This window comes from Clytia hemisphaerica, unplaced genomic scaffold, assembly GCF_902728285.1.
Source record: "Clytia hemisphaerica strain Z4C2 unplaced genomic scaffold, Clytia hemisphaerica genome assembly, whole genome shotgun sequence".
Taxonomy (NCBI): domain Eukaryota; kingdom Metazoa; phylum Cnidaria; class Hydrozoa; order Leptothecata; family Clytiidae; genus Clytia; species Clytia hemisphaerica.
In genome coordinates, this window is record NW_027103253.1 from 961,939 (window position 1) to 1,019,402 (window position 57,464).

The 57,464-nt window shown below is 34.6% G+C and overlaps 9 protein-coding genes across 9 annotated transcripts in view; 5 read left to right on the plus strand and 4 right to left on the minus strand.

Annotated features, from left to right (window-relative positions):
- Positions 1-524, plus strand: part of LOC136824938 (uncharacterized) — a 1,155-nt gene extending 631 nt beyond the window's left edge. Inside the window, exons 2-4 of the mRNA XM_067080927.1 lie at positions 1-33; positions 170-250; positions 364-524. The exon at positions 1-33 is cut by the window's left edge and continues 180 nt beyond it. Of these exons, the coding sequence (XP_066937028.1) occupies positions 1-33; positions 170-250; positions 364-428 (179 nt within the window). The 3' untranslated portion in view covers positions 429-524. The remainder of the gene's footprint in view (positions 34-169; positions 251-363) is intronic.
- Positions 525-603: 79 nt separating this feature from the next.
- Positions 604-6,012, plus strand: LOC136797488 (uncharacterized). Its single transcript, XM_067054065.1, has 13 exons — positions 604-702; positions 840-938; positions 1,023-1,261; positions 1,403-1,581; positions 1,777-1,873; positions 2,662-2,991; positions 3,179-3,248; positions 3,309-3,400; positions 3,535-3,649; positions 3,819-4,148; positions 4,329-4,511; positions 4,636-4,793; positions 5,107-6,012. The coding sequence occupies exons 1-13, from the start codon at positions 654-656 to the stop codon at positions 5,929-5,931; spliced, it is 2,766 nt and encodes a 921-aa protein (XP_066910166.1). The 5' UTR covers positions 604-653; the 3' UTR covers positions 5,932-6,012.
- A 4,166-nt stretch (positions 6,013-10,178) lies between these two features.
- Positions 10,179-12,688, plus strand: LOC136797497 (uncharacterized). The gene is made up of 7 exons (XM_067054077.1): positions 10,179-10,294; positions 10,859-11,084; positions 11,237-11,357; positions 11,554-11,753; positions 11,868-11,984; positions 12,159-12,314; positions 12,473-12,688. The coding sequence occupies exons 1-7, from the start codon at positions 10,179-10,181 to the stop codon at positions 12,686-12,688; spliced, it is 1,152 nt and encodes a 383-aa protein (XP_066910178.1).
- An 11,550-nt stretch (positions 12,689-24,238) lies between these two features.
- LOC136797507 (uncharacterized) lies at positions 24,239-27,152 on the plus strand. Its single transcript, XM_067054089.1, has 7 exons — positions 24,239-24,484; positions 24,871-25,145; positions 25,703-25,928; positions 26,080-26,200; positions 26,396-26,595; positions 26,710-26,802; positions 27,024-27,152. The coding sequence occupies exons 2-7, from the start codon at positions 24,970-24,972 to the stop codon at positions 27,150-27,152; spliced, it is 945 nt and encodes a 314-aa protein (XP_066910190.1). The 5' UTR covers positions 24,239-24,484; positions 24,871-24,969.
- A 4,012-nt stretch (positions 27,153-31,164) lies between these two features.
- LOC136797524 (uncharacterized) lies at positions 31,165-31,887 on the plus strand. Its single transcript, XM_067054107.1, has 3 exons — positions 31,165-31,182; positions 31,358-31,513; positions 31,672-31,887. Exons 2-3 carry the CDS (start codon positions 31,427-31,429, stop codon positions 31,885-31,887), a joined length of 303 nt encoding a protein of 100 aa, XP_066910208.1. The 5' UTR covers positions 31,165-31,182; positions 31,358-31,426.
- Positions 31,888-33,935: 2,048 nt separating this feature from the next.
- On the minus strand, positions 33,936-36,785 carry LOC136798077 (bifunctional 3'-5' exonuclease/ATP-dependent helicase WRN-like). Its single transcript, XM_067054670.1, has 2 exons — positions 36,021-36,785; positions 33,936-35,668 (listed from the first exon to the last, which is right to left on the minus strand). Exons 1-2 carry the CDS (start codon positions 36,488-36,490, stop codon positions 34,909-34,911), a joined length of 1,230 nt encoding a protein of 409 aa, XP_066910771.1. The 5' UTR covers positions 36,491-36,785; the 3' UTR covers positions 33,936-34,908.
- A 4,140-nt stretch (positions 36,786-40,925) lies between these two features.
- On the minus strand, positions 40,926-44,706 carry LOC136797535 (nuclear pore complex protein Nup98-Nup96-like). Its single transcript, XM_067054118.1, has 7 exons — positions 44,593-44,706; positions 44,156-44,297; positions 43,391-43,471; positions 42,987-43,099; positions 42,655-42,834; positions 42,260-42,396; positions 40,926-41,142 (listed from the first exon to the last, which is right to left on the minus strand). The coding sequence occupies exons 1-7, from the start codon at positions 44,608-44,610 to the stop codon at positions 40,926-40,928; spliced, it is 888 nt and encodes a 295-aa protein (XP_066910219.1). The 5' UTR covers positions 44,611-44,706.
- Positions 44,707-45,097: 391 nt separating this feature from the next.
- On the minus strand, positions 45,098-46,409 carry LOC136798088 (uncharacterized). The gene is made up of 3 exons (XM_067054679.1): positions 46,282-46,409; positions 45,805-45,991; positions 45,098-45,581 (listed from the first exon to the last, which is right to left on the minus strand). Exons 1-3 carry the CDS (start codon positions 46,339-46,341, stop codon positions 45,124-45,126), a joined length of 705 nt encoding a protein of 234 aa, XP_066910780.1. The 5' UTR covers positions 46,342-46,409; the 3' UTR covers positions 45,098-45,123.
- Positions 46,410-46,554: 145 nt separating this feature from the next.
- LOC136797544 (nuclear pore complex protein Nup98-Nup96-like) lies at positions 46,555-56,426 on the minus strand. The gene is made up of 18 exons (XM_067054130.1): positions 56,250-56,426; positions 55,975-56,121; positions 55,244-55,378; positions 54,941-55,051; positions 54,662-54,705; positions 54,423-54,530; positions 50,858-51,029; positions 50,447-50,634; positions 49,981-50,109; positions 49,344-49,698; positions 48,957-49,114; positions 48,605-48,682; positions 48,338-48,400; positions 47,981-48,085; positions 47,335-47,827; positions 47,019-47,161; positions 46,697-46,810; positions 46,555-46,596 (listed from the first exon to the last, which is right to left on the minus strand). The coding sequence occupies exons 1-18, from the start codon at positions 56,350-56,352 to the stop codon at positions 46,555-46,557; spliced, it is 2,688 nt and encodes an 895-aa protein (XP_066910231.1). The 5' UTR covers positions 56,353-56,426.
- Positions 56,427-57,464: the final 1,038 nt, after the last annotated feature.

The following is a 57,464-nucleotide window of genomic DNA, read 5'->3' on the forward strand; positions in this document are numbered from 1 at the left end:
AAAGAAAGAAGTGTAGAAAAAATTTACAAGAAGGTTTGTTATATGTTGTGTTTATTTATTATAACATCTGAACCTTATTAACCTTATTTCATTATGTTATGTTTAAAGCAACTTTCGGGAAATATACCTTATCTGTATAATACAATTTTATAATTTTTCATTCTTCCAGATCCAGATCAACAACCAGATTCTTCTGATACAGAATGTGATATTGTGCATATGCATGACGATCCCTCGTCTCCATCAGGAGGTACGTTATAGAGAATCTTTGTTAGGTGATGTATCTTATAATTTAGAATCTTTGACTTTTACTTTTTCAGTAACTTTATTTTCATCCAATTTTCTTTATGATTTCATTTGTAGAAATTGGAGAGTTGAGTAACCTTACAAACCTTATTAACCATGACCTGCTTAAAAAAACACCCTAAAAAGAAGACGTGGAGTGACCGAAAGAAAGATGAAGAGGGATACTGGAAAGAAGAGAGAGATTCCATTTTTTCGGCTGTTGTAGAATCCTATTCCAATGCGGGACTATGCCATTGTTGCAATGAAAATCCGATTTCTATAATCTTTGTACAGTTTGTGATGAAAAGCAACACTCATTTAATACTCTGCACAATCGTATTGGCTATGTAGACGGATACAGAAGATCAATGATGCCATCAGAAGTTCTTGATGATAACTTAACCATAAATGACAAGTGTAATGGTTTAAAATATTACAATTTTCACGTATGATAGATCTACATTAAAAGCTACAGTAACATACTTTGATTTTGTTTAAAATTAGTAAATTTAGATATTGTTAACAAATTGATTTTCTCTTCTTTTTAATTATAGGCAGTATGGTACCCTTATTGCCAAAGGCTTGCCCAGTTTGCAGTGGAAAAGATATCACGAGAATTGCAGGAGATTACATCAATGTTGTCTCATTAACAGGTGATTGAGTGATTTTATTTGAAAAATTCTTGAATCCTATCCTGCAAAAATCTTTTCTAACTATTATAAATTTTTCAATTTCAGGGAAATGCTTATTGCGTACCTTCTCAACAAGATGCCTTGGGTGTGGGGAATTGAACAATCCTTTTACCATGGCAAACATAATTCAATCTGGGTTTTGGCCAAACTCACCAATAAGATTGAGTTACCTTTTCGATCAAGAAGTGTTCAGATTTTGGGATGGTCTCCGTAAAAATGCACCAGGGACTTCGGAAAACTCGTTTCTTGAAGTTTTGAACACCTTGGCAAAATTCCATGGCAGGGTAAGCATTTAATTTGGGTAAAGTTTTTTCGTATTAATCAATTTTCATAGCAAAATCGGGATTTATCTATTTAATTTGATTTGATTTGAATGATGTACCTTGAAATAGTTTTCTCATGGTGTACGTTCATTTTAATTTTAGCATGGCAAAATTTCCCCATCCATCTTTTCAACAGCCTTTAAAGAGTGGTGTTTCTGTCAGTACAAGATCGATTGTGCACAGCATAAGAACTGGCTTGAATGTCCTGCCTGCGCATACGAACAGCATTCCTCTCATGTAGACGGAAACTGTAAACTGTACTGTTACAAGAGTTCAGGAAAGTAAGTACTCTCAGTTGTTTATCTCCATTGTCACCCCTGGAACGTTTTATGATTCATTATTTTCCTCGTGTCGAGGTACTTTATCACAAATTAATATTTTAGAAAATATCCTTTGTCTTTAATAATAAGAGTCATTATCAGGATTTGGTTTTTCTCATACGATTGCAATAGTAGTTGTTTAATGTAATTTTGCAGACGAACAAGATCAGAATTCTATGATGGTTTATTTATCGTCAACGACATGGAAGTCAAACCATTCATTCAAGAGCTGTATCAAGGAAAGTTCGGAAAGGTTTTTAGCGAAAGATTTTATCATTTGATCATTTTTATACCACCTTAATTATCGGATGCATTTAATCAGGAAAATCAAAAGGTTCATCATGTTACAATAATAGTCTTTAGTCCGGGAGGTAATATACGAGATCTACCTTCAATTAAAACTTTCGAGACCCAAGCAATCTCATGTTTTTGATGTTCCTGACATTCAAGGAGTGATCTTTCTTAATCGACTTCGGGTCGGTTTCAGTCATCTCAACGAGCATAAATTTAGACATGGCTTCTGCGACACTTTAGACCCTTTCTGTGGTTTCCGAACTAACTCTGTTGAAAACACTCAGCACTTTCTTCTGCACTGCTCTATATATTCCCATGCAAGACAATTTTTGTTCGACAAACTTCAGACCCTAGGCATTATTTTTCATCCGCCGCTTAACCCTCCTTTTTTCTGTCGGCTTTTATTATATGGGGATGAAAGTTTGACTTCAAATCTAAATAAATCTATTCTTTGTTCTGTTGTTGAATTTCTTAACGAAACTGGAAGGTTTAGTGGTGCTTTATTTTAGGCTTTTACCTAACAATTGTAGCTTCCTTCTCCAAGATTTTTTCATTATTTACTTATTTATTTTTTACATAGTCTAGTACCTCTGGCGATATAACGTTAGTTCCTAGCGGGGGGAGGGACTATATTTTATGTTTAAGTAATGTTTTGTAATATATGTTCGTAGTGTACACGTGTTTTTGTTTCAATAAAGAAAAAAAAATAAAGAAAAAAAATAGTCTTTAAACTCTCATTCTTTAAAGGTTGAAAAAGATGACAGGTGTGGTGGTGTTTGGGGTGCTGCTCGTAACACAGCTCGTAACAAAAAGTCTCTCGACATTACTGGTCTTGAAGTCATGTCTTGCCGTCACCAATTAGGTCAAAAAGCACTGAACATGCACCAGGGTGAACTGTATGGTTATGCCTTGTTTTTGATAAAACATCACATGGTCCCTCGAAACGTCCAGTTTGTGTTTGCAGATGTGATGTGTAAACTGCGTAAATATGTTGAACGGGTCGACCCAGCGACCGCGAAAAAGTTTACCGGAGCATTGTCGGTGATGCACGCCAAGGGGCACGGACTTGATTGTCAAGTATGAATACTCATATAATCTATAGCTAATAATGTTTTTCTTACAGCATCTGCTCAGTAATAAAATAAACAAAATGACAAATCTATTTTCAGAATTCATTCTTTATGAATTCTTTATCGAAGATCTTCACCAACTTGTTCACAATCTTGTTTAATTTTAATAAGACAGTATTTGTTTTATTTAACAGGTAATATGGGATGGAGAATGGATTGATGGTACGGGACGGTCTACTGGGGAAGAAACCGAACAAGTGTTTAGTTTTCTGAATTACTTAATTATGTACAATGTACAATAATTTTTTATAAACCTTCTTCTAGACAGAGAAGAGACGCTAACTGAAATGATTCTTCACTGGAACAAACGAAAAATTGAAGCTCAGGCAGAGTATTTAGTCAAAAAGTATAAAAAGGTAAATATAGTTTTGGTTCTTTCTTATTTTAACTTGGTTATCATTAAATCTGGCGAATCTAGTAAGTTGCTGAACAGTTGTTCTTTTTATATAAATGCTCTGAATTAATTTTTTTAATTTGTTTTCTTTTTTAGGTTCAAGGAGACCTATTACAACACGAAAAAGATGTCAAAACTGCTCTCGATAAATTTGATGTTCAGCCGGATTTTGCTGACTTGAAAAGCGAAATCCGAGCTATTGCATCCAAAGGTATATCTCCGTCAAATTTGAACTTTTCAACGCACCTCAAGCTGCGTTCTTTTAGATGTAAAAGCAAATTTTTTTGATAAATTCTAAATCGTTTCGATTCGTACCTTTTTTCTAGCGATTTGTATTCCCTTTGTCATCAACTAGAAACGTTAAACTGTTATCATTTTAGTCTCAGTACCATCAGCAACGTCACTCACTGATTCCGCTAAAATCTTGCTCCTGTTTCACGACCTCAAAAGACAAGTCAATGATCACGAAGAGTTTTCTTTCCTTGCTTCTATCTGTCCAAATCTGCCTGATCTTTCGGTCCTCAACATCCAACTCTTACGCAAGAAAAAAGAGGACAAGATCAAAATCTTACGTAGTCTGATCAAGTCAAATGGTCAAAACATTGATCCAAATGATGTATTGTCGGTTGTGACTGTTGGCTTCGAACGAATGATGGAGAGCGTATATTTTGAAAAGGTTCACTGGCTCACAAGGATAAAAAAAGTTGCTGGTTTGTGTTATATGCGTTATTTTGTTACATCTTTTCCTAGTTCTGTACTTATTAAAGCAGCTTAATGGGTAATTTCGCTACAATTTCTTTTTCTGATAGAGCTACTTCTCACTACTTTGAACAAATTTTGATCTTTTATATATATATTTTGTATTTTCAATTTAAATCTCAATTTATTAGATACATCGAAACAACGATTTATACTCAGGAAAAAAGTATCCAAGACAACTACGTCAATGCAAAATCTTATCACCCTCTACAACGAATTTTCAAGAGATAAAGTTGTTTTTGATGACGTTATCAAAGGATCGTTCAAGTGGATTTTAGATTTGCAACAACGGCTGTACCCTCGTGGCTTCACAGGTAATTTTATTAAAATGATATATTGTTGTATCTTGATCTACAATTGAAATAAACTTCATTATGATATCTAGTTTTCTTATCATTAAAAGATACAGATACCTTAACGAAAGTACCTTATTTTTAGATATCGAAAAACGTTGTGTTTTGATCTCGCAAATGAAGAACGAAAGATGTGAGGAAGAACTCGTGATTCTTCAGCTGGAAATGAAAAAGTACCTCCGCTTTTATGGAAACAAGTGCCTTACAATGGAACAAGAGATTAATTATCTGGAAAGTTCAGAGGTACAGTATTTTATTCAACGGTTTTGCCTTATTTTTATACTACTTTTTATGAGAATAGTGTTTTTTTGGCTGAGAGTGAGCATTATTCTTAGTTTTTATTGTTCTAAACAATATGCCTATTTTTTAACTCCAAAATCTCACCCTAATATTCTTATAGGATATATTCTTATAAATAAAGCGTTTATAAGTCTCAGAATGTTACATGAATTATAACGACTTTTTGGCCTTTTTGGCCTAAATATCAGAGCCTTAAGCTCAACCATCGACCATTCTCTTTATTTATTTGGAAATTTTTGTATTCTTTATTTTGTAGGTTTTCGGCAAACTGTTCCTTGTCCGAGAAGGATACCTATACGCTCAGCATATGTTGCGCCAGGCGCTGTCTATGTTTCAAGGAATTCTTCCGGATTCAAATGTCAAACATGATGAAGAAGACGATTCTGAAAAGGAAAACGAGGATGAAAATGTTATGGAAATCTTCCAACAGATTTTCGATAATGATATCGATGACGATGGTTTTGACGTTGAAAATGACGAAGATGAAATTAGAGATGAAATCCATATTGACCTTGATTTGGTTTTATCCACTGGAAATGACCTCATGAATGGTGGTACTGGAAACATCGTAGAAAATGTAGTGTACCTCCCTCCTGAGCTTAGCCAAGCAAGAATGAACGGACGAAATGGAAGTTCTGCTTGTACAACTATTGCTCTTCTTGTTGGTCATTTTATGCCACCATTATTCCTTGACTGGTGCTCGATTGAGGTTTTGGAATGCTTTGTTGGGTGTATTGAAATCGGAAATGTTTTTCACGACAATCGAACCTCAACAAATGTCGATGAAAGCCTCTCAATACTTCCTTCCGTACTTGATATAGATATTTCCTCTTTTACAAATACGATTTTTGGTAATCTTTATGGATGTATTGAACATTTCGTGGGTTATGTTGTCTTGACAGGAAAGGGACGATCTTTTTGTGCTATCCCTTGTCCAGACTTTGTTGTCATTTTCGACTCCCATTTACATGGTGATCATGGAGCTACGATTACAAAACTTTTTGATCAGGAGGACCTTCAAAGAATGATGAACCTTTCAAATGATGACGTGATCGATATTTATTTTATTGCTGACAAATAGTATTTATTTATTAAATCTTGTAATTTCCATTTTGAATCAAGTTGTTGTAATTTCAATTAGAAATACAGTTTACGCTCTCTAGTTCGGTAAGCTCCTGTTTTTGATCAAATTAAAAAAAAATAAAACCCTCATAAAAGTTCTCCCATTTCCGATTCGATTTTGAACCGCTAATGTAACACCCGAAGCTCACCTTGTTGTATCCTAATTCACTTCACTTAAACTGTTATAACTCATAAACTAGGGGGGGGGGATGGTCTAACATTTGTTAATTATGGATTGTTGTGTATTTCGATATGCACTAGACACAAGTAAATATTAATAACACTTAGGCTAAAAAAGAATACACGTTTTGGTAAACTGATTAAATTAGATTGATTACAAGTATCAACCTCTAAATTGAGTTTGACAGCTCAAGGGTATCATTAGCTGAATGAAGCCTTTTGTTTAGATTTTCTTCCTCCGGATGAAAAACCTTGCCTCTCCAAGCAGGCGAAAATAGGAGTACTCTTTGAGATATTTTGACAAAGAAAATCGTAAGTTGCTCCGCCAGGAAATAGATCAAGAAATGCTATGAGATAACGAATGTGACGAGAAAAACAAACAATACAATGAAAAATTTTAAAAGTTGAACAAGAACACGAATCGCAAATCTCAGCCTTGTATCATCATGGAAAAGAAAAGTAAAATCTGTCCTTATTAATGAAATCTTTAGTGTTCGATGAACAAGGCGCGATGTAGAAATGACCGTATCGCCTATCCGCATGTTTAGACAGGTCTCTTACTATTCGATACGCCATTCACTTTTTTTCAAACCAATGTATATTTATTGTCGAAATACAAAAACAAAAATTCGATTCGGGTGGGACACTCCTTTCAACCCCGGCACATGAAAAACCTCTATGAGACACATTAGAGGGATAGAAACTTGTTACTCGATGTTTTCTTGAAATATGAGAGAAAAGTCGCATCAGGTGGGAATCCCACTCCTTTAAACCCCAGCACATGAAAAACCTCTATGAGACACATTAGAGGGATAGAAACTTGTTACTCGATGTTTTCTTGAAATATGAGAGAAAAGTCGCATCAGGTGGGACCCACTCCTTTTTAAACCCCAGCACATGAAAAACCTCTATGAGACACTTAGAGGGATAGAAACTTGTTACTCGATGTTTTCTTGAAATACGAGAGAAAAGTCGCATCAGGTGGGAATCCCACTCCTTTAAACCCCAGCACATGAAAAACCTCTATGAGACACATTAGAGGGATAGAAACTTGTTACTCGATGTTTTCTTGAAATATGAGAGAAAAGTCGCATCAGGTGGGAATCCCACTCCTTTCAACTCGAGCACATGAAAAACTACTATGAGACACATTAGAGGGATAGAAGCTTGTTACTCGATGTTTTCTTGAAATATGAGAGAAAAGTCGCATCAAGTGGGAATCCCACTCCTTTCAACTCCAGCACATGAAAAACCTCTATGAGACACATTAGAGGGATAGAAACTTGTTACTCGATGTTTTCTTGAAATATGAGAGAAAAGTCGCATCAAGTGGGAATCCCACTCCTTTCAACTCCAGCACATGAAAAACCTCTATGAGACACATTAGAGGGATAGAAACTTGTTACTCGATGTTTTCTTGAAATATGAGAGAAAAGTCGCATATCAGGTGGGAATCCCACTCCTTTCAACCCAAGGACATGAACAACTACTATGAATGAGGACTAGAAGCTATGTTATTCGATGTTTTGTCCGCAAAGTCATTTGAGACGTATATCATCTTGGTGTTACCCGCGTTTCAAACAAATCAGCGGAATGAATCTTTCTGGCGTTTTTTTAATCTCAGGCACCAGGTAGTACAAGATACCCGAGAGTGTGGATCGTGCTTTTAGAAAAGAAATACGAAAGCCTCTGTGTTTTATTGGTGAAAAAGATCGACTTTTCTAGAGACAGGAATTTTCAAATATCGAACTAACAAATCAACATGTCTAGCTCGACTATAAATATTTCATACTAACAGCTCGTTGGATGCTTTCGTATCACAAACGAGGCAATAGCAAACTTGTTCTCTTCTGTGCTTTATTGTAGGGGTCACTTTGGAATTTTTTATAAATAATGAAATTTTTGTCCGCTAAATGGAGGTGTCCGCTAATTGAGTGTCCGCCTTTTGGAGACTTTTTTAAAATAAAAGGATTTGACTAGGAAACGGCCGGGGAAAATTATTATGTCCGCTAATCAGAGGTGTCCGCTAATTGGAGGTTCTACTGTAATAACAAATACGAGCTGTAATTGTAAAGATGAAAATTTTGTTTTGAAGACTGGATTTGATGAAATAAGACATTATAAGATTTTACTCTATATACTGTGTATAATAACAAATTCGAGGAAAGAAAGCCTTAAAGATGAAAATTTTGTATTGTGAACTGAATTTGATGAATTTGGCTTGTAATCTATACACTAAACGACTAAACGTTTTTTTTAAGAAAAGCAGCCTCGTTGTTTCTTAAGAAATCGGCCTTTTGAGCCTTAACTAAACTTTTTGACATAATCAGCCTTATGGAAGGCTGGATTGGAAGGTTCTTAAAAAAAAACGAATTAAAAAATGTTATTTTCTCATTCTCAGCCTCAGCATGTTTCTTAGTTTTTAGGCATTCTGAGCCTTATGTTTCTTAAAAGTGTGTTTCTTAAAATAAAAAAACGAAAGAAAGAAAGATAAAACCGCTTCTAGTTCTTATAAAATTTGTGAACTGGAAATGTCTAGGCTCAATCGCACAGCAGGCTCAACTGACACTGCTCACTTTTGAAAAACAGATTTAATTGAAACAAAATTCTCAAGAATGAAAACTCTCAAACATTATCTTCATAAAAATTATTTTTCTGGTTTTCGAAATTATAGAAACGAGTTATGGTTTTTGAGTTTGCAACACACATCATAAATGATTACATCGAAGGTACTAACTCAACACATATCATAAATGATTACGTCGAAGGTACTACCTCAACACATATCATAAATGATTACGTCGAAGGTACTACCTCAACACATATCATAAATGATTACGTCGAAGGTACTACCTCAACACATATCATAAATGATTACGTCGAAGGTACTGCCTCAACACATATCATAAACGATTACGTCGAAGGTACTACCTCAACACATATCATAAATGATTACATCGAAGATACTACCTCAACACATATCATAAATAAGTTAATCGATTAAATGTAGGGAGGGGAGTCTGGAGAGGGTAAACACATCGATGGGGGTGGAGAAATGAACTAGAGATTCGTAACTCTTTTCTTATTCAATATAATCAATCAAGCAATCAATGGGAAATAAAGGGATAAAAACACTAGATAAAAAAAAAGTATTTTGTAATTCAGTTTAAATATCAATCAGAGAAGTGTGAATTGATTTTTTCAAGAAGTTTTTTATCTATCCTTTTACACTTCACTTCATCGACGTATTCCCAAAAAAGTTTTGTTTGAGACGCATGAAACTCAAATCGATTAGCAAAAACCAATCCCCTTAAACTATACCGTCGTTTTTTGTTTTTTTATTGTTTTTTTAAAAACGAAAGCATCTGTAAAAAATGTCACAGAAATATAAAATCCATCAAGGAAAAGGACGAAATTAGGGAATCATGGGTAAAAAATACTGGATGTAAAAGAAAAAGAGTGTCTTTTGAGGAGATACAGACGGTAAGAGTCATAATATAATTCAATTTTCTGCTTCAATCTTAATTGTATCATATAACTACTAGTCAGTACTTTGAAATGACGCTTTAGGTTTTTTCAAGCGTCTATAGGGTTTTAAACACTCTTTTTTGATAAGCATAATAACATCCTAACATTTTTAGCCGTTTTTTTGATTCTGATTCGAATCAGTTTTTCAACAAAAAATTGAAAATTTTCATCAAATCAAGGATAAGATCGTACGCTTTAAATATTTTATCTGAGGCTAAAAACGAAATTTCGCTTTAAACGGATTTTCCAGCATGCTTATAAAAAGAAGTGCATTGTTTGCTAGGATTATGGAATTTTTACGATACCATTGTTTTTACCTATGGGCTTTCCCTCTTTCTAGAGACCGTCGGTGGGAACCTATGAAATAGATGAAAATGATTTGAAAAGAATCGCTGAAATCTCCGAGATAGAAATTTCTAAAGCTTTTAGCAGTACGAAAATGTCAGACACCTCCCTAGAATCGATTTGTAACGTCAACGAAAGAAGCTTTGTGCAGAAATGGACAGCTTTTGCCCGTTGATATCGACAGTACTAAATGCCGTTATGAAAGTTACAAAGGAAGACCCAAAAATCGGACCCAAATCTACTTGCTATGGAGTGATGTGTAAAGCTAGGTTAGTTATGATTGTTTTGGAAATTCGAAAAATGCTAAGCAAAAATTATTAACAGCAATTTAGGCATACTCTCGAGTGCCAGATAAACAACGGGGGGGGGGGGTGAAAAATTAACTGGGAGGGGGGGTCCTAATATTAAAAATCGCGGGGGGGGGGGGGGTTGGAAAATACGAAAAATTTAACAAGCGGGTAGGCCGTTTATTCGGCACCCGAGATAGGATATGAGAGGTGGAGTCATTCTGTTGGGCTAGAAGGACTAGGAGAAGGCACATATATCATATCCGACCTACACAAGAAAGGATAAGTTCTGACAAAGCAAGTTGCTCTAGTATTAGGCTTCTGCTCATCCTCTAGCAAAAGAGTTTCTTATGGAAGTATAGGTCTGCGAATCAGAGTACTCTAGTATGGGTCAGAAATTTGAGAAAATCGTAGAAATATTTTGTTCAAACTCAGCGAAACCGTAGTTGTAAAATTGAGAGCCTCCCGGACTATTTTTTTTTGCTTGAAATATTTTGAAGAAAATCAAAATTTTATTTTCATTTTCACTTTTTACTTCCATACAAGGTATTCTACAAGTAAAGGGGTGTTGTTGGCTCACCGCAATGATCAATTGCTTTTTGCCTCAGGCGCAAAAAAAAGTAGTTTCAAGTGGTACAATAAATTGGGCTTAACAAACTCCTACACTACTGGTTTAAAGAAAAACAAAAAGCTGAGTAAAAATCACGATTATGATGTCAAAAAGTGGAAAGAGCAGATCGAAAATAACGAAGATTCTAAACCCGAGTACCAGGTTAATCGATTTTTCTCTTGATTTCACTATTGTTGAGATTTAGAAAATATTGATACTGATCATCAAATTCAAAAATCCTTAGCTTATTACTCCTTTACAAACAGCTAAAAATTATTTAATCTGCTTATAAATAATTGATTTGTATTCATCAGATTACCGGAGACAACCTGGACATTGAACAACAAGTTAGACATCAAGGCATAAAGAATCCGAACAAGTCATTGCATTGGTTTAATGTGATAGCTTCAAAAGACAGGGTCATGAAAGCACAAGGTTCACAGCTAGACTTCTAGCGTTGTATCATTTCTTTAGTTGAGGGGATGGGAATTTTGTGTAGGGTTAATAGTGTCAAATTAGGGTTAAATTAAAGCATATGGTAAAAGAGATTAACCACTGTTTAGGGGGGGTGCTATAAAGTGTATAAATTATAAAATATTTTTTATTAGAATCCTCTTTTTTTTTCCAACAGACAACAAGACCACAGAAGATTATCAAAATTTTTCGATTCTGCCAAGTGTATCTGATTCAACAGAGGTTTTGGACGATTTCAAATTCCTTGTCAGCCGATCAATCGCAAAATTTATGCCGTCCTTTAAGATGTTTCAGAAAGTAATTCCAAAACATATGAAACATGACTTTTCAGAGGAAATGTCCAAACCGTCAGAGGTGGTAGGTCTAAGACAAATCAATTTATTACTTCGTTTTCAGTTTGTTGTTAAATTTTCTTTCGTATACTATTTTTTAATAAGCCAGATTAACCTACATTTTCATTTCTTTTACCAGGTACCACTCGGTCTTTTATTCGAGAACGAAAACGAGTCTTCGGGAATGTTCAAGATATTGGACCATCTTCAAAAGGAATACGTCCCTACGTATGTTAATGAAGAAAACGAAACGGAAGTATGTTCTACTTAAAGTTTTTTAACAACAATTTTCACCTTTTAATATTAACAAGATAAATCAGATCAGAATCAGATAAACTATGAAATAATGAATCATGAATGTAAGATTTTCATATAATAATTGGCTAATTTAAAAAAGAATTCTCTAAGGTTATCTAAAATATGTTTTCAGGTATTACAACAAATCCATTTTGGTGGCGATCAGAAGACTGAAATTCGATCGGGGTCGTTGTTACGTGCAATGTCGGATGGTGACACGGCTTTCGAAAGATTGGATGGGCTTCTCCCCAAATTTGAAGACTGGCATTTAAAAAGAACTTTCAGTGACGTAAGTTAGGGCAAGGATTGGTGGTAACTAATTCTGATAAGCACTCTAAATAAATGGTCTTGTAAATCAAATGTGTGATTATGCCTTATATATATCATTAAAAAAAGTTTAAAGATATATATTAAATTTGAAAATAATAATTCTCATTTTATCTTCAGGTCAAAGAGAGCATATTTGGTCACCCAAACTCTGGAAGTCAATTCGGAACTTCTCAATGGGCTATGAATGTACTTCGTTGCACCAATGCCAAAAAGGGGCCTCATAAAGCATTCAACGCTTACTCAGAATACACTGATAAAGAGCTCGATGCACAAATTGTATCAATTGCGATGACTTACTTTGGTATGAAAAATATAGAAGGTGAGTATTTTTAGTATTATAAATAGTGATATTTTAAGGGTCCACTTTCACTTTAACCTGTATACAAGAGAATCTTTTTTAGTGAAAGAAAGAAATTCAAACATAATCAAAAAATAATATAAACATAACTTTTTGTCTAGATGATCCTGTGCCAGTCGAGATTAAAAAATCCTCAAATGAAGATAAAGCTGAGTGGCTCTACTCTGCAGTGGAATCAATGCTTGAACAGTGAGTGAAAATATAAATATAATTACTCAAAAAATATAAAAAATATAGTCAAAGAAATATAAAACTTTCAACTACTCATAACTCTAAAAACACAGAAAGACAAGACAGAACAAACAAAAAGATTTTCAAGCAGGACATAAATAATAGAATGATAAGTATCCTAATACATTAATGCGATAGGAATAAGGATCCCATTCAATTAAAAGATATGCCTTAAATTTTCTTTAGATACATTGTAACGTACGATGACTCGATTGAAAGAGTTCGCACACAGCTACAAACAAAAAGCCAACCAGCAAAACCCAAAGAATTGTTTGATTGTATCAAAGCTGAATCTGGAGAGTGTAAACACAAACCATTTCAGAGAAAACTGGCTAGAGACAATCACGAGATTAAAAAGCACGGCTATGACAGGTAAATTTAACGATTTGAATATTTCAACTAAGTTCGAATACCTTGTACTCTCTTTTTTAAGCTAAATAGAAACATATAACTCAAATTTTAAAGTGTAAATATAAAATTCTAACAACTTTTGAATATGTTAAAAAATGAACATGATATTTTTCCAAGCCTATTAATGACATGAAATATAGAATAATGTTATAGATAATTTTTAGTATTATTCATAATTTAGAAAAGCTGTAGAAGCTGAAAAAGCTGCTCAAGAGCAAGAAAATGCACAGAAGGAGCAAGCAAATGAACAAGAAACTGAGAATGAGGACAAAGAAGACTACACCCTTGAGTACCAAAAGGCTTTATTCACTTTTAATCTGTTCATCCGTAACATTAACGACGCGATAAGAGAGGGCGATGGCGAAAGATTAATGAGATGTTACAAATTTGTTTTGCTGTATTTTAAAGCCACCAACCATCACCAGTACACTTATTCTATGATAAAATTATTTCATCAGATTAAACTTCAACCTGAAAACGCATTTAAACTGATTTGGTGTAGATTTATTAACACTGTTGGTTCTCCTGGTCGAAACATTAGTATCGATTTACATCTTGAACATCAAAATAATTTTTTGAAGGAACAGTTAAAAGGACTCAGATCTAACTTGAATGAAAAGAATGCGGAACGTGTCTCTCATTCTGTAAGAAAACTTAGCCAAATCATCCACAATGTTGAATCCATTTGCCTCGTTTTCAATCCAACTTAATATACGATTTACGAACAAAACTACTTTAAATGTAATGCATCTAAATTAATCAGCGCAGTTAGATATATTACATTTAAACCATTACGCATCGTCTTTTGATGCATTACATCTAAATATTCTTTCATGGTCGTGTTGGTTCGACACCTAAAGTCCGTGCAGCCGTCTGCAGTGGAAAGAACGAAAAAGAAAATGACTGAGAAAACTAACATACAATACATAATATAAAAAAATGTTTCAATTTTTCAAAAATGCAGTTAAGCTAAAAAATCATTTAAAGATTCTCCGAATTTCATAAAATTCTCTGGAAATCTATCAAAACACTTTACAATTTGTTTTCGCAAGAAAGATCTTTCAGTTCCCTGATTGAACATGCGCTTGAAAAGTTCTGAAATTCTGGGCTGAACATCTTCAAAAAGAAGAGTGCATCTAGCAATGCATAGGACCTCAGAATATATAGAACTGTAAAAGATGATTCATGGTAAATACCATCTTTATGTGGCATTCTCACGATGAAAAAGGGAAGGCGTCTTTCTTGTCAAACAATTTGAAGATGTTATTACGCACGGAGCGAGCGTTAGCGAGCGGAGTGCGACTCTTTTGGCATACGCATCCGCGTAAGCAAAATTTACAAAATTTCAATGATATGCGGGTACTAAAAATGGAAATTCAGTGTTTTTTTCACGATTTTTTTCGTCTAGCCGCTATTCCAACATGTTTAGCCTCTGGAATGTTTCAACTTTGAAAATTTCGTGAAAATTAGCGTTTTTTGAAATGAAGTCGTTGCAGTGTCAATCTTAGCCTAGAAATCTAAGCTACCATTCAGTCACTTGGTAAAAATATGATGGTTAAAGTTGTGACTGAATAAGTAGCTTAGTTCACCCTCCAGTTTACAGTTGATAACGAAAATTTGAAACTCGCGCGAATGATGACGTATCAAACATAATTAGGATAAATTATGCGAAAAAAATCCCTTTAAAAATGGCGCATTAAAATCAAAACAACATTGTGTGGTGTGAAGAAAAGCTAGAAAGAAAGTTGAGTATTCTCTAAACAATTAGAAAAGACATAATCAGTCACATTTGATTGAATTCCTTTTAGTAGAGGGCATTTTGTAAAATCGCTCGACTGTTTTGTTAGAAGCACTTGTTATACATTTTTGGAAAGCTAAGGGGTAGGGGAATCGAAATTACTATGTTTCCAATTTTTTTCGGACACTTTGGTGTGATTTTCGGACAAATATGACGGTCTCAGGCAAAAATCATAGGGTTAGAAATTAATGAAAATTTTAGCTCGAGAAAACGGAGACCTGTTGTATATTTTTGGAAAGCTCTCAAAAAATTAGGATTAGAGATATATTGCAAGTATAGGTGATTTCAGTACCTAACTCGAGATATTGAGCTTCAAAAAGCCCAAAAACTGGACAAAATAGCTGTCTCTGGCTGAAAAACACGGTTTTCAAGGGTTAATATCTCGAGTTAGGTACAGAAATCACCTATACTTGCAATATATCTCTAATCTTAATTTTTTGAGAGCTTTCCAAAAATATACAACAGGTCTCTTTTTTCTCGAGCTAAAATTCTCATTAATTTTTAACCCTATGATTTTTGCCTGAGACCGTCATATTTGTCCGAAAATCACACCAAAGTGTCCGAAAAAAAATTGGAAACATAGTAATTTCGATTCCCCTACCCCTTAGCTTTCCAAAAGTGTATAACAAGTGCTTCTAACAAAACAGTCAAGCGATTCCAAAAAATCGAACAAAATTCCCCCTACTATTTGTAAAAACTTAAGTTACAACCAAACGAATACTTATATCAGCAAGAATCATAAAAAAACCGAAGTTTTAATGCCAAGATACAAACCAAATACAACCAAAACATAATCTTTTTTCAATCAAATGATGTATAAAACGTCCAAGGAAGTTCCTATCGTCTTCTGTAAACGCCATCTTGAACGTTTGTTTTCATATTTCAAGCATAGACGAAAATGTTCAAATGTTTTTGTTTCCTTGGCTTAATATACACATGAAAAACAGAAGATTCCTTTTGCAAAAAATACTTTCAGTGTTCAACCATGGAAATATTTAGATTGTTCTGATTGGTTGTTATTTTTCTAAAAAAAAGTTTTATTGTTCTGATTGGTTGTTATTTTTCTAAAAAAAAATTTTTTTATAACAAATTCTTTCTTAGAATAACAGTTCTCCATTGTAGTTCATTTTGTATAATGAGTAGAGTGCATGCCTCTATCACTCGATAAAAAACCTCCAAGAAGGAGAAAAAAGGCGGGAAACGTCAAAAACACATGGCGATAATTTTTAGCTTTTTTTCTCTCTTTTTTCTCAATATCTGTTATTGCAGTTGTTAATTCGTTTTTTGGATATTATAATATTGACAACATTTATAAAAATAATGTAAACAATAACTAAATAATAGAAACTGAGTAGTTTATAAAATATTTCCGATATTTTTCAATTCCAGACAGCATATGTAAAGAAGCAAAAAAAAACGCGGGAAATGTTTGACGCCATAACTAACCATGTCTGTCTCACACTCCCTCCCTATGGCTTTATGTCCTTGCTAAGTGTGCATTTTCAACGACTCGTCCAAAAATGGCCTACGTGAGAGAGAAGAGTGAAAAAAAATGAAACGATTGTGTGAGTGGAAGACATTTTTAATTGAATCTTGAGAAGATAACGAGATAGGCATGGATGTCAGGGAGGAGCCTTCACCCTCATGTTCATCGTCGGGCTGTAAACTATGTTGCAAAGAATTTGAAAGAGGAGAGGCTAGACGAAATATTCTCAAAAGTAAAGAAATTGTTGACGATTTAAAAAGTATCGGCATTGAATTTACTCACATTTATGAAAACGAAAGCATCTGTAAAAAATGTCACAGAAATATAAAATCCATCAAGGAAAAGGACGAAATTAGGGAATCATGGGTAAAAAATACTGGATGTAAAAGAAAAAGAGTGTCTTTTGAGGAGATACAGACGGTAAGGAGTCATAATATAATTCAATTTTCTGCTTCAATCTTAATTGTATCATATAACTACTAGTCAGTACTTTGAAATGACGCTTTAGGTTTTTTCAAGCGTCTATAGGGTTTTAAACACTCTTTTTTGATAAGCATAATAACATCCTAACATTTTTAGCCGTTTCTTTTGATTCTGATTCGAATCAGTTTTTCAACAAAAAATTGAAAGTTTTCATCAAATCAAGGATAAGATCGTACGCTTTAAATATTTTATCTGAGGCTAAAAACGAAATTTCGCTTTAAACGGATTTTCCAGCATGCTTATAAAAAGAAGTGCATTGTTTGCTAGGATTATGGAATTTTTACGATACCATTGTTTTTACCTATGGGCTTTCCCTCTTTCTAGAGACCGTCGGTGGGAACCTATGAAATAGATGAAAATGATTTGAAAAGAATCGCTGAAATCTCCGAGATAGAAATTTCTAAAGCTTTTAGCAGTACGAAAATGTCAGACACCTCCCTAGAATCGATTTGTAACGTCAACGAAAAGAAGCTTTGTGCAGAAATGGACAGCTTTTGCCCGTTGATATCGACAGTACTAAATGCCGTTATGAAAGTTACAAAGGAAGACCCAAAAATCGGACCCAAATCTACTTGCTATGGAGTGATGTGTAAAGCTAGGTTAGTTATGATTGTTTTGGAAATTCGAAAAATGCTAAGCAAAAATTATTAACAGCAATTTAGGCATACTCTCGAGTGCCAGATAAACAACGGGGGGGGGGGGTGGAAAAATTAACTGGGAGGGGGGTCCTAATATTAATAAGGTCGCGGGGGGGGGGGTTGGAAAAATACGAAAAATTTAACAAGCGGGTAGGCCATTTATTCGGCACCCGAGAGTAGGATATGAGAGGTGGAGTCATTCTGTTGGGCTAGAAGGACTAGGAGAAGGCACATATATCATATCCGACCTACACAAGAAAGGATAAGTTCTGACAAAGCAAGTTGCTCTAGTATTAGGCTTCTGCTCATCCTCTAGCAAAAGAGTTTCTTATGGGAAGTATAGGTCTGCGAATCAGAGTACTCTAGTATGGGTCAGAAATTTGAGAAAATCGTAGAAATATTTTGTTCAAACTCAGCGAAACCGTAGTTGTAAAATTGAGAGCCCTCCCGGACTATTTTTTTTTGCTTGAAATATTTTGAAGAAAATCAAAATTTTATTTTCATTTTCACTTTTTACTTCCATACAAGGTATTCTACAAGTAAAGGGGTGTTGTTGGCTCACCGCAATGATCAATTGCTTTTTGCCTCAGGCGCAAAAAAAAGTAGTTTCAAGTGGTACAATAAATTGGGCTTAACAAACTCCTACACTACTGGTTTAAAGAAAAACAAAAAGCTGAGTAAAAATCACGATTATGATGTCAAAAAGTGGAAAGAGCAGATCGAAAATAACGAAGATTCTAAACCCGAGTACCAGGTTAATCGATTTTTCTCTTGATTTCACTATTGTTGAGATTTAGAAAATATTGATACTGATCATCAAATTCAAAAATCCTTAGCTTATTACTCCTTTACAAACAGCTAAAAATTATTTAATCTGCTTATAAATAATTGATTTGTATTCATCAGATTACCGGAGACAACCTGGACATTGAACAACAAGTTAGACATCAAGGCATAAAGAATCCGAACAAGTCATTGCATTGGTTTAATGTGATAGCTTCAAAAGACAGGGTCATGAAAGCACAAGGTTCACAGCTAGACTTCTAGCGTTGTATCATTTCTTTAGTTGAGGGGATGGGAATTTTGTGTAGGGTTAATAGTGTCAAATTAGGGTTAAATTAAAGCATATGGTAAAAGAGATTAACCACTGTTTAGGGGGGGTGCTATAAAGTGTATAAATTATAAAATATTTTTTATTAGAATCCTCTTTTTTTTTTCCAACAGACAACAAGACCACAGAAGATTATCAAAATTTTTCGATTCTGCCAAGTGTATCTGATTCAACAGAGGTTTTGGACGATTTCAAATTCCTTGTCAGCCGATCAATCGCAAAATTTATGCCGTCCTTTAAGATGTTTCAGAAAGTAATTCCAAAACATATGAAACATGACTTTTCAGAGGAAATGTCCAAACCGTCAGAGGTGGTAGGTCTAAGACAAATCAATTTATTACTTCGTTTTCAGTTTGTTGTTAAATTTTCTTTCGTATACTATTTTTTAATAAGCCAGATTAACCTACATTTTCATTTCTTTTACCAGGTACCACTCGGTCTTTTATTCGAGAACGAAAACGAGTCTTCGGGAATGTTCAAGATATTGGACCATCTTCAAAAGGAATACGTCCCTACGTATGTTAATGAAGAAAACGAAACGGAAGTATGTTCTACTTAAAGTTTTTTTAACAACAATTTTCACCTTTTAATATTAACAAGATAAATCAGATCAGAATCAGATAAACTATGAAATAATGAATCATGAATGTAAGATTTTCATATAATAATTGGCTAATTTAAAAAAGAATTCTCTAAGGTTATCTAAAATATGTTTTCAGGTATTACAACAAATCCATTTTGGTGGCGATCAGAAGACTGAAATTCGATCGGGGTCGTTGTTACGTGCAATGTCGGATGGTGACACGGCTTTCGAAAGATTGGATGGGCTTCTCCCCAAATTTGAAGACTGGTATTTAAAAAGAACTTTCAGTGACGTAAGTTAGGGCAAGGATTGGTGGTAACTAATTCTGATAAGCACTCTAAATAAATGGTCTTGTAAATCAAATGTGTGATTATGCCTTATATATATCATTAAAAAAAGTTTAAAGATATATATTAAATTTGAAAATAATAATTCTCATTTTATCTTCAGGTCAAAGAGAGCATATTTGGTCACCCAAACTCTGGAAGTCAATTCGGAACTTCTCAATGGGCTATGAATGTACTTCGTTGCACCAATGCCAAAAAGGGGCCTCATAAAGCATTCAACGCTTACTCAGAATACACTGATAAAGAGCTCGATGCACAAATTGTATCAATTGCGATGACTTACTTTGGTATGAAAAATATAGAAGGTGAGTATTTTTAGTATTATAAATAGTGATATTTTAAGGGTCCACTTTCACTTTAACCTGTATACAAGAGAATCTTTTTTAGTGAAAGAAAGAAATTCAAACATAATCAAAAATAATATAAACATAACTTTTTGTCTAGATGATCCTGTGCCAGTCGAGATTAAAAAATCCTCAAATGAAGATAAAGCTGAGTGGCTCTACTCTGCAGTGGAATCAATGCTTGAACAGTGAGTGAAAATATAAATATAATTACTCAAAAAATATAAAAAATATAGTCAAAGAAATATAAAACTTTCAACTACTCATAACTCTAAAAACACAGAAAGACAAGACAGAACAAACAAAAAGATTTTCAAGCAGGACATAAATAATAGAATGATAAATCCTAATACATTAATGCGATAGGAATAAGGATCCCATTCAATTAAAAGATATGCCTTTTTCTTTAGATACATTGTAACGTACGATGACTCGATTGAAAGAGTTCGCACACAGCTACAAACAAAAAGCCAACCAGCAAAACCCAAAGAATTGTTTGATTGTATCAAAGCTGAATCTGGAGAGTGTAAACACAAACCATTTCAGAGAAAACTGGCTAGAGACAATCACGAGATTAAAAAGCACGGCTATGACAGGTAAATTTAACGATTTGAATATTTCAACTAAGTTCGAATACCTTGTACTCTCTTTTTTTAAGCTAAATAGAAACATATAACTCAAATTTTAAAGTGTAAATATAAAATTCTAACAACTTTTGAATATGTTAAAAAATGAACATGATATTTTTCCAAGCCTATTAATGACATGAAATATAGAATAATGTTATAGATAATTTTTAGTATTATTCATAATTTAGAAAAGCTGTAGAAGCTGAAAAAGCTGCTCAAGAGCAAGAAAATGCACAGAAGGAGCAAGCAAATGAACAAGAAACTGAGAATGAGGACAAAGAAGACTACACCCTTGAGTACCAAAAGGCTTTATTCACTTTTAATCTGTTCATCCGTAACATTAACGACGCGATAAGAGAGGGCGATGGCGAAAGATTAATGAGATGTTACAAATTTGTTTTGCTGTATTTTAAAGCCACCAACCATCACCAGTACACTTATTCTATGATAAAATTATTTCATCAGATTAAACTTCAACCTGAAAACGCATTTAAACTGATTTGGTGTAGATTTATTAACACTGTTGGTTCTCCTGGTCGAAACATTAGTATCGATTTACATCTTGAACATCAAAATAATTTTTTGAAGGAACAGTTAAAAGGACTCAGATCTAACTTGAATGAAAAGAATGCGGAACGTGTCTCTCATTCTGTAAGAAAACTTAGCCAAATCATCCACAATGTTGAATCCATTTGCCTCGTTTTCAATCCAACTTAATATACGATTTACGAACAAAACTACTTTAAATGTAATGCATCTAAATTAATCAGCGCAGTTAGATATATTACATTTAAACCATTACGCATCGTCTTTTGATGCATTACATCTAAATATTCTTTCATGGTCGTGTTGGTTCGACACCTAAAGTCCGTGCAGCCGTCTGCAGTGGAAAGAACGAAAAAGAAAATGACTGAGAAAACTAACATACAATACATAATATAAAAAAATGTTTCAATTTTTCAAAAATGCAGTTAAGCTAAAAAATCATTTAAAGATTCTCCGAATTTCATAAAATTCTCTGGAAATCTATCAAAACACTTTACAATTTGTTTTCGCAAGAAAGATCTTTCAGTTCCCTGATTGAACATGCGCTTGAAAAGTTCTGAAATTCTGGGCTGAACATCTTCAAAAAGAAGAGTGCATCTAGCAATGCATAGGACCTCAGAATATATAGAACTGTAAAAGATGATTCATGGTAAATTACCATCTTTATGTGGCATTCTCACGATGAAAAAGGGAAAGGCGTCTTTCTTGTCAAACAATTTGAAGATGTTATTACGCACGGAGCGAGCGTTAGCGAGCGGAGTGCGACTCTTTTGGCATACGCATCCGCGTAAGCAAAATTTACAAAATTTCAATGATATGCGGGTACTAAAAATGGAAATTCAGTGTTTTTTTCACGATTTTTTTCGTCTAGCCGCTATTCCAACATGTTTAGCCTCTGGAATGTTTCAACTTTGAAAATTTCGTGAAAATTAGCGTTTTTTGAAATGAAGTCGTTGCAGTGTCAATCTTAGCCTAGAAATCTAAGCTACCATTCAGTCACTTGGTAAAAATATGATGGTTAAAGTTGTGACTGAATAAGTAGCTTAGTTCACCCTCCAGTTTACAGTTGATAACGAAAATTTGAAACTCGCGCGAATGATGACGTATCAAACATAATTAGGATAAATTATGCGAAAAAAATCCCTTTAAAAATGGCGCATTAAAATCAAAACAACATTGTGTGGTGTGAAGAAAAGCTAGAAAGAAAGTTGAGTATTCTCTAAACAATTAGAAAAGACATAATCAGTCACATTTGATTGAATTCCTTTTAGTAGAGGGCATTTTGTAAAATCGCTCGACTGTTTTGTTAGAAGCACTTGTTATACATTTTTGGAAAGCTAAGGGGTAGGGGAATCGAAATTACTATGTTTCCAATTTTTTTCGGACACTTTGGTGTGATTTTCGGACAAATATGACGGTCTCAGGCAAAAATCATAGGGTTAAAATTAATGAAATTTTAGCTCGAGAAAACGGAGACCTGTTGTATATTTTTGGAAAGCTCTCAAAAAATTAGGATTAGAGATATATTGCAAGTATAGGTGATTTCAGTACCTAACTCGAGATATTGAGCTTCAAAAAGCCCAAAAACTGGACAAAATAGCTGTCTCTGGCTGAAAAACACGGTTTTCAAGGGTTAATATCTCGAGTTAGGTACAGAAATCACCTATACTTGCAATATATCTCTAATCTTAATTTTTTGAGAGCTTTCCAAAAATATACAACAGGTCTCTTTTTTCTCGAGCTAAAATTCTCATTAATTTTTAACCCTATGATTTTTGCCTGAGACCGTCATATTTGTCCGAAAATCACACCAAAGTGTCCGAAAAAAAATTGGAAACATAGTAATTTCGATTCCCCTACCCCTTAGCTTTCCAAAAGTGTATAACAAGTGCTTCTAACAAAACAGTCAAGCGATTCCAAAAAATCGAACAAAATTCCCCCTACTATTTGTAAAAACTTAAGTTACAACCAAACGAATACTTATATCAGCAAGAATCATAAAAAAACCGAAGTTTTAATGCCAAGATACAAACCAAATACAACCAAAACATAATCTTTTTTCAATCAAATGATGTATAAAACGTCCAAGGAAGTTCCTATCGTCTTCTGTAAACGCCATCTTGAACGTTTGTTTTCATATTTCAAGCATAGACGAAAATGTTCAAATGTTTTTGTTTCCTTGGCTTAATATACACATGAAAAACAGAAGATTCCTTTTGCAAAAAATACTTTCAGTGTTCAACCATGGAAATATTTAGATTGTTCTGATTGGTTGTTATTTTTCTAAAAAAAAGTTTTATTGTTCTGATTGGTTGTTATTTTTCTAAAAAAAAATTTTTTTATAACAAATTCTTTCTTAGAATAACAGTTCTCCATTGTAGTTCATTTTGTATAATGAGTAGAGTGCATGCCTCTATCACTCGATAAAAAACCTCCAAGAAGGAGAAAAAAGGCGGGAAACGTCAAAAACACATGGCGATAATTTTTAGCTTTTTTTCTCTCTTTTTTCTCAATATCTGTTATTGCAGTTGTTAATTCGTTTTTTGGATATTATAATATTGACAACATTTATAAAAATAATGTAAACAATAACTAAATAATAGAAACTGAGTAGTTTATAAAATATTTCCGATATTTTTCAATTCCAGACAGCATATGTAAAGAAGCAAAAAAAACGCGGGAAATGTTTGACGCCATAACTAACCATGTCTGTCTCACACTCCCTCCCTATGGCTTTATGTCCTTGCTAAGTGTGCATTTTCAACGATTCGTCCAAAAATGGCCTACGTAAGAGAGAAGAGTGAAAAAAAATGAAACGATTGTGTGAGTGGAAGACATTTTTAATTGAATCTTGAGAAGATAACGAGATAGGCATGGATGTCAGGGAGGAGCCTTCACCCTCATGTTCATCGTCGGGCTGTAAACTATGTTGCAAAGAATTTGAAAGAGGAGAGGCTAGACGAAATATTCTCAAAAGTAAAGAAATTGTTGACGATTTAAAAAGTATCGGCATTGAATTTACTCACATTTATGAAAACGAAAGCATCTGTAAAAAATGTCACAGAAATATAAAATCCATCAAGGAAAAGGACGAAATTAGGGAATCATGGGTAAAAAATACTGGATGTAAAAGAAAAAGAGTGTCTTTTGAGGAGATACAGACGGTAAGAGTCATAATATAATTCAATTTTCTGCTTCAATCTTAATTGTATCATATAACTACTAGTCAGTACTTTGAAATGACGCTTTAGGTTTTTTCAAGCGTCTATAGGGTTTTAAACACTCTTTTTTGATAAGCATAATAACATCCTAACATTTTTAGCCGTTTCTTTTGATTCTGATTCGAATCAGTTTTTCAAAAAAAAATTGAAAATTTTCATCAAATCAAGGATAAGATCGTACGCTTTAAATATTTTATCTGAGGCTAAAAACGAAATTTCGCTTTAAACGGATTTTCCAGCATGCTTATAAAAAGAAGTGCATTGTTTGCTAGGATTATGGAATTTTTACGATACCATTGTTTTTACCTATGGGCTTTCCCTCTTTCTAGAGACCGTCGGTGGGAACCTATGAAATAGATGAAAATGATTTGAAAAGAATCGCTGAAATCTCCGAGATAGAAATTTCTAAAGCTTTTAGCAGTACGAAAATGTCAGACACCTCCCTAGAATCGATTTGTAACGTCAACGAAAAGAAGCTTTGTGCAGAAATGGACAGCTTTTGCCCGTTGATATCGACAGTACTAAATGCCGTTATGAAAGTTACAAAGGAAGACCCAAAAATCGGACCCAAATCTACTTGCTATGGAGTGATGTGTAAAGCTAGGTTAGTTATGATTGTTTTGGAAATTCGAAAAATGCTAAGCAAAAATTATTAACAGCAATTTAGGCATACTCTCGAGTGCCAGATAAACAACGGGGGGGGGGTGGAAAAATTAACTGGGAGGGGGGTCCTAATATTAATAACCCCCCGGGTTGGAAAAATACGAAAAATTTAACAAGCGGGTAGGCCGTTTATTCGGCACCCGAGAGTAGGATATGAGAGGTGGAGTCATTCTGTTGGGCTAGAAGGACTAGGAGAAGGCACATATATCATATCCGACCTACACAAGAAAGGATAAGTTCTGACAAAGCAAGTTGCTCTAGCATTAGGCTTCTGCTCATCCTCTAGCAAAAGAGTTTCTTATGGGAAGTATAGGTCTGCGAATCAGAGTACTCTAGTATGGGTCAGAAATTTGAGAAAATCGTAGAAATATTTTGTTCAAACTCAGCGAAACCGTAGTTATAAAATTGAGAGCCCTCCCGGACTATTTTTTTTTGCTTGAAATATTTTGAAGAAAATCAAAATTTTATTTTCATTTTCACTTTTTACTTCCATACAAGGTATTCTACAAGTAAAGGGGTGTTGTTGGCTCACCGCAATGATCAATTGCTTTTTGCCTCAGGCGCAAAAAAAAGTAGTTTCAAGTGGTACAATAAATTGGGCTTAACAAACTCCTACACTACTGGTTTAAAGAAAAACAAAAAGCTGAGTAAAAATCACGATTATGATGTCAAAAAGTGGAAAGAGCAGATCGAAAATAACGAAGATTCTAAACCCGAGTACCAGGTTAATCGATTTTTCTCTTGATTTCACTATTGTTGAGATTTAGAAAATATTGATACTGATCATCAAATTCAAAAATCCTTAGCTTATTACTCCTTTACAAACAGCTAAAAATATTTAATCTGCTTATAAATAATTGATTTGTATTCATCAGATTACCGGAGACAACCTGGACATTGAACAACAAGTTAGACATCAAGGCATAAAGAATCCGAACAAGTCATTGCATTGGTTTAATGTGATAGCTTCAAAAGACAGGGTCATGAAAGCACAAGGTTCACAGCTAGACTTCTAGCGTTGTATCATTTCTTTAGTTGAGGGGATGGGAATTTTGTGTAGGGTTAATAGTGTCAAATTAGGGTTAAATTAAAGCATATGGTAAAAGAGATTAACCACTGTTTAGGGGGGTGCTATAAAGTGTATAAATTATAAAATATTTTTTATTAGAATCCTCTTTTTTTTTCCAACAGACAACAAGACCACAGAAGATTATCAAAATTTTTCGATTCTGCCAAGTGTATCTGATTCAACAGAGGTTTTGGACGATTTCAAATTCCTTGTCAGCCGATCAATCGCAAAATTTATGCCGTCCTTTAAGATGTTTCAGAAAGTAATTCCAAAACATATGAAACATGACTTTTCAGAGGAAATATCCAAACCGTCAGAGGTGGTAGGTCTAAGACAAATCAATTTATTACTTCGTTTTCAGTTTGTTGTTAAATTTTCTTTCGTATACTATTTTTTAATAAGCCAGATTAACCTACATTTTCATTTCTTTTACCAGGTACCACTCGGTCTTTTATTCGAGAACGAAAACGAGTCTTCGGGAATGTTCAAGATATTGGACCATCTTCAAAAGGAATACGTCCCTACGTATGTTAATAATAATAATGTTTTACAGATTTCCAGGCCACCGTGCAAGCACATGGGCCTCTATAAATCGCTCATACATTGGTTTGGTTTATTACAAAGGTTAACTTCAAACAGATATGCAACAATAGTGACAGTTTCAATCATACTCAGACATTTTCTCTTTCCAAGCTAGACCGAGGTTTTCTTTAAACTCTTGTATTGTAGATGATTTAACTACTTTTTCAGGTAGGCTATTCCACTGTTGAATGCCCCGATAGTAAAGGGAGTTACTCTGGGGTCCACGGACACCATCGTTCCCGAAAATTCTTACCAGTTCAGAATTATGTGTTCTCATTGGTCTTATTCGTTGGTTAAATTTCTTAGGAACACACGATTTTTCATAGTGATTTAAATGTTTAAAGATCTCAACCATATCACTTACCGCACGCCTATATTTTAGACTTGGGATTCCAATTCTTTGTAGTCTGCTTTCATAACATAGTCGTCCACATGTTTCAACCGTTTTTGTAGCGCGCCGCTGAACACCTTCTATAAGTTTTTTGTGTTTTTTTCAGTTTTGGTGACCAAATGACTTGTGCATATTCTAGGTGGGGCCTGACAAATGTTATGTAAAGTTTACGGAATAATTCAGGAGTTGAGATACGTGAAGGTTCTTCTAATTAGACCAGCCATTGAGTTTGCCTTTTTTACTTGGTTTGATATATGTTGGTCGAATGAGAGATTTTGGTCAAATATAACTCCGAGATCCTTTTCGAATTGTACATGTTTCAGTAAATTTCCTCCGAGTGTGTATTGATGTACATGTTTAATTATATTCGGCTTACCTAACGTTAGTACATGACATTTGTCGGGATGAAATTTTAAAAGCCACGTATCTGACCATTGCTGTAGTCGATCGATGTCCTCCTGGATTATAAGTGCATCTTCAATTGATTCTACTTTATTGACAAGTTTAGTGTCGTCAGCAAATAGAAAGAGTTGTGATTTAATTGAATCCGGTAAATCGTTGATGTATAGAACGAAAAGGGTAGGCCCTAGGACACTACCTTGGGGTACTCCACTAAGAACTAATTGTTTTTCGGATTCAGCTCCATTTACTTTAACTATCTGAAATCGATCCTTCAGGAAGTATCTGATCCATTCAAGCAACTTATTTCTTATTCCGTAGGCTTCTAATTTGATTAAGAGCCTTTGGTGGGGAACTGAGTCAAATGCCTTTGCAAAGTCAAAGTATACTGCGTCAACAGCTTTACCGTTAGCAATGTCTTCGGTACACACATCTAGATAGTTTAGCAGTTGTGTTACTGTTGATCGGCGATTGATAAAACCATGTTGCTTGTTAGAAAGTAGTTTCTCTTGCTCTAGATGTGACATAATATGTGTTTTAAGAATCTTTTCCATCATTCGACACACAATGGATGTCAGGCTAATCGGACGGTAGTTTTCAGCTATATTTTTGTTTCCTTTTTTGTAAACAGGTGATACATTAGCATGCTTCCAGTCGTTTGGGAGACAACTTTCGTTGAGAGATTTTGTCATTATAAGGAAAAGCGGTTCTGCAATATATTCAGCGAGCTCCTTGAGCATCCTTGGGTGAAGTTCATCTGGCCCCATGGATTTGTTTGGATTTAGCGCCTTGAGCTCCTTTTTAATAGTTTCAGTTAGTATATTTATCTCTACTTCTTTATCCGTCCTGGAATGGAATTCAGGGAGTTGTTCAAGTGGCTCACGTGTAAAGACACTACAGAATTGGCTCTGGAGTATGTTGGCTTTACTTTTGTCATCATATTTGATCGAATTTTCATTATTAGGGTTTTCGAGGAGAGGATGTATTCCCGTTCTTGCTTTCAGATTGCTGCGTACATATTTCCAGAATCTTTTTGGATTTGTTTTTGATTGTTCGCTGATCTTTTTTTCGAACTCTCTCTTGGAGCGAGTCAGGGCACTATTAGCGGCGTTGCGCCATCTTACGTACTCCCTTCTACGTCTCTCAGTGTCGTCATTTTGAAGTGAGATGATCCATTTTCTATGCGCCTTACGTTTCTCTTTAATTATCTGACAAATTTTTGGATCTAAGGGATGCTTCCCTTTCCTTCTTTGATTTGACAGGTTGTTCTTATTGTGGGTAAGTGGCACATAGAGGTTTCGGAGCTCGATCATTTGTTTAAGGAATAGGTCCCAACTCTCATTCACATCTAATTCAATCGAATTTTGGATGAATTCGATAGACCAATTGATATGGCTTAGATGAGATCTCATAAACTGGTAGTTGGCTTTGCTGTATTGATATCTATCAAGCTCGTTTTTAATTGTGAAATAGCCATAGAATTTAAAGGAGAGGACACTGTGATCACTGAGATGGAGTGGGGCAAGGTATTTTATCTCGGAAATTTGATTTTCTTCCCCTGTAAGGATGAGATCGAGTATTGACGGTTTGTCGGTGCCTCGTCGCCGTGTCGGCTCAAGGACATGTTGGTATAAAAAACAGTCTCTTAAAGCATCAAGGAATTTCTCCTCGTCGCTATCTTCTTCACAAGGTGAGGACCAATGGACCCAATCGATTTTCTTATAGTTAAAGTCACCTATAAGACATATATGAGTGTATTTCGGATTTAAGCAGAGATCTTTTATGAGCTTATTCATGTTCTTGTTATTTTCATCGAAGATATTTGTTTCAGTTTTTGTCGGGCTTCTATAAAGACATCCGAGTAACATGGTGTCTTTGTTCTCCATTGCAATTTCTAACAGACAAGTCTCTTCAAATTCAACTTTCGTTTGTATTTGTAGGATGAGGTGATCAATAGACTTGTGGACTAGAATGATGATTCCTCTCTTTTTTTGTATTCCTATGTTAGTTTTATATGGTGTAGAATAATTCTCAATTGAGTAGTCTTGATCTTTTCTCTCAGCGATCCGTTTGGTGTTGACTTCGGTGATCGCAATTATATGAGGTTGTTCAGTAGCGACGTGCTTTAAAAGTTCATTTTTCTTCTTAGATGTCATTTGGTCTGCATTTGTGTAGATGATAGTAAGTTCACTAATTGTCGTGGTTGTGTTTTTTGAATCGTTTTTGTTAGGTGGGTTTTCATTCAAGCTGTCGTTATCGTTATCGATCGGTTTTATTGATTGATTGGGTTGTTGTATCGTTTTTGTGTTTTGTTGTACACCTTCTTTATGTCGAAGCCGTTTTTTGACGATCCTCGAACCCGATAAATAAATTCATCGGTTTCTAGGTCATCATTTAGGTCTTTCGCCTGTTGTGATAGCTCTTTATACTTTTCACGTTGGGACCTACATAGGTCTTCTGTGATACTTATGCCTTTATAAGTATCGTTACCTTTAAGTGATGGGAGATTTCCCATGATCTTAAGTTTATCATCTTCACTATCGAGGCAAATTAACAGTGGACGATTTGGTTTCTTACCTATTCTAAATATTTTTTTGATCTTAGAAGAAACATGCAAATCCTTAATTAATTGATCAGCCCATTCACAGTCCCTAGTATGATTATTTTTGTCACTATTATCGCATACCTGTTCTTCTTCTTTTATTCCGTGAACGATGATGTTCGTGGCTCTTCTCCTCTTCTCCATCTCAAGAGCGATCTCTTCGTCTCTGGCTTGTTTAATCGCAAGTTTGATTCCGCTCGTGTCACTCGTCGGTTGTTGAGGGAGACCAGATTTTGTGGCTTCTGAATACGATTTCATAGCTTGTTGGCATTCGTTCTTTATTGTTGACAGGATACTGTCCTTGAATTCGTCAAGCTTTCGTTCGAATTTCTTTTCAGCAAACTCGAGTGTATGCAGGCCGGGGTCAGCTTTCAAATCATTTTTCAAGAGTTGGAGATCTGCGTCTTTATCTTCAAGCTGTTTCTTGAGGTGATCCTCAAAGTCACGACTACTTTTTATAATTCCTTCGCATGCGTCGATTTCTCTGCGAAGGCGTTTGATTTCATTTTGGGTTTGAAGCGATGGTTGAGCCTTTTCCTTCTTGGGGACCAGTTCGAGCAGCTTGGGTTCAACTTCAACGCAGTTGATACAAATGTATTTCTGGGTTCTGTTGGCTTTGAGTGTTTGAATATGGAATGCAGGAAGCATACAACATCTGTAGTGAATGGATCTCTTACATTTTGCACAGGTTAGCGAATCTGAATCCCTGTCGTCAACACATCGATTTTCGGTGCATATAATGATATCGTCTTTCATTAAGATTTTCTTAGAAGCAGTAGATTGTTTTGGCCTTACGGATGATGTAGCCGATGCCATTTGGTCAACTAGTTGGTTGTAGTAGTTGAATTTGTTGGAAAAAGCAGCTTTTTAAGTGTTTTTTATAAGATTTTCCATTGCAAGTTTTTATTTTTGTTAATGAAGAAAACGAAACGGAAGTATGTTCTACTTAAAGTTTTTTTAACAACAATTTTCACCTTTTAATATTAACAAGATAAATCAGATCAGAATCAGATAAACTATGAAATAATGAATCATGAATGTAAGATTTTCATATAATAATTGGCTAATTTAAAAAAGAATTCTCTAAGGTTGTCTAAAATATGTTTTCAGGTATTACAACAAATCCATTTTGGTGGCGATCAGAAGACTGAAATTCGATCGGGGTCGTTGTTACGTGCAATGTCGGATGGTGACACGGCTTTCGAAAGATTGGATGGGCTTCTCCCCAAATTTGAAGACTGGCATTTAAAAAGAACTTTCAGTGACGTAAGTTAGGGCAAGGATTGGTGGTAACTAATTCTGATAAGCACTCTAAATAAATGGTCTTGTAAATCAAATGTGTGATTATGCCTTATATATATCATTAAAAAAAGTTTAAAGATATATATTAAATTTGAAAATAATAATTCTCATTTTATCTTCAGGTCAAAGAGAGCATATTTGGTCACCCAAACTCTGGAAGTCAATTCGGAACTTCTCAATGGGCTATGAATGTACTTCGTTGCACCAATGCCAAAAAGGGGCCTCATAAAGCATTCAACGCTTACTCAGAATACACTGATAAAGAGCTCGATGCACAAATTGTATCAATTGCGATGACTTACTTTGGTATGAAAAATATAGAAGGTGAGTATTTTTAGTATTATAAATAGTGATATTTTAAGGGTCCACTTTCACTTTAACCTGTATACAAGAGAATCTTTTTTAGTGAAAGAAAGAAATTCAAACATAATCAAAAAATAATATAAACATAACTTTTTGTCTAGATGATCCTGTGCCAGTCGAGATTAAAAAATCCTCAAATGAAGATAAAGCTGAGTGGCTCTACTCTGCAGTGGAATCAATGCTTGAACAGTGAGTGAAAATATAAATATAATTACTCAAAAAATATAAAAAATATAGTCAAAGAAATATAAAACTTTCAACTACTCATAACTCTAAAAACACAGAAAGACAAGACAGAACAAACAAAAAGATTTTCAAGCAGGACATAAATAATAGAATGATAAGTATCCTAATACATTAATGCGATAGGAATAGGATCCCATTCAATTAAAAGATATGCCTTAAATTTTCTTTAGATACATTGTAACGTACGATGACTCGATTGAAAGAGTTCGCACACAGCTACAAACAAAAAGCCAACCAGCAAAACCCAAAGAATTGTTTGATTGTATCAAAGCTGAATCTGGAGAGTGTAAACACAAACCATTTCAGAGAAAACTGGCTAGAGACAATCACGAGATTAAAAAGCACGGCTATGACAGGTAAATTTAACGATTTGAATATTTCAACTAAGTTCGAATACCTTGTACTCTCTTTTTTTAAGCTAAATAGAAACATATAACTCAAATTTTAAAGTGTAAATATAAAATTCTAACAACTTTTGAATATGTTAAAAAATGAACATGATATTTTTCCAAGCCTATTAATGACATGAAATATAGAATAATGTTATAGATAATTTTTAGTATTATTCATAATTTAGAAAAGCTGTAGAAGCTGAAAAAGCTGCTCAAGAGCAAGAAAATGCACAGAAGGAGCAAGCAAATGAACAAGAAACTGAGAATGAGGACAAAGAAGACTACACCCTTGAGTACCAAAAGGCTTTATTCACTTTTAATCTGTTCATCCGTAACATTAACGACGCGATAAGAGAGGGCGATGGCGAAAGATTAATGAGATGTTACAAATTTGTTTTGCTGTATTTTAAAGCCACCAACCATCACCAGTACACTTATTCTATGATAAAATTATTTCATCAGATTAAACTTCAACCTGAAAACGCATTTAAACTGATTTGGTGTAGATTTATTAACACTGTTGGTTCTCCTGGTCGAAACATTAGTATCGATTTACATCTTGAACATCAAAATAATTTTTTGAAGGAACAGTTAAAAGGACTCAGATCTAACTTGAATGAAAAGAATGCGGAACGTGTCTCTCATTCTGTAAGAAAACTTAGCCAAATCATCCAGAATGTTGAATCCAATCTCGATATCAAAAGCATTAAAGGACATAGAGCTCAACCGAAAACCTATGACGACGTAAAGAAACTTGCTGAAGCCTATAACCAAGCCGATGTATTCAAGCATAAACCAGGAAAGGAGCATGAATCATTCCCAAAGTTTGAAAAGTGTTTTTTGAAAAAACTTGATGTCGATGCCTTTACCAATTGGTTACGTTTGAAAGAAAGTGAATTTAAAGACTTATTTCAAGACTAAAAATGTTGTTGTGTGAAATAAGTTTTATTTTATGGGCAAATGTAGAGTTCAGCTTATTTTCTTTATTTTCTATAAATCAGATATTTTTTATTTAGGATTGATTTTCAAATTTTGATTCGATTTTCATTTTTTTAATTGAGCCAAATAAAGAGTTGACATTTTACATAATACAGAGTTGAGAAGCCTTGTTAAAGATGCAAAAATATAACATGCTTAGAACTCATTTGACCATAGGTACACTGGTAACTATTGATTTTGTGAATATAAATAGTGTATATATTATGTAAAATATAACCTCCAATGTATATAGTCATAAGATAAAAAGAAAGGAAATAAAACTAGAGGCTAAAATTCAATTTCAACATTTTAAAATCAATTTGGTACATTTTGTATACAAACATCATCTCAGAACACCCAAACTAAAAATGAGCTTAAGTTTTAGGATTTTTTCTGGAATATTTTGAGACAAAATTGATGAAATTTTAAAACAATGTGCCAAGAACATCTTCTAATTTAGGACAAAGTCATTTGAAAACAAGGTTCCCCTGTAATATTTAATTTCATTATGGACGTGGACTATCTTTAAAAAAAATCAAAATGAATAAATTTCTATAAATCTTTGAAAGTACTTGCACTTCCAGCTTTTTGAGACTTTTAAAAAGTCAATTAATTTTTGAGTGAACTTAATTTTGCAAAAAATCCTGAAATTAAATATTTCACAAGATTTAACTTCACAAAAATGGCCAGAGTTTGCAAAACTTAATCCATCCAAAAATTAATCTACTTAAAGTAAACAAAGTAAATAAGTGAAATAATTTAAAAAATATACATAATAAATAGTGTGAAAATGTAAGAAAATATTAAAAAATATAAAAATATCATAAAATGAATGCTAATAGTCACTGTCCTCTAAGCTACTATAATTGTCTGAACTAAGTGAATATTCAGACAGACATTCATAGTCAGTTGTTGGTAAACTCTGACCAATAGCAGATGTTTCATTATCATTTTCTTCAGCATAACAATCATCATTCAAGTCAAGGAAAACAGTTTCCTCATCATCTTCATCGATAAAAGCTTCCTTTACAATAATTGCAATTTCTTTGGCACAACGTTGATTCAAAACTTTTAATTCACCAATGATGAAAGAAACTGAGTCAATGTAAGGTAGATTTTGCACCACACTTTCAATCACAGTCTCACTTAAACCAGTGACCAGTTCAGGAGGAGTGAGTAGAGGAAGTAGTGAACTCTGTTGCTCATGCGATTCAACTAACATTTCACGGACCAAATTTTTACTTTCATCTGAGACATTTCTGATAACCTTTTTCTCACTGCAAATTTCCATTTCTTCAACTTTTGGTAACAAGGTATAGTCACAACCACCATCACAGTCACAACTTAAAGCACAAAACGAACAACAAGAATGGCCAGGGTTCAATGGTTCCACTTTTTCGCAGTTTTCATTAAAGGGTGTATATAGGGTTGATCTGAGGCACTTGTTTTTTGCGTGACAAATTTCTTCATTGACCGGCTGACATGGGCGTGGTGGGGAAAACTGTATAAAATAGCATGGCACTTACTGCTACCATCTCTACCTGCTCGACCAACCTGTTGGCAGTAATCAACCAAATGGAATGCAGGACCATAATGAATAATGTACCGAACATCTTTCATGTTGACCCCACACCCCAAGCTACTTGTTGCAACAATAACTTTTAACGAGACCACTTCTGTTAAAGATTCCAAGACGATATTTTTCTTTTTCTTCCTGGTTTCTGCGTGGAATATGCCAATAAGGTCTTTTGGATTAAGGTCAGGTCTTGCTTTTTTTTTAAATCTTCTCAGTTGTTGATATACTATACCAGCTGTATCAACAAATTTACAGAAGATAACAAATTTGGGTGATTCGTGAACATCTTTAGCTAAAATTGAGAGAATCCAATGGAGGCATTCAACATTCTCTTGTTTCGGAACTTTGATAACTTCAAGGAAAATGTTTGGACGGTCACTGCATGTTGATATAATTTTCAACGACTTTGACAAATTGCAACTTCCAATAACCAACTGAGTCAAGTCCAAATCGATTGTAGCACTCAGAGCAAGAACAGGGACATTTTGTCTGCAAGTTGAACGTAATTCACCGATCCGACTGAAAGTCTCTCGAAAGGCCTTTGAACCTTTTGTGGATTCACCCCTGAACAAAACAAAAAAAACTTAAATTAAATCTTTGTTACTTAAACAGAAATTATATGGATGTGTGCGAGAAAAAAAACTTCTTAAAATTTAATGAACAAGTGAATTGTGCCGAAATATATTTTTTAACAGTACGTATAATAAAAAAATGTTTACTTAACACTTAGCTCACAATTTTACATATGAAAACAAAACTATGTGATGATGATAAAACAGCACAGTAAACATCTCTCCATTCCTCTCTTTAAATTAAACTTAAGTCTTTAAAAAAAACAATATACGCAGCCACAAGTCTTCTGAAATATCAAAAGTATCATAAAGGAAGAATTATTTTGATTAAAAAATTAAATTACCAGCTGACTTTATGAACTTCATCAACCACAATACATGCCAAATTGTTCACCATGAAATTTGACGAAACAAAATCTCTCCATTTTGAGTTGTTCAACCAGGACTCTGGTGTGCCAAAAATCAGGTTGAATTTTCCATCAACTATTCTTGAGTGTTCTTTTAAATCAAGAGCACAAGCATTCAGTCCAAGGTAATCCAATTTACCAGCTTCGTAAACTTGGCTGGTGATCAGTGCAACAAGCGGTGAAAGCACAATAACTGTTGGATTATCATAAAGTGAATCGTCCATTGATTTGAATAATTTTGGGAGGCACTGATAGATTAAACTCTTCCCAAATGCTGTTGGGAAAACACACAATGTGTCTCTTCCATAATAAATGTTGCTTATAGCCTCGACTTGTTTTGCTTTGAGTTTAATGTTTGAATTTTCAAAGATAGAGTCCAAACAAGAAACCACAGATACAAACGCCATCTTGAAAAAGTCAGATATATTTGATGATGTTTTGTTTTTTTCTCGTATCCCGATTACTTCAGCTTTTTATTTTCGGCCTTCCAACCACCAATCAGGCTAGACTGTTCCACGTGATTTCGCCGAAAATCTCCGCGGTCAGAATATGACCGTGGCCATTTCCCAAGCTACTTATTCGAAGCAAACATTAAAATTCAAACATCAACAATGATTTTAAAGCTACGATGCGCTATATGATTTACGGATTTTGTACGCATGCGGTTTCATTTTTATTACACTGAGAATAAGTTGCTTGGTTCACCAGGCTATGTCAATCTTTCGCAAATTTAAAAACCCACTTTCCCTTGGAAAAAATTGACGTTTTTTGTTTTTTTGGGACCCTTGGGGCATAAGGTACCTGTTGACCGCAAAAATTTCAAAATTCGCGAATTGACCGTTGATAACATTAGGGGTAAAGGGACCCAATGACGTCACGGGTTTGGGAAAAACTTCAAAATGCGATATCAAAAAAATTATTGGTGCCTAAAATAAATAGACATGAAAGTCAGTTTGGAGTAATCTTTATCTTTCTGAAAATGTCATCTTTGACCTGAAAGCGTAGAACAATAGGTATTTGAAACAAACAAAGAACTGCAACATGAAACATTTGAGAAATTCACTGATTAGGTCTTTGTTATTTTGCATCACAAAATTTTTATATTTTGGTTTTTGAAAAATGTAGAAAATATTATACACAGCGTTGTGCAAGATTTACCTCGCAAAGGGTTTTCTTCAAATGCCAGTCTTCAAATTTTGGAGTCAAACCATTTAGTTGCTCAAACTTTGTGTTTCCGTCTGACATGGCGACTTTGCAGTTAGTAGCTCTCTCTACTGTCAACTGATCACCACCAAATGGAATTGGTTCCACAATATCCTTTACACTCTTGTCGTCATTGTAGAGTTTTGGTACATATTTTTGCATCTCCTGCATAATCTGAATCATTTCAGCGTTGACTGTTTCTTGTCGGAAAATCAAACCCAACGGTACCTGAGATTAAGATATTAATTACTACTTAATGTTTTATATTTCTCTTTCTTTACAGTCAAAACAAAATAATAATAAAAAAAATGTAGAAGAGTTTGAATCGTGCATACATACCACTTCAGACTTTTTGGACATTTCATGGGTTAACTGATGCTTTAAATGCTTAGGAACATGCTTGCTAAACGATTTAAATGCTGGAAGATATGAAACGATGGAGCGAGCAATCAATGTTGTAAAATTATCTTCAAGAGTTCTTTGCGCTTGACCATTTGGAAGAATGTCCATGTTTTTGTAGAAATCAGCTGAACGCAAATCTAAAAGATAATTATGTGAACAATGGAAGTGGCAAGATATAATAGAGTAATAGCTGGCACACTTGTAATTTCAACTTGAAAAATCTTTCTAAAGCCATTTAGGTCAAAGAAATGAATCGTATCATATCATATTGCATCAATGGAGCTTATGACGCCAATCTTCGAAAGAATTACCTTGAGAACTGTGGAATCTTTCTTTCACGGCCATATAATGAAACCAATGAATACTCTTGTTTTGATTCAGCTTGCTTTGATGCCGGACTATCTGCTCGAAATCAATGTTGTCTCCGATAAGCTTAAAATAGAAGAAAATATATATTGCTAGTAAATTTGAAGTAAGATTCATCATGCTGTATTTGTATACATATTTTTTATATATGTTGGACGGTGAAAAAGAATGCGGCTATTATATTTTGATTTTTCCCGACATGTTTCGGACTCGGTCCGTTCTCAAGGGAATGATATTTCTATAGAAAAAAAAAGCGTTTTTATACAAAATTATTTGACGTCAAATTGGACAAATACGTCATTTTAAGCGATTTCGGCTTGAAAATGGGTTGGTGTAGATGGGGCCATCTGATAAGTTGAATTTGATCGAAAATGAACGTGTAAATCAGACTTAGGCGCTCGGTTGGAGAAGATTGAGTTCTTGGTTCAACCCATGAGGTGCGAGGGTTCTCAGTTCTTTGATCCAGAAGTTTTCTCTCTGTAGTATTATCCTTTTCATTCTTTCTATATCTGTCTCGTTGATCTGTTCGATGATGGTGAACTTTGCGTCTCTGTTGAAATCGTGGTTGGTTTGCTGGAAATGTTTACACGCTGGGATTGTCTCTTGTCGTGGTCTGTATGCATTACTTCTATGGTTATTGAGTCTTTGATTGAATTGGGTCTCGCTTTTTCCAATATATTGGATGTGACATTTGTTGCATTCCAGGAGGTAGATGATGCGAGTGCTTTTGCAGTTAACGTTGTGGAAGATCTGGTACGTCCTTTTGGTTTGTTGATTGGTGAAGGTTGAGGTTGACATTATTTGTTTACAGCAAAGGTTTCCTGTCCTTGTTAAGCAAGGCTGGCACTTTCCTTTCAGTTTTTGTTGTTTTCTTGAGACTTTGTTGTTGGATATTGATGTTTGTCCAAGTAGATCTTTCAAGTTTTTGTTGCGTCTATACGCAATGACTGGTGTTTGTTGGAAGGTATCTTGAAACCGTTCGTTGATGTTTAGGATATCCCAGTGCTTTTCCAGTAAGGTACGGATAGGTGGTAAGTTTTTGTTGAAGGTAGTGATGAAGGCGATTTGTTGTTTATTCTTGGTGTTGTTGTATTTTAGGAGATCTTCCCGGTTCTTAATCTTAACTTTGTCGAACTGTTTATTGAGGTTTTCAGCTTTGTATCCTCTTCTGATGAATGCATCTTTCATTTGGAGGAGGGATTGGTTGTATTCTTCGGGGTTGGAGCAAATCTTTTTTATCCTTAGTGCTTGACCGTATGGGATGTTGTTTTTTAGGTTGTTTGGGTGGTATGAGGTATTATGGAGGTATGATGACCGATCTGTTGGTTTTTTGAAGATCTTGTAATCTAGTCGATTGTTCTTTATGGTTATCGTTGTGTCCAGGAAGTTGATCTCGCTATGAGAGTATTCCGTCGTGAATTTAATTGCCACCGTCATGTTGATGTCCAACTGCAGCGGACTTGGATTAAGTTACAACTACTACGACGAAATGGCACAAACTTATTGCGCAAGTCGATTATCGCAACCTGGCTTTGTGTTTGCTATCCGAAGAGATTGCCAAGGAACAGCACCCACCTGCAACACCATGTGTCAGCAAGCAAAAGCAGCTGCACTCAAGACTATCAGATACCAACGAAGAAAGTATGATTACCTATTTAATTCTTTTCAATTACCTCCTTAGACAAAGCTACTGCTTTTAACCAGAAAATCGACCAAAAGAACAGTCTATTCATTTTGGAGCAATAAGTAAACTTTAACTCTGAACAAGGTCTGACCACGCTATCTTTTATAAAACACTAGGTAGAACCATAATCAATAGAACAGATAATAACAAAGACATTCAATTGACATTGATTTAACTTCTTTATCCTCTTCACAGCAATAGAAGAAAAATAATGTGCCATATGCTAAAAGTAGACTGCAGTTAACTAACGAACATTTTGTGAGACTAAGACAAATTGCTGGGATTTAAATGGTCTACTTTTTGTAAAGATGGCGCATCATTTGCTTCGCCTGCTGTGGCTTAAAAAGATAGAGAAAGTTGTCCTGTGGATACTTTATGCGTTGTAAAAAATTGTGTATTTATTGCAGCTTTGGATGTTTTGATGCTATCTATATACGTAAAGAACACCCCCAACTCGCCATCGACACAAGCGCACGTCAACCAGACGCAGGGAAAATAAGTCAAATGACATATGGCTATGGTAAAGGCGGATGTAGTTGGACACCAAACCATTGTGGACCCAACTTCTGCTGTTGCGCAGCAACATAATGTAATGATCATTGTTAAACTGTTGTTATTTTGCTAAATTTTATCATTATTTTTAGTATATGACAGATGATTAAATCCTTTCTTATTTTTAATTTTAAAAAAAGTAAATTTTAAAGACTTTATAAAGAACTCTCTTTAAAAGAATAAGAAGATGAAAACAAAAATACCTAAACGTTATGGGTACCCCATGAAAAAAAAGTTTTACTTTTGCTAAACTTTTCTTACATAGAAAGAGGAAAAGTCTTAAAATTGGTAATATACAAAACCTGTCTAGGGTTTTCTGTGGCTTCATAAAATCATTTTCGCTTATCAAAAAAAGAAATATTGCGATAGACAGGCGGCCGAGGTAGTGAATTGTGTTACTTCGTAGAGCACCCCTTAGATCAGGGCAAATTTTTGATATTGTGCTTAATAGGGTGTAGAATTGACAAAAGAATTGCCCTTCGAATCTCCTGCATTTTTCGAGTGAACCGATTTTTAGTTAGTCGATAGAACTTATCAAGGGTCCCCCCCCCCTTTACTAACGGTTTTTTCGAGGTCTGAAAAACAAATATCTGATGTTACCAACAGATTCATGTCTGATGTCTGACAACAGCGTTTCAGTAAGTTTTCAGTGTTTTTTTGTAAGAATAATCTGATGTTACCAACGGATTCATGGCTGATGTCTGACAACAGCGTTCCAGTAAGTTTTCAGTGTTTTTTTTGTAAGAATAAACACAGAGGGAAATGTAAATACTGAGAAGGCCACTTACTTTAAAAGAACTTTGGTATTCGGTGAAAGCATCTAAAACTGTTGATGTGGACGAACAATAATACCTAAAAACAAAAAAGTAAATAATCAAGGAAAATGTGAGGAGACTGGGTTGGAGTTTACCAGGTAGGGTTCACGATGTCACATGTCTGAAATCGTTGTTTTGTTGCTACAATACAAAGTAAATTCAACCAAGGTTGATAATTTTATTCTGCTGAACCTTACACTCAATAATGATTTTTAGATCGATGGTTAAGATTAACTAGAATACTCTCCCAAACAGAAGTATACGCTTTTTTTTATACAGGAATATCTTCTATAAAGAATATCAGGGTGAAAATTGGCCAAATTGCAAGAATACCCTCAGAATACCCTCCAAGGTGTATTTCACAGAATTTGATAAGAATACAGTCATTTTGTATTTGGTTAACAGAAAAAACTGCTTCCTCTGTTAGAGATAAATTGAAGCTTTGAGCAAGAAACGTAATTTTAACCCAAATATTCACTCAAAAGTCCAAAACTCTCAAATTTATGATTTCTCATGTTTGTAAAAAAGTCTAAGTTTAAAAAAGTAAGAATACGTTAAGAATATTTCACTCTCAATTTTGGCACTTTTTTAAGCACTGTCGAACGTGCTAACCGCACTGGGCTCAACTTCAGTGTTTTTAAATCATTCGAAGGCCCGATTGTAAAATTGTAACCAATTTCAACTAAAAACTCATGACCACGCCCTTAAAATAGAAATTTTAAAAGAATGAAAAACCACCCACAGGGATTCGCCCAAGGGTCAAGTGTGCCAAATTTCAGCCAAATCTGACCATTTTTGAAGTCTCCAGCCTGCCCCAAAGTTTTAGCCTCGTTTTGGCGAAAACTCGTGACCACGCCCTTAAATTTGAAAAAAAGGAAAAACCGCCCCCAGGGATTCGCCCAAGTATCAAGTGTGCCAAATTTTGGCCAAATCTGACCATTTTTGAAGTCTCCAGCCTGCCCCAAAGTTTTCGGGCAGACATACATACATACACACATACATTGTCAGATTCTAGCTCAACTGAAGTTGAGAATACTTGACCTTCATCCAAAGTACACTATTCTTATAGAAAAAAGCGTGTACAGAATCTTTACACCTTAAGACCATGCAAAGTCTTCGCTAAGCATTTTTCAAAGTTATAGATGGAGACTTACCATAAATGCATTGCGAGACTTCGTTTCCAGTCCATATCTTGACACAAATTAATCGTGTTTTTATTGGACTTCCAAACCATCATGCCAGATAGTAGAACGTATAATTTCAATCGATCTTTATTCATAAAACTATCCACCTGTTTTTGATGAAGGCAGGAATAAAAATTGAATTATTATACTTAATCACTTTCCCTACAAAGGTACCGAAACTTACGAAAGCTTGTATTTATTTTGTGGAACTATTTATTAGCTAAAGACTTGAGGGATATAATAATATTGAATATATTGGTTGGAGCTTGTCGAGAGATGAGCAGCTTTTGCCATTTTGTCCAAACCTGATGATGTGAGGATTTTCCATCGGATCAAAGGAAACTTTATTATGATTAAAATCTTACGTTGTTCTCATCCCACTGTGCGAGTTGGCTTCGCAAGTGATGTTTCAGGTGATGATCACCGCCTGCTTGCGCCAACAAAAAACCCAATCGATACTCCTTATTTTCGCGCGCTACCTGACACGCTTTTGTGATTTGACGTCCTGATAGTAAGCTGAAGATGGCTGATAAATGGCCATCGTCCTAAAAAAGGAGAAGCATCTTATTAATAGCATCAAATTAAGAATATGAAACAATTAGTTCTAAAAAGAGACCATTATATCTGAGTACGGAAACATGATATATATACGAGGCACGAGTTCACTTTTTGGTGAAGAAGAATAGAAAATATTTACCTGTAATTGTGTTTGTATTTCATTTTCGATTTGATCAGCAGTAACGTTAGACAGCCACTTAGATAATGCCTCACGGCGCGCTGAGTGGATTTCGTATAAGTTATTGTCGCTTTCTACAAGAAAAGGAGGGGGGAATCAAGATTCAATGAAATATTCAATGAAAGTAAGCTATTCTTAGGCCGACCCTAAAAAAAATTTTGTTTCCAGTCCACTGTTCCAATTTTCTTGAAGGTGACTTTTTGTATACAATACGTGAATATTTTAACGTTTTAACGTTTTAACGTTGGTTTACTTTGTGTTTTTTCTTTCATAAAAAGGACCAAAAATTTTTTCCCGTCTTCCTGCATGACTTTTGTTATCGTCGCCAAATTTTTTTATGGTTGGTCTCTAGACGAAATGCTAACCTGTCTCTTGTTTGCCCCATAATGCAGCAGCCAGTTGCCATGCGTCTGAATGAACTTTGAAATTCCCGACATCACTGTCATCTGTAAAAATAAAATCCCATTTTGAGGAAGTGACTAAATGTCCTTTCGACAAATGTTTCTCATGACTACACCTCCCCAGTGATAATGTAAAATATATTTCGAAGTTCTGAATCAAAGGTCATTTCAAATAAGATCAGATCATAAAATAAAAATCTGGATAATCAAGTATAGTGAACCCCCAGAATACTGGTCGAATTTACATATGCTCTCATTTTTTGCGTTTTGCAAGTGAATTTAAAATCTTTGTTTTGAAGATATTTAAAGTATCTTAAAATTCCTTTCCAAAAGTAATAAATAATTCTTTTAAATATCCTTTTTTTTGTGGATTAAATTGACGAATTTGACCGATATTGCTGGTCGATGTTTTTGCAATTTCTAAAAATCTACTTTAGATAGCTCATAATAGATTTTTTTTGGTTATCAGTTTGGGTCAAAAATACGCAACTTCCTATACCTTATATTTAGGACTTACCTACAACGTAACCTACTGTAATCATGCCCGATAGGAAAATCTCCAAAAAATATCGCTTTTTAAATTCCTCAAAACGGCAAAATTAAGGTGCAAACAACAAAGAAATTCAATAAAAATCCTTCTAAAACTTTTTTGTGACCTCTAATCAACGATTTACGTCAGACCTGGGGGTCCACCACTGTAGTTAGTTTTAATTGAAGGGAAAGATTTACCAGCGATCTGTTTGAAGGCGTCTGCAGTTTCAACGTAAGCATCCAAAGCTTCTACACCTGATTTGATGGTGACACTATTCAATACATTTGAACCTTCTTTGTCATCAAAGTTGGTATACTTTAATGCAATATCCAAACATTCCTTGAAAAAGAGTAATAGTCATTTGATTGGTTTAAAAGCGGGCCTTTTTCAAAACACCAAGGGGTCGTTTTTCTTGACAATTTTCGAAAATTAGATTTGTCTTAAACGGTACGATTTTACACTTTAGAAGGTGAGTGAGAGCAAACTGAAGCTTAACCCATTAAAGCTCGACGTAGGGGGCTGAGATTATAGAAATGGCTACACCTTTGAGGATAATGATGATCTCAAATCGGAAGCCTCTAATGCAAACAACAATGTCCATCGAAATTAAGTTCGGAAGGATGAAATAACATACTTCAATAAATTGTTTCATCCCTTCTTTAGTTTTCAGCTCCACTCTCTCAACATGGACATTGATATCACAGAGACCAAAAGACGGTAAAGGTTGGTGAACAGATGATGAGAAAATGTGTGGGATTCAGTGCTTCTTTGCTTCCACTGAACTCAAACCAACTTGCTGGAAGGGTGTACGAACGTCCAGTCCGCAGACCAGCGCGTGTTGTATTCCCGACCGTGTGTTAAGCTGGCATCTGCAAGTAGGTGAGTTTTACCGAACATCAGGGATTGTTCGTAAGGGACCATATCAAAAGTTTTGCATTTGACGAAAACACTTTCTTTCACAAACTCAGGCTCGGTAGAGCGACTTCTTGCTCCATTCTGAAAAAGTGAAAACACAATTCTAGTAAAAAATCTATTCGAATAAATAATTTTCCTAAAAATCGATTACAATTACTACAAAAATTACTAAGTAATATAATAAATAATATATAATCATAGCAATATTGCACAGCTATTCCAAAGTCTATTGAAGTTAGGATATGATAGATTAGGCAAGTGCAAAGAACAAGTCACATAAAACCAACTTTTGAAAATATGGACCATTATTACCTTGAGAGGGTCTAACAAGTCCACTTTTGAACAGATGACTTGTCTTGGCCATTTTGGTCGTTCTTTCAAAAGCGTTATTTTCACCATTCACCATGGGTTGAAAAAGTGAAGAGTTCAACTTGTTTTGTTCATTGTTATTATTGACTTGTCTGGAAGTATCCAATTTGGGAAAAGCTGATGATTGTTTCCTTGCTGAATCCACATACGTGCTGCTAAATATTGACTTATTCGAAAAGAGCTGCTGATTCTTGACAGCGGTTTTGGGGCTAGGTATATAGTCTTCCTCGTCGTCATACAAGACGGACGTTTTCATTCCTTGAACATTGAAGGGTTGAACACGCGCGACGTGACCAAGTTGATGAGACATGGGGAAAAGCTCCTCTTCATAGTTTTCTTCTAAAAGAAGAATTTTCAAGTAAAGTGAGCTGAGCTGTGAATGAATTAGTCACAAGGCTTTTCTTATTATAAACTGCGTACTATCATTTAAAGAAGATCTAATGCGAGTGTTTGTTTTAAACGTGTTGAATTTTCAAGTCTCAAGAAAAAAAAACAATCAAGAAAAACATTATTCATTATCATATAATGTGACTTTAAGCCAACCATGGTTAAACTCGCTAACCATAGAATTCCGTAGTGTCTTGTTCACCAGTGGGAAAACGATCATCAATGACGTCATCGTCCTCGTCAGCCATCTTTTCAACACTTTCACTTTCATTTTCTTCTTGACATTTATCTTCATCTTCATCGTACATCTCTTCATCGTACTTTTGAAAAATATGTTTCTTCAACCGTTCCTTAATTGCATCCTGTAAGAGATAGAGAATTTAATGTTGAATTGAGATCATATTTTCAACACGCTACTTTCCTTTCAGTGTGGAATGCACCCGAGCCGTAAAAATACCTCCATAAAGAGTCATCAAAAAGATGTTGACTAGAATAGCATCATTCTACTTAACAGCTTGATGACAGTTGTATGATGTTAACAGAGAAATCGTATAGTAGCTTATAAATATTAAGAAATCTGTACAGTATTTCGCTCAGAAAAAATAATTGTACGTAAAGAATATTCCATGGTCGATTATTAATAATTTCTGACCCTTTGAAAATCAATATCATCCATGAAAGATTGTTCTCTGGCTTGTGCTTTCATTTTCATCGTTGTTGGATCAACATCCTCCGAAATGAATTGCTCATGAATCCCATATTTGGTGAAATGATTGACCTAGAAAAAAAACATTCCGGTTTAATAAGAGTTGTCTTATCTTTAATGATTACTGACTAATTAAAAACATTCAGGTGGCTGCTCGAAAGAGTGGCGTCAATTACAGCGCCGAACTTTATTATACATTTTGATGATCGACCTCTAATTTTACACCCCTTTAATACACACTGCCGCTCCTTTGAAAGTCACCTGAAAGCATTCTTTAGTTAGTAAGCATTAATAAACATCAGACGTATATAAATCGTAAAAGATACTTCAAAACGAATAAATGAGGTTAAAAAGTACATACCTTAAACAACCAAGCACCTTCCTTAGGGCGGTAGTCAATAAAGACAGCTCCCATAGCTAAAGTTTTTTCTTCGATTTTCTCGATAAATCCAGAAGACTTCAATCGGTCAGGAGTCTGTACACAAAAAAGAAGTTAAACTTTCCAATGTTAATATTCATGTATATGTAAAAAACAATCCTATGAAATGTATTCCAAAAAGTGGATGTTTCGGTATTCTTAAAAAAGATTACATTGTAAGACAAATACCATAAGAAAATTGAAACAAAGATAAATAAAAGAATGCAAAATAGACAATCAAATAGAGAGTAGAAAAAGGACTAACCTTGACAGGTGTATGTGTAGACTTGTCGTTCGGCCACACTTTAAACAGCGTGATTTCAGAAGGTTTATTCAGCTCTTCTCCGACTTCAGGTTTATTTGGATAATCGTCAGGATAAACCTCTGCTTCTCTTCTTCGGAAGAAAACTATGTAAGAAATAGCAAGTTTATTGTCAGAGTAAGAAATCATTTTCTAAGCAAAACATGTATATAAAAAAGACCTCCTGGAATATTTAAGCATTACTGTTTTTACTACAGTTAAAGTCGTATTTGAAAGGTTGATATTTGAAGATCTGGCTATGGAAAAGAAAACTTCATACCTATTTGATCCAGATTCAATCCATAAACATCAGTTTCACCTAAGAAAGTCACTTCACCATAACCTTCTCTGCCCACGGTAAAATCACGTGTCAAACAAGTCCCGTCCCCAACTCGATCATTCAGTTCCTTAATCGGTGGCCTTGTATAATATTCTGGTCGGTTCAAAATAATTTTACATTTTGGAATCTCAAATACTTCGTTTTCAGGTACCGGTATATCAGCACCAATAGTATCATTCATTGATTCAGACAATGGCGTCAATATATAGTCTTTGGTTTTCTTCATTATTGGGGTAACCGTATTATCTTTTGAGTTCAGTTCAGAAATAGTACTTTCAAATACAGGACCCGTGTGCTTGACAGGGCTTTCCATAAAGTCGGTGCTTTCGTTATTTTTCGTCTTCACAACTTGCGGGGAAGGAGCTATCAGTTCACTGTCATCATCGACGAATGAACGGAATTTCAATTGACTTTCGTAGGCAGAATCCAGCTCCTGAAAATAAGAAGGTATAATTTAACGATAGCATCGAATTTTACAATAATTATGTACAACCTAAGAATATCAAATCCTAAGCTAAAAAGAATAGTCATAGTTAAGGCTCTTTTTATCTGAATCACATGTATAAAGTACCTAGTAATTTCTTACCTGATGTCCTTTATCCTTAATGACGAGTTTTTTCACACTTTGTCTTCGGTTAACAGGGTGCGGACTGAAATCACCATCTTCTTCCAAACCATCGAAAAGGCGAGACTGAAAAATTAACAAACACAAAACTATTTAAAATTGGATTTCAGAAAAACTCTGGGTCGTGGATTTTAACATTGTTTTATATGTTTTAAATAGAACTATTTTTACTTATATTGAAAACTTCTCCACAATATGATTCACCTTGCTCTGATATGGAATCATGGACATGATGTAATTTAAAGAAAAACCTGAAGAGTAAAATTAAGCTTAGAATCTCATGCCGTTAAAATGATTGTAAAAAATAAAGCATTTTACCTTCCCAAGTGATGGTGATGAAATAGGTCTTGGTTTGATTCGCGCTGCAGGACGTGAAAGAACCTGAAAGTTAGGCAAGTGTGAGGTAATTGTACAGTATTGTTCGAAAATTCATAAGAACAAAAGACAGTAGTTTTAGAGGTCATTATTCTAAATCATTAGCCAAACAGAGAGAGGGAATACCCAGAAGCTTTGGAAAGCGGGAAGCTATACGAAAGTTAATTTATGTATTTGATCTATCAAGTTGATCAACATTATAAAACTTACTTTATATTGTGAGGTATTGCTCATATCTCTTTGTGGAACTATAGTGTTTGAAGCTTGAGTCTTTGTTTTGGTAGAGTTCTAGTAACGAAATAATAAGATGAGAAAATCAATACCTATACCTGTACTAAAATAGAATATTCAAGAAATGAATGGAAACAGAAAAGTGATATCATTATTTTTAAGCATTGAATTCAGGCAAAAGCCAAAGGCAAATTAAATTATGCAATAAAATTCGTAAAAAAATGTATTTTTGCTGAAGCAATAGGGTTAAAATCGTAGCTAAAATCAAAGATTAAAAATCTTGTCAATCATCTCTAAACAAATATTGAGGCAAAAGGAGAGCCAAGCTTACCGGTAGATTTCTGAATAATGGAGAGTCGCCAAAAGGTGTGTTTGCAATGGCCTTCAATTGTTGTTGAATCATTTGTTGTTGTTTCAATGCAGCCAGAGTTCCTTGATCTACACCTCCAAGGAGATTGTTAGTCCCTGTGTTTCCACCGAGAGATAGACCTAAAACAAAAACAGGTATTGATTGAGAAAAAATAATCAAGAAATCACCTTGTATTGTATGGATACCTACATCATTATTTAAGTCAAACATTGTGTGAAGGTCAAGATCAAAATAACACCCTGATCCTTTCATGCAAGACAATATACAAGAAAAGCCTTCTCAGGACAAGTGTTCTGTACAGGTTGAAAATTAATAATTCACTTGTGTAATAATAAATGAAAATCTCACCTCCACCTGCACCTCCAAACAATGAGGTTCCAGTTGTCCCCGTTGTACCCAGAGATTTTCCACCAAACAGACCACCTGAAGAAGTACCTCCGAATAATCCACCTGAAGAGGATGTTGCACCAAAACCTCCGAAACCAGTTGATGTATTATTTGCACCAAATCCAGTTGTGCCTCCACTACCAAAACTGAAAGTCGATTTATTTGCATTGTTTCCAAATAAGCCGCCAGAGGATGAGGTGTTATTATTACCAAATGAGAATGTATTTGTCCCAGTACCAAATCCTGTTCCTGAGCTGGCACCAAAACCCCCAAACGTTGGCTTGCTAGCAGTTGATCCAAATAGACCTCCACTTTGCTGAAAAGAAAAAAAAGGGTATTAATTATTATCAAAATGAAGTTGAGAATTACTAAATATTTTGAAATGAATTCACTGACATACATAAAGTGAGTGCAAGTATCAGTATGAGAAGGTACCTATATTATAAGGACATCCCTATAAATAGGGACCTTTGCATAATAGATGAGGTTTTTTTCCGATCCAGTAGAAAAAAAGGTTGTTAAAGTTCAACTAAACTTAGATGTGCCCAAAAATTATAATTTGTAACAAGGTGATAATACAGTGGACAGCCCATTATACCGTTGTTTGACCAAAAGTAGAAGTACCACCAAAAAGACCACCAGATGATGAGGTTGTTGCTCCAAAGCCACTTGTTCCACCGCCAAAAAGTGATGGCTGTGTTGTTGTAGTTGAACCAAGTCCAAAACCCTGAAAACAACATGCATTTATGATAAACATCTATGGTTAAATACCCAAATATTGATGTCAGTGCAGGTCAGTGAAAAGAAGTAAAAAAGGAAATGTAATGAATATTGACTAAAAAAAAATTCCTTAAACTCCAAGCAAGTTTTTTTGCGGTCAGATGACTTTCAAAAAGAATTTCACCAAATAATTTCTGAGATCGATGATGTCAGAACAGCTGTATTAATTTCGCTGCACCATAAGGTGGTAGTTTGAAACAGATAGCATAGTATATTATAATAAAAAAAGAAAAGAAAAACTTCTATCAAATTAATCCATGTATATAATATGTCAAAATACATACAGAAGATGATGGAGCAGCAGTGTTTCCAAACAAACTACCACCAGTAGATGTACCAAAGCCACCAAACCCTGAACTTGCAGTTGTTGTTGTTGTTGATCCAAACAAAGAACTAGTAGTTTTAGCCCCAAAGAGACTGGTGCCAGTATTCCCACCAAACAGACCCCCAGAGGTACTTGTACTTCCAAAACCTGAAATATTACAAAAAAAAATTATTTTAATAAATTGTTCGTTTGAAGGTTCATTATAATAAGAACGCAATAACATAAATGAATTGAGAGGTTTATATGGTTGTTTTTCGTTATAATTTTATATATAGAGACAGCCATGCAAACATATCAATCCATTCAATAAATTCTATAAATTACTTTTCTCTTTTTAAAGGTGTTATAAAAACGCAACAGGAAATCTCACCTCCAAATCCACTTGGTTTAGATGCGGCAGTATTATTTGTTCCAAACAAAGAGGTCCCACCAGATGACGAGGTGTTACCGAAAAGCCCGGTTCCACCAGCTGTGCTACCAAACCCTCCAGTAGTTCCACTGGATCCTTTTCTATTAGCTGAATAATCTTCAAATCGTAATTCCTGAAAATATAAATTAGGATAGTTTGAATCAGGTAACGTCAGAAATCAATGAATGGGCAATTCAGAACTAATAATATATGTATGTGTTATCACAAGTGATTTAAAGTACAAATGAAAATGAAACAGTTGTGTCACATGTGTTACATAGCATTCCTGGAACATTCCTCACAAACAATCCTTGTGTCCAACTGTGTCCAAAGGTTATTTACTTTACCTTGTAACAATGCTAAACGGGGATGTTTAAAGAACATTTAGGAACGTTTTTCAAGCCTCCTGAGCTAGTAGATAAAGGTTCTCTGGTGCTATTATAACGTTTCTAAATGTGGGAACAACCTGTAGAAGGTTTCGTATTGTTTGTTCTACTCAAAGAATGTTATATTTCATTTATATTCAAATTGCTAGTGATGACACATTATATTATTGATCATTATTCTATAAAAATTACACAGTGTAAAGAAACAAAACCAAAAGAGTGCCCTATGATGTGCAAAGCTATTGGTTCAATCTACTAAGTACTCAGAAATTAGAGAAAAGGATAAATATGATGATAATAGGGTGTAAACTGGAACCATGAAAAAATACTTTTTTTGGATTTTCAAAATTGTCACAATTTTTTATCAAAATTTATCATATTGTAAGACTTCTTGCGCAATTTTTAGGTCCATTCGTCAAAAATCCACTGTTTGCCCCAGGGGTATCTGATTCGCGGTAGTAGCAAAAAACGGCAAAAATGGCATTTTTTGTCCATTTTAAGACTATAAAAGGCCAGGAAATGGTCAAAATGGTTTCTAAATGGTGTCTTGTACTAATATTCAACACAAAAAGACAAAATAACCCCAGCGAGATCACTCAATGTTTCAATTTCAGGCTAAAAAGGCCGGTTTTCTCGGATTCTGGGTAGCAAAATGCATGAAAGCAGCATTTTTGAGGACCCACAACTTTTAAATTTTTTAAGGTACACACTTGAAATTTTCAGCAATGAAACACTTCAGAGAAAGCTCCAGGAAAAATCAAACTTGAGTTTTCAAATATTTCCTATAAATCCATAATGGCGCCCTAGAAATTGAGTTTTCATGCTAACTGCCAATATTTCAAGCTGAAACTTGGTTTTCTTGGGCTAAAATCTAAAAAATGATTTCAAATGGTGTTCTGAAATCTTTGAATCTTGGAAGTATTCTGAAAATACTCTGGGAGAATCAAAATGGTTTGGGTCAGAAATTTGCCTAAGTCTGCCATTATTGTATTGCATTTCCCACTAAAATGCGATTTTTAGAGTTAAAGTCTAATTTTCTCAGGCTAGAATCTCAAAAATGGTTTCAGATAGGGTCCTGAAATCTTTTGGTGTTTATAGTATTCTGGATATACTCTGGGAGAACCAAAATGGTTCGGGTTAGAAATTTGCCAAAGTTCGCCATTATGGAATTGCATTTCCCACTAAAACGCAATATTTAGAGCTAAACTCTAATTTTCTCAGGCTAAAATCTCAAAAGTGGTTTCAAATAGGGTCCTGAAATCTTTTGGTGTTGAAAATATTCTGGAAATACTATGGGAAAACCAAAATGGTTTTGGTCAGAAATTTGCCAAAGTCTGCCATTATGGAATTGTATTTCATTCTAAAAACACAATGTTTTGAGTAATAGTCGCGCGGCTGAGGTCGAAAAACGTTTCATTTCGTGATACATATTTTAGATTCCAAAAAAAACAACGGAAACTCGCGAATTAGTATGTGTAGATTACAAAATCAAAAAGTTTCCACGATATTATCGTGCAAGTAACGAGTAATTGGCGATTTTTTGCGTTTCCAGGCAAAATTGCAAGGCCTGGAAATTCATGATTTTTGGGGGGTCTTCAAATTAAAAAAAGACCTATACCACATGATAGAGCTCTTCAAACTGAGCAAAAAAGTGTATTACACCAAAGTCCCAACTTCTCTAGATCAAAAGTTATGGGCCTATTTGTGGTAAAAAACTGATGGAAAACAGGGAATTTCCCCACAATCTGCATTAATTTATGCAAAATTAAACACCTTTTTGACCACAAATAGGCCCATAACTTTTGATCTAGAGAAGTTGGGACTTTGGTGTAATACACTTTTTTGCTCAGTTTGAAGAGCTCTATCATGTGATATAGGTCTTTTTTTAATTTGAAGACCCCCCAAAAATCATGAATTTCCAGGCCTTGCAATTTTGCCTGGAAACGCAAAAAATCGCCATTTACTCGTTACTTGCACGATAATATCGTGGAAACTTTTTGATTTTGGAATCTACATATACTAATTCGAGAGTTTCCATCGAAAAAAGTGGAATCTAAGAGGTGTATCACGAAAATCATTTTCTAGCCACTTTTTTCGACCTCAGCCGCGCGACTATAAGCTTGAGTGTTCTTCCTAAAGAAATGAAATTCATAATGGCAGACTTTGGCATGTATATGACCATTGTGAACCACTATGATTTTCCTTGAGTGTTCCCAGAATACTTTCAGCACCAAAAGATTTCAGGACCCTATCTGAAACCATTTTTGAGATTTTAGCCTGAGAAAATCAGACTTTAACTCTAAATATTGCGTTTTAGTGGAAAATGCAATTCCATAATGGCAGACTTTGGCAAATTTCTAACCCGAACCATTTTGGTTCTCTCAGAGTATTTTCAGAATACTTCCAAGATTCAAAGATTTCAGAACACCATTTGAAATCATTTTTTAGATTTTAGCCCAAGAAAACCAAGTTTTAGCTTGAAATATTGGCAGTTAGCATGAAAACTCAATTTCTAGGGCGCCATTATGGATTTATAGGAAATATTTGAAAACTCAAGTTTGATTTTTCCTGGAGCTTTCTCTGAAGTGTTTCATTGCTGAAAATTTCAAGTGTGTACCTTAAAAAGTTTAAAAGTTGTGGGTCCTCAAAAATGCTGCTTTCATGCATTTTGCTACCCAGAATCCGAGAAAATCGGCCTTTTTAGCCTGAAATTGAAACATTGAGCGATCTCGCTGGGGTTATTTTGTCTTTTTGTGTTGAATATTAGTACAAGACACCATTTAGAAACCATTTTGACCATTTCCTGACCTTTTATAGTCTTAAAATGGACAAAAAATGCCATTTTTGCTGTTTTTTGCTACTACCGCGAATCAGATACCCCTGGGGCAAACAGTGGATTTTTGACTTATGGACCTCAAAGTTGCGCAAAAAGTCTTACAATATAATAAATTTTGATAAAAAATTGTGACAATTTTGAAACTCTAAAATTCAAAATCCAGTTTACACCCTAATGATAAGCATAGCAATTAGGAGAAAGAGGGTGGTTTCCCCTCCTACCTTCAGATAATCAGCTTTGGAAAGAGCGAACTTCAAGATGCCTCAGACTAAATTTAAATTAATTGATTAGAAAAAAACTTTACCTCTATAGATTTATCCTTATAAGCATCCATAACTGTTATACATTGAGTGTGAGTTTTGACTTGCATTGAAATTCCAGATTTTTGTGTTTGTTCGGTGCTCACAACAGGCTAAATGAATCAAAAGAGCAATGTTAATGAAAAAGTACCACTCTTCGTATTCTTTATATCAGCTTAAACAAAACATAATTACAAGGAAAAGGATAAGCTGTATAATAGAAAAATCAAATAAAGTTACATACCTGAAATTTAACTGTTGTCCCCGATTGATTTGATTGACCAAATACTAAAAATTGAACAAGAGTCAGATTACAATGAATTCATTCAATCAAGTTTTTGTAAGAAGATAATGGTCTTTTGAGAAACTTACACCATCACATCATGAGATCCTGTTGTGTTCCTTCCGGTTGTTGTTTATATTTCTGTTTGGATATTTCTGCACAACATACAATGCTCAAGAAATATCTGGATATTTAAAATCCACTTTATCTAGATTTAGAAATATCAGAGTACCATTATACCTGACCCACCTCCACCGCCACCAAAAAGACTGCCACCAGTGGTACTTGTACTTGTAGTGCCAAATGCTGATGTTGTACCAAACGCATTTCCACTTGATGATGTACCAAAGCCTTAAAAATGAGTTATAATTTCATGACCCAATTCAAACTTTTTTAATAGTGCCTCCATTACAAGTTTTATTTTAAATTTTCTTCATAATATTCCTTATCAAAATGCCAAAGATTATCTTAACTATACAAAGGATTAGTAAAAAGACTTGGTATTTATATTTCATGAACTCAACTAGGTAAATGAACTCTTACCACCAAATCCAGATTTTTGTTGTGTTTGTCCAAATACATTGTTTGTTTTTGGGGTTTGAAAGAGACTGCTGTTGTTTCCACCAAAAAGGCCTCCAGATGTTGATGTCCCTGTATTACCGAAACCACTGCCGAAGCCTTGAAAAGAAAAATGCGTGAATTTCCACAAAACTGATTTGTTCCAGCCCTTTAACCCAGTAAAAATTCAAGCACTTCATTTAGTCACTGACTGCCAGAAATTTTTCAAAGCACTTTGAGCTGGGGCCTTTTTTATAAAATTAGATTTAAGTTTTCTCAGCAAAGCTGTATATTGATGAAGCTGGGGGTTTGCATGGTGCTCAGAGGATGAAGCTCCCAAAAATATTTTGAATATGTAGATAACAATTAGAGATTTTTGTCTGGTCTGTTAGTAGATTTTGTTGGAAAATATCTTTTATATTTTGGATTGATTTTCAAAAACTCAATCTTACATTGCGTATCTTGGCCCGTATACGGACAAAAGTGCTTAGAAAAATTCCTGGCTGTTTTTGACTTCTGTGTCTTGGCCTTCAGAGTAACTGATATAGGTGGCCAAAATTTTTTAGAACCAGTGCTTGAAATTTTCACTGATTACATAATCATTATATGTGATATTGAAGATGTTAAATGTAATTTCAATCCTTTTCTCTATTCTAAAAACCTAAGCTTAAAAAAGTTATCTTAAAAAATATTTATAGTTATATTCAATTTCTTACCAGATGATTGAGTTGTCTTATTTCCAAAAAGGCTAGTTCCTCCAGATGAAGTACCTCCAAATAAACCCCCTGCAGCAGGAGTTGTTGAACCAAAACTAGGTGTGCCAAAGGAACCAGCCTGTGGCGTTGTACTGCTACCAAAAAGTCCTGAGAAAAATTAAAAAAAAAAGTTTTTGATAATGCTAAAATATGGACATGAGCGAACAAAAATGTTTGTTTCGTAAAAGGTGTTGAATTGACATATTACAACCAACTAGAAGCTAACTTTCACTTACCTCCAGAGGTAGAACCACCAAATGGTGTGGATGATTGTGATCCAAATGCACTATTTGTAGACCCAAATCCACCACTTCCAAAAGGGGTTTTTGACCCAAACATTATTTATTTTTTTACTTCTTATATTTATTCCAATAGTTGTGTAATGTGTAGTGTTTCGTGTGTTTTGTCTTGATCTAAAAAGAATTGGAATTAGCTGAACTGAGTCCAAAGAAAAACCTTCCTACTATTTTCATTTTTAATAAATTTATTTTTATAGATTCATACATTACCTTATTCTCATAACAGATCATTCATTCTGCATGTATCATGCTCTGCTCTAAAGGGATGTGCGGAATGTGACAATCTGACTTGGTTGCACAGAGAAAAAACATTCAGAGTCGCATTATCTTTTGCTTTCCTACATTTTTTTCTAAAAATGCACATTAGCACGGGACAAAGTTTTGAACCAGACGGTACTAATCAATAAATTCTATTATCGAAACAATCAAACGACCACTTATCAATTAACAATTGAATTTTGAGTACCAAAATTTCAAAAAACTTGTGAGTATTCAATCACTTTCTTAACAACCTTTTGAAGATTTGATAAATGTTCGATTGGTTTAATCTGGTTTAATACATATTGATTACTTTCAATAACTTCTATAATCATATATCTTTAAGAAAAACCAAAAACATTGACCTAAAACCATAAGCCATCCATAAAATTGACCCCCTAACTTCCCCACAATTTTGTGTGAGTTTGCCCTGGGTTTCCTCAAGTAACTCATATCGCGCATTCTCACGTTAATCACATGTTTTAATTGAGTGAGATAAACTCGGTTTCAGATTGTTCCGACGCGCTGCTACAGGAAACATATTTGATAAAATCAAAGGTATTTGATTCAATCGAAGGTATTTAATATGATCGAAAGTAATTGAATAGTCGAACGTGCACAACGCACTGGGCTCAACTTCAGTGGCTTCAAATTGTAGACCCCCAGATATTCACCCAAGCCAAGGAACAAGTGTGCCAAATTTAAGCCAAATCCGACCATTTTTGAGGCCTGTAGGATGCTCCAAAGTTTTAGCCTTGTTTTGGCAAAAAACTTGTCCCCAGGCCCCAAAAATCAAAATTTTTAAAAAATGAAAACATATATACATACACACAGACAGACATTCTCAGATTCTAGCTCAACTGAAGTTGAGAAATGATCAAACAAATCGAAAAC

What these genes read in the sequence shown, in the direction of transcription:
- LOC136797497 (XM_067054077.1), top strand. Translation starts at nt 10,179, where the DNA reads ATGGACAGCTTTTGCCCGTTGATATCGACAGTACTAAATGCCGTTATG. An exon ending in GGAGTGATGTGTAAAGCTAG is followed by an intron (nt 10,295 to 10,858) that starts GTTAGTTATGAT and finishes CTTCCATACAAG; the next exon opens with GTATTCTACAAGTAAAGGGG. An exon ending in CAGGGTCATGAAAGCACAAG is followed by an intron (nt 11,358 to 11,553) that starts GTTCACAGCTAG and finishes TTTTTCCAACAG; the next exon opens with ACAACAAGACCACAGAAGAT.
- LOC136797507 (XM_067054089.1), top strand. Translation starts at nt 24,970, where the DNA reads ATGTCAGACACCTCCCTAGAATCGATTTGTAACGTCAACGAAAAGAAG. An exon ending in CAGGGTCATGAAAGCACAAG is followed by an intron (nt 26,201 to 26,395) that starts GTTCACAGCTAG and finishes TTTTTCCAACAG; the next exon opens with ACAACAAGACCACAGAAGAT. An exon ending in TATCCAAACCGTCAGAGGTG is followed by an intron (nt 26,596 to 26,709) that starts GTAGGTCTAAGA and finishes TTCTTTTACCAG; the next exon opens with GTACCACTCGGTCTTTTATT.
- LOC136798088 (XM_067054679.1), bottom strand. Translation starts at nt 46,341, where the DNA reads ATGAAAATGAAAGCACAAGCCAGAGAACAATCTTTCATGGATGATATT. An exon ending in ATGATATTGATTTTCAAAGG is followed by an intron (nt 45,992 to 46,281) that starts GTCAGAAATTAT and finishes TATCTCTTACAG; the next exon opens with GATGCAATTAAGGAACGGTT. An exon ending in AGACACTACGGAATTCTATG is followed by an intron (nt 45,582 to 45,804) that starts GTTAGCGAGTTT and finishes TTCTTCTTTTAG; the next exon opens with AAGAAAACTATGAAGAGGAG.
- LOC136797488 (XM_067054065.1), top strand. Translation starts at nt 654, where the DNA reads ATGATGCCATCAGAAGTTCTTGATGATAACTTAACCATAAATGACAAG. An exon ending in GGCACGGACTTGATTGTCAA is followed by an intron (nt 2,992 to 3,178) that starts GTATGAATACTC and finishes TTTATTTAACAG; the next exon opens with GTAATATGGGATGGAGAATG. An exon ending in AGAAACCGAACAAGTGTTTA is followed by an intron (nt 3,249 to 3,308) that starts GTTTTCTGAATT and finishes ACCTTCTTCTAG; the next exon opens with ACAGAGAAGAGACGCTAACT.
- LOC136798077 (XM_067054670.1), bottom strand. Translation starts at nt 36,490, where the DNA reads ATGGCGTTTGTATCTGTGGTTTCTTGTTTGGACTCTATCTTTGAAAAT. An exon ending in GAAGTTCATAAAGTCAGCTG is followed by an intron (nt 35,669 to 36,020) that starts GTAATTTAATTT and finishes TGTTTTGTTCAG; the next exon opens with GGGTGAATCCACAAAAGGTT.
- LOC136797524 (XM_067054107.1), top strand. Translation starts at nt 31,427, where the DNA reads ATGTCGGATGGTGACACGGCTTTCGAAAGATTGGATGGGCTTCTCCCC. An exon ending in TAAAAAGAACTTTCAGTGAC is followed by an intron (nt 31,514 to 31,671) that starts GTAAGTTAGGGC and finishes TTTTATCTTCAG; the next exon opens with GTCAAAGAGAGCATATTTGG.
- LOC136797535 (XM_067054118.1), bottom strand. An exon ending in CGCCTTCAAACAGATCGCTG is followed by an intron (nt 43,472 to 44,155) that starts GTAAATCTTTCC and finishes TTATTTTTACAG; the next exon opens with ATGACAGTGATGTCGGGAAT. An exon ending in ATGGGGCAAACAAGAGACAG is followed by an intron (nt 43,100 to 43,390) that starts GTTAGCATTTCG and finishes CTTTTCTTGTAG; the next exon opens with AAAGCGACAATAACTTATAC.
- LOC136797544 (XM_067054130.1), bottom strand. Translation starts at nt 56,352, where the DNA reads ATGTTTGGGTCAAAAACCCCTTTTGGAAGTGGTGGATTTGGGTCTACA. An exon ending in TGGTGGTTCTACCTCTGGAG is followed by an intron (nt 56,122 to 56,249) that starts GTAAGTGAAAGT and finishes AATTTTTCTCAG; the next exon opens with GACTTTTTGGTAGCAGTACA. An exon ending in CTGCTGCTCCATCATCTTCT is followed by an intron (nt 50,110 to 50,446) that starts GTATGTATTTTG and finishes TGTTGTTTTCAG; the next exon opens with GGTTTTGGACTTGGTTCAAC.